Source organism: Protopterus annectens, chromosome 13.part0 (assembly GCF_019279795.1).
Source record: "Protopterus annectens isolate FY-2018-M chromosome 13.part0, PAN1.0, whole genome shotgun sequence".
NCBI lineage: Eukaryota > Metazoa > Chordata > Ceratodontiformes > Protopteridae > Protopterus > Protopterus annectens.
In genome coordinates, this window is record NC_056747.1 from 48,239,728 (window position 1) to 48,311,816 (window position 72,089).

Sequence of the window (72,089 nt, forward strand, 5' to 3'; positions counted from 1 at the left end):
AGGAGGAATTGACGATGGAATGGGGATAGCCGCTGTCTGATGAGAAGGGCTATGAAGCATCTGGGCCAGTGCCTGCGACTTAAGGAGTCTGCTAACCACCCTCTCGAGGTCATGATCTGAAAGCCTGGAAGACCGAGAGGAATGGGACCGATGGCTCCACTCCGAAAGCAAGGGAGATCTCCAAAGAAGGAGACCTGGAGCGCTTATGGCTCGCAGATGGTTCTGATGCAATGAACGGAACCGACTGAGTCTTGGGAGCATCGGCTCTGGCCGGAGCCGATGTAGAAGCACTAAGAGCACCACTAGTCGAAGGCTCTGTACGTGGAGCCGGCGGCTTAGTGGGCTTCGAAGGTTTACCCGACAAAGACTTGGTCGGGGAACTTTCAGGCTTCAACAAGTCTCTCAAGATAAGCTTGTTTCTGCGCTCCTGCAGGCCTCTTGGACTGAATGCATGGCAGACAGAACAAGAGTCCTGCAGGTGCAGAGGGCCCAGGCAATAAACACAAGAAGTGTGACCGTCTGTCAGAGACATCTTCTGACAGCACGAGTCACACTTCTTGAAGCCTGAAACCCTGGAATCTTTAGACATCCTGACAGGGATGACAAGTCACACACAACAAACACCCAAACTCAAACTTACTTAGTCTAGTCACACAAACACACAGAGGAGACTAAGATTAATTTAACTGACAAAATAAAGTAATTTAAACTAAAAATTAAACTAAAAATTAGCCTGAAGGCCTAGTAATCTACGGAGTGGGGGTAGGGAACGAGAGGAAGATAGAAATAAATCCGAAAGGGAACTATCTAAGGCGGGGAAACACTAGAGGGGTAAGCAGGATATAACAGTAAAACTAATACTGAAAAAAGACAGGAAAAACCTTACCAGAAAAGATTTTTACAAATCTAACCTGAGAGACGGCAAAAACGCAACCCCGCAGCTGAAGCTGCAAACAAGATCTGGGTAGTTAGCGCCTAGCATTGTGGGATACAGGGTAGCCTCGAGCTGGTAAAAATAGCTCTTGAGCTTTAGTATAGGCCGAGTCAGAGCCGAAGATTGGCTCCGGACCCATCCAGCAAAAATGAAGGCGAGATTGACAACTTAACATCTATCGTTTATTCTTATTATACATGGCAGTTTTTTGTAAATGTGTATTTCCAACTTTTGTCTTACATACACACACAAATGTTTAGCAGGTTGAGCTTTCTCTCTCTAGCTAGGTTGCTTTCCAGCACCATTCTGGCCATCTTTTCTCTCTGACTACCTTTCTTCCTGCCTCCTCATAATTACATAATTTATTTCCCCTTCTTCCATAATTCATTGGTTCAAAGTGTAACTTGTACTTACGTTCTTAACCCCAGTTGCCTTCTGATCTCTAATTCTCATCTCTAAGTTAACTATGCCACAATTTTCAAGACTTTTTGTTTCAATGAAAACCCTCAAACAAAATACTAAATACATTTTCAGAACACTTCATCCCTTATTAACATAGTACAAAAGTAGACAGAAACTCTTGTGACAGCTGCACCTGCAGGCATAACAATCTAAAATTAAGGTCACCCATTCTATAAAGCATGTTAAAGCCTATGTTCCCACTTACATACTGATTGTGTTTCTTTCTTATCTAAATTCCCTTCCCAGATGTGAAAAACAGCATTCAGAAAGTATCAACGTTTAGCCTGAGCAAAATGTGCACTGGCTACCTTTAAATAAAACTAAAGTGTTCACTGTTATATTAAATGCATTAAAGTACTGGGGCTGCTGGATAGGCCACTATCTTTCTTTCACTTCACATAATTTCATACTTTATTTTTCAGCGAACCTGTTGCTATTGTATCTTTGCATTTCCCTCAGTAAAGAATTCTCAGGACTCTCAAAACTCACTACTTGTACCCATAGACATGTCATCTCCATGCAAAAGCAGGCAACAATGAGAAAAAAAACAGCAAACAGCTTTGCAGATACTTGAAAGAATCTTTGTTAATTTCACTCAGAATAGAATTTACTAAATTACTAAAATTTAAGTTAATATCTTTGCAGATGCAAGATACTTAACAATTTCATAAGTTTCTCTTATTTTTCAGACCTCTTCCTTACAAAAAATCCACCTTTGTGAAAACAAGAGAAATTATCTTAATTCTACCTATAATCAGTACACCACAACCTACCCCAACAGCCCACGACTACAGCAGTATATTAATTTAAGCTTGCTTCTTTTCAGCCTTTCTTCTTGTTATACTGTATAGCCTATATTTTTACAACTAAAAATTACTTGTTTGCTTTAGTACATTTCACACAAAAACAGTCCCACATTTAAAATTACTCCAACTGCACACTCCACTAAACTGCTTTACAATATAACATGCAGTTTATGTCATGAAATGTTTTATACAAATACTAAGAAGAACAAAAAATGTTTTACTTACAGTTATTTCTTTTTTCCCTTTAGTGCCCTTCTAAATGTTAATGATATAATGTGGAGTATATGCTTTAGAATCCACCCCCAAATTTAACAAAGTCAACAAAATTCCAGTCTTTCTCACCCACTTTTTGTTGCAAAGCTGTATTTCACAAATGTGACTGATGATTTATAATCTTCCATTTATTCACTAATTTCTGTGTTGCTCATCTTCTTTCTGATGATCTATGTCTCCTATCACCATACTCTCATTCAGGTTTACCCCTGATTGTACTATTCAACATCTGTGCATTTTTCTGTCTCTGCAGCATTTCCCTTGGAACATTGGAAAAGGTTTCACTGGCAAAGTTTCTCTTTGAGCTTTATTGTCAGAAGAATGAGAAACAGAGTCCCCTTCGGCTTGCTAGCTCACTTTTTGTTTAATGAACTTTATTTCCTCCTTAGATTGTTTTGCATCGAAAAATGCATTTGATCCTTCAGGAAAAATACTCCGAAGACAGCTGGATACAGAATCGTAATCCTGTCCTGCTACAGCATTCCCCAGGACTATCTGCTCTGTTTCTTTAATTCAGTTATTTCCATTCCTGTTCTCTTCCTTTTTATGACATAAATAAAAAAAAATGTTTTCTCCCATTAGCTATTCCAACACCATCTCTGGGTCCTTTTTCTCTGGCCATCTTTTTCCATGCCTCTTCATCAGTTACAACATTTGCTTTCCTTTTTCTTCTATAATTTGTAGAACAGTTCTTTGTCTTATAGTGCAACGTTTGCATACCATTGCCATTATCCCCATTGGCCTTCTGACTTTCCAACAGTGCTTAATCTCTTATCAATTCAACCTTATCCCACTATATCTTATCATATACTGTATGTATTGTATCACTGTTCTATAAGAAAATTGCAAATGTTGAATCTTTGTATCTTTACCCTATGCTGATGTTTACTGAGTAAACACAGATCACATCCTTTCTTTTTTTCTGTACTCAAATACATGTGTTTTATTGTTTCTGTTGTACTAACCATTATATTGTCACCAAATATCTGAATGTAATGCCCAACTACACTACTATATCTTAATGTACTTTTATTGTATGTTTATGCTATTCAGATATTACTTTGTTCTGTACTTAAAATTACCTGTGTTTTATTACATTTATTGTACTAGTCACTGTGGAGCTTTTCTCCCCGGGACTCCTCTGAAAATGGGCTTCTTGCCCAGTCCAACTCTCCCAGTAAACAAATGCAAAATAAATAAATTAAAATAAATTGTTTTCTATACTGTATCTTAACTGCTTCTCATAGGTTTTTCACCTTCATGATTTTCTTCCATTCTTTTACTGTCATTATATCTGCTATTTTTTCACAGACAGTTCCCCTATAGTCCTCCATCATTACTCTTGTTTTTGTGCTCAGTTCCTGTATTTTTATGGTGAAACATGGCGCCATCATTATTTGGCAGTTTGGTCATTGAAGAACAGAGTGAGTATTGTGTCTTTAAAAAGCATTTCAAAGTAAGGGGCATGTGCATATAAATAGAGAGCAAATGCAGGCAGCAGTGCCCTTTTGAGTGAACAGCTAGAGCATTAACATGTATGAATCCAGTAGTCAGTCTGTATATAAGTTTATTTAAGTTTAAGTTACTAAGCCTCAATCCTGATGTGTTTGTGTGTAATAAAGCTGTTTGAACCAAACCCACAACTGTTCATCTGTTTTATCCTAACCAGATGAGTGACATGGTGTCAAAAGCGACATATCTGAATGACATGGTACCAGAACTAGCAGGCCTGAATGACATGGTGTTGGAGCCAGAAGTCAAGCCATGAGGTGCACAGTTAGAAATAGAGGTATATAGAGGAATGACTCGTCCCAACCTGCTCAAATGATTGAAAAGGTCAGAAACAAATTTCAGGTAATTAAAACTCGCATAAATGGTTTATTTCATAAAGAAAACAACATGAAGCATTTGCAAAGCACAAAACACATTACTTATTAAACTTAAACGAAAAGCTCAAAATGTGTTATTGATTAAACAAAATATTCAAAAGCACCATATTTGATAAAGTTATTTGAAACACTTATGAGAGCATTCAGAATTACTTCTGACTTGCATAACGAACATGTTAAACGTAAAACAAGCATAAGAAAAGTATAACGAACATGACAGAAGTCAAATGAGCATAATGAGTACAATAAAAGGGCAAAACGAACATGGAAAAGTAAAGCAACTGCTTTTTTTAGTAAATGACTATGTTTTTTGATATGAGCTATTATTTCACATTAGCTAAAGCTATTTGAAGTATAACTTAGGTTGTTCAGAGTATCTCAAGAGTGTGCAAAGTGTTTGCAGTGTGTGCTTTATTACAGCACAATTATTTCGAAGAGTTTACTGTGTGCAAAGTACAGTTCATTTGCAAAGTGCAGTCATTACAAAGTGTTTCTTACACTCTACAGAGTTATTTTGCAGAATACGGTTATTTTGAAAGGTTTCTCATGCTGTGTACAGTTCATTCACAAAGTGCAGTCATTTTGAAGTGTTTCTTACACTGATGAGTGGTTTTGCAAAGTTCAGTGATTTCAAAGTGTGCTTGTGCTACGGAGACTAGTTTGGCAAACTGCAGTTTTTTTGATGAGTCTGTTGTGCTGTTGAGCATAATTACAAGTTTCTGGCATAAATTTCTGATGTATATGTTTATACATAATTCCAAAGTTCTTTATTACTGTGTGTTGGCATGGCAGAGGCATTTCACAGACCCGGTCCACTTATGTTTGATCATAATATTGCAGAAAATTGGAGAGTATTTGAACAAGAATACAATATTTTCATACAAGCAGCTTTTACTGATAAAGATGCATGTATGAGGGCATTCATTCTGCTTAATATACCAGGGTCAGAAGCCATTGAAAAAGAGCATTCATTTGTGTATGCACCAGCAGTATATGCAGGAGAAGGGGAAAATCGCCATATTGTTGTACAAACTGAATCAAGGGAGGACTCTTGAGTGCTTGAAATGTAAATTTAGAAAAACGTGTAACCCCCCAGACAAACATTACATTGGAGAGGCACTTATTTTATACAAGAGACCAGGAGAGACTTTTGCAGCTTATATTACTGACTTGAGAAACAAAGCTAAATGTGCAGATTTGGTGATTTGAAAGATGAGTTAATAAAGGACAGGCTTCTGTGTGGTGTTAATAATGCTGCAGTGAGAAAGAATTTGCTTCGAGATAGTGATTTAACTTTTGGCAAAAAGCAATAGAGATTTTTCAAATACACGAGTTTACAGAAAACACATAAATATACTTGCAAGTGATAAGAGCATGATTTCAGCAGCTCTAGATCAAACATCATGGCTAACAGAAACAGGCCTAAGCACATGGCAGCTGCAGCTCCTGCAGGATTTCCAGGGAGAACCAATATGTACCCTTCCAGCAAGTTCTAAGACTAGCTCAGTAAAATAGGCATGCTCAGTGCAGCACAAGGGGGAGTCAGCAAAACACAAGTCAAGTCTCATTGTTAACTGTCATAATTGTGGCGCCAGTTATGAGTCTAAAAGAGAAAAGTACTTAGCATTTGGTCAACAATGCCACAAGTGTAAAAAATGGAACCACTTTCAAAAGCTTTGTTAATCAAGCAAGCCTTGTTCATTTTAAGAAAGGTTACTCAAAAAAGCAAGTTGATCATATGGAAAGCTTCAGCTCTACTTTTTATGTATATAGTGTGTCAGTGGTTGATAAAGTTAATGCAGTGGATTTGTTGACAAAGAACGAAGTGTTTTGTACTGTCCTGATTAATGGTAAACTCATACAGCTCAAAATGGACACTGGTTCAAAGTGCAATGTTATGTCAGCAGAAACATTTGCTAGAGTAAGACCTAGTGATCAAATTAATTTGGCAATTTGTGTGAAGCTTGTTGCTTATGGAGGTGAAGAGATTCAAACAAAGGCTCAGTAGTGCTTTCATGCTATTCAGCTGAGAACAGTTACAACTTGCAATTTTCTGTAGTCAAAAGACATGTACAGTCATTATTAGGTCTCAGAGACAGTTAAAAGATGAAACTGTTTCTTTTACCAAAGAAGTCCGTCATGTAAGCACATGTCCTAGTTCTATTTTCACCAATTGAGTATGCTGATGTTTTCAAAGACAAGCTAGGCAAATTTCCAGTTGTGTTCTCCAAGAAATTAGACCCAGAGGTCAGTCTAGTGGTCAGACCAGCAAGAAGAGTTCTGATAGCTATGCAGAACAGAGTCAAAGTCCAGTTAGAGAAAATGGTGCAGCAAGGTGTGATTTGTCCAGTTACAGAACAAACTGAATGGGTATCTTCCATGGTAGTTGCTCATAAGAAAAGCTCAGATGAAATCAGAATATGTATTGACCCAAGAGACTTAAAGCATTAAAGAGATCTCACCATCCTATGCATACAGTCAAGGAAGTTGCTACCCTCATGCCAAATGCCACTGTTTTTTTCTCAGACATGAAGAGTTCATTTTGGCAAGTAATGCTTGGTCACAAATCTTCCCTACTGACTACATTCAGTATACCATTTGGTGGACACATTTCTCAGAATGCTTTTTGGAATAAATTCTGCCAGTGAAGTTTTTTAGCGTGCAATGGAGCAATTTTTTTCAGGCTATCCATGTGCTCAGGAAAGTTCTAGAAAGAGCATGTGAAGTGAATCTAAAGCTCATTCCTCTGAAATGTAAATCCAGGTTACCAGAAGTCACTTATGTTGGTCATTTATTTACCTGTTCAGGCTTACGACCAGATCCTTCCAAACAGGCATTCTTGAGATGCCATCTCCAGACAATGTCCAAGCCTAACAGTGTTTTTTTGGCATGTTTAACTATTTGAGCAAGTTTATATCAGACTTCAATGAATTATCATCTCCCTTAAGAGAGCTGACATGCAAAAATGTTACCTGGTCATGGTTGGAAAAACACCAGAGAGCATTTGATGACCTGAAACAGAAATTTGCCAGCCCACTGTTAAGATACTATGATGTCCACAAACCAGTAATTCTTTCCTGTGATGCTTCAAAGTTCAGTCTTGGTGCAGTTATTCTTCAAGAGAATACACCAGTTGCTTATGCGTCTATAACTCTTATCCAAACTGAGATGCAGTATGCTTAAATTGAGAAGGAACTTTTAGCAATTGTGTTTGCAGGTTTGAAGTTCCATGATTATATTTATGGCCGAGCTATCCAGACTGAGACTAATCATTAACCTATTTTAAAGAAGCCTACGCCTAAAGCTCCAGCACGACTACAAAGAATGATACTGAGATTACAAAAATACAACCTCAAAATGGCCTATACAAAAGGTAAATTTCTTTATCTGGCTAATACCTTATCCAGATCACCCAGAAATACCACAGAAAAGCTTGATGCAGAGAATTTTGACTTTGATGTCATGGAAGTGCATCATTTTTCTACCACAAGACTTGATGAGCTAAGAGATCATACAAAGACCGATGCAATTTTGCAAAAGCTCAACCACTTCATCAATGTTGGACAGCCGTCAAAGGAATCTTGTGTACCAACAGATGTGCGACCTTATTTTCCTTTCAGAGATGAGATGTTGATGGAAGATGGTATCATTTTCAAAGGTCCTAAAGTTGTCATTCCTACTTTTTTACAACATAAGTATATCCAGATTTTGCATCGTGGCCACCCAGGTTCCAAAGCTACCAAAAGAAGGGAAAGAGGACTAGTAGTTTGGCCTTCTCTGTCAAAAGATATCTATACAGTACTTTCATCTTGTTCAGTATGCAATAGTACTAGACTGCATTTGCAAAAAGAGCGACTTCAGCTAAACCAGATTCCTGAACTAACTTGGTCAACAGTAGCTACTGACATATTTGAGTGGAATAGCCAACATTACTTAGTGCTGGTAGACTCTTATTTGAATTGGTTCGAGATTGATCTGCTACCTGACCTAATGTGTAGTACTGTCATTACTAAGTTGAAACATCATTTCTCAGTCCATGGTAGTCCACACACAGTTATTTCTGACAATGGTGCCCAGTTTACCAGTCAGCTTTTCAGAAATTTGCAAAAGAGTGGGACTTTATCCATGTTACCAGTAGTCTTGGGTACTCACAGTCAAATGGCCTAGCTGAATGTGCAGTACAAAGTGCAAAAAAATTACTAGACAGGTCAAAGTGTGACAATATCAATGTTTTCTTGAATTTGCTTAATCTCAGAAATATACCCCGTGACAATTTACTTGGCTCACCTGCTCAGAGACTTATGTCTAGGCAAACAAGAAAAATCTTGCCTATCAGTTCCAGTTTGTTGGTGCCTAAAGCTAAAAACACCAGAGCAATTAAAGCCCAACTATTCAAAAAGCATCTATATTTTCTTCGAAGCTTTAGTTAATCGAAAAACTAAAGCTCGATCTTATAATATCGACAGCTAAAATTGTCAAATGGTCAATTCAACCAAGGGAGACACTTCCCTTGGCCGAATAAAACAAACAAAAACAAAAAAAAACTGTACATCCAAAATCAAGTGGGGGGGTTGTGCCCCCCCCCACACCCCCAACCTAAATATACCAACTCCAGGATCGCTCCAAATTGGAGAAACGGGCATACTCCACAGAATGGCCAAGGGAAATATTTCCTTGAGTTAAATCAGCCATTCAACAATTTACAGTTTTGATATTACAAGTTTAAGTAAAGCTTCGATCTTGTAATATAAAACCTTCAAAAAGTGTTCATTCCAGAAGTCCAACTATGATAAAATGAGCAGATTTCTTCATCCATTGAAAGAAGGAGAGATAGTGAGGATGCAAATGGCAAAAGGGTTTGATCAAATTGGTCTAGTGAGAGGTGTATGTGCCAAGCCGAAATCTTACTTGGCAGAATCTGAGGGTATAGAATACAGACAAAATCATAGGCATCTTCTTCCGGTGTCTGAATCGATATTGCAGCATCGTACCTGTGATACAGACTCTAGATTTCAGAGCAATCCAGATGATGATCCTGTTGAAGGACATGTCTCAGTACCTATTCCTATTCCTGATGATGTCCCTGAAGTTGAACATTCATTAGAGACGGTCCCTGTGGCTAAACCCAGTCCTGATTTTTATGTCACACGATCAGATCATATTTCCAGACTTAGTCAAAATGCACAGCAACCTGGACATGAAAGTGAAAACTTGTAATTAGTTCTGTATAACTGCATGTCAAAGGATTACTTCTGTACAACTGCATGTCAATAATCATTGTCATTATTACTGTGTATGACTTATTTCTCAAAGAGGGAGGATGTCGAACAGAGTGAGTGTTGTGTCTTTAAGAAGCATTTCAAAGTGAGGGCACGTGTGTATAAATACAGAGCACTCTCCGGCTGACACAGACATCCTCCAAAAGGGCCTTACTGAGACAGACACTTAGTGTCAAAGTCATGGCCTCAAGCTAAATGCCAAAAAAATGCATAGTCAACTCATTTGGGAAAAACAAAACACCCAAGAATTACCACATAGGTGGCAGCCCCCTTAATACAGAAGAGGTAATAAGAGATAAGGGGACCCAGGTAGATACTAATCTCTCCTTAGACAATCATATTGCCAAAGTAGTTAGGAAATCCTTCTATGTGACCCATCTAATTACTAAAGGGTTTGCATCTAGAAATAAAGAGGTTATAGTGCCCCTCTACTCGTTACTCATCAGACCCATCATAGAGTACAAAACCCCATTTGGGATGTACCTCACAAGACACTTCCAACAGCTGGAAAGACCACAAAAGTACTTCACCAAGAGGATTACTGGCCTCAAACATATGTCCTATGTAGCCCGACTGAAAAAAACTCTGGCTGTACTCAGTGGCATAAAACTCCAGCTGTACTCAGTGGCATATCGCTTACTCAGAGGTGATCTCTGCCTGACTTACAAAGCCATGTCCAACTCAAAATTGATGGACATGCTCCACCTAAAGAAATCCAAGTCAGTGCGAGCCATGTGCTCTAGTGAGCTAAACCTCGCCACAATAAATAGAACATGCTGGAGGGATAGATTCCTGTCACAGAGGCTCCCCATGCTTTGGAACAAAATTCCAAACTACATTAGGCAGAGCCCCTCACTAACACTCTTCAAGAAAAACCTTGACGAGTGGATGGGTAACAGAAAATACACTCCTAGGATCACTTCATTGGCTCTGCTTGACAGAGGATCAGTTAATTAATCAATGGGGCAGCGAAAGCCGACACTCTAGCTAAGCTTATAAATGCCCTCGGGCAGATAGCCTAGTACCTGCCTATGAACCTATGCAGGCAGCAGTGCCATTTTGAGTGAACAGCCAGACTGTTAACATGCATAAGTGCAGTAGTCAATCTGTATATATGTTTAAGTTACTAAGTCTCAATCCTGATGTATGTGTGTGTGTAATAAAGCTGTTTGAACTGAACCCACAACTGCTAGTCTGTTTTATCCTGACCGGACAAGCGACAATCATCACCTGTGGTACTAATGTCTGTTTTGTTGAATATTGTTGTTCCAAATCTTTTCCTTAGTTTTTTTTTTCTCCTTTTGTGTAAAGCATTGTCCATTTCTGTCTCTTTCGCATTCTTCTAAGCACTTTTAATAGTGGGGTATTTCATCTACTTCTCTAAATTCTAGTCTCCCATTATGCCACCCTTTTCTTTTCCTTTCATTTTATAATCATACTGCGGTGGTGGTGCTGCGGTAGCATTGTCGCCTCACAGTAAGACGTTCTGTTCGATTCTCAGCTAGAGCGTCCTCTGTGTGGAGACATGCGTGAATGGGCGTACCTTCATTGAAGGTTGTGGGTCAGGGCCGGCAACTCGGCACGTAAAAAATGTACTGCCAATCATTAGCGGACAGCAGTTCCACTGTGGCGACCCCTAACTGGGAAAAGCTGAAAGACGCAACAACATTTGGTAAGCACAATGTTGTCCTTAGTTACATTTGGAAGTGAATGTATCTGATTAATAGAATTCCAGTTTTTTTGCTTCCACCTTTAACTGACAGAAAAGATGAGTATGATCTTTATCATCTTTTTCCTCCTCAATCAGGTAGTTGGATTTCCAAAGTAGTTGACATTGCAGTTGGGAATAGTTTACTGACAAGGTTCAAAACACAGGCATTGAGAATGGAAATAATGAGTGTGACTGCTCAAAAAGAAATAAGGGCAGCTATACTATAGACTAACTGTACCTAAAACAGTACTTTGTAGCATAAAAAGACATTGCTGCACACTGTTGACTTACAGAGGTCTGTTAAAATGTCATTAATTTGATTTTGCATTTATTGGTAGATACCAGAGCTTCCCAAAATTAGAAAACTGCAAACAAGTTCAAGGTTTGCTAATTTTTTAACAGAAAATTGTAAGCAGTATATTGTGAAATTGAAGCAGTGTATTTGCAGTAGATAAAAAAAGACAGGACAAAATAACACTGGGAAACAGAAATATTAGACAGAATGGGCTGACTTTTGACTAATAGAGCACGTTAGCATTTTTTTTTCTAAACTGCATCTTTGTTCTTGCATTTTTAATAACTTTGTTTTCTTCTCTTTCAGTTATTGTGACCTGAGAACTACATTTGCAGTTTATGTTTATAAGGCATATCCAGAACCACATTTTCTTGAAAGGGTTTTGTTTATTCCTTTTCTAGTGACCTTACTCAGTATAATTGCTGCTGGGTTTCAAATAAATAAACTTGTAAAGATAATAAAACATAAATGTATACAATGTATACAACACCACAATGACAACTATTAAATCACTTGTTCTAGAGTTTCCATATTGAGGAATTGAAAACACTGGTTGATATCAGCTGTATATCTAATATAATGAATCACTTTACTAGAATGTGAACCAGTACAACTCTGATTTTTCAGGAAAGCTAGAGGCTTATGCTTTGCTTTCACTGCAAATGTATTTTTGTCCTTGTATCCTATAAGTTCACAGTCATCCTTATTATTTAATTAATACTTTTACAGCATTTCATTTCTAAATGACGTGAAGAAATAATTAGTTGAAGCCCAGTTCACATTGTATTTATTTTCTATTGGTTGTTCTTCCTTGTACTTAATACCTTGAATTTATGCATAAATACTTGACATTTTTACAGTACATTCTCCTTTGAGCTCACTTGCATGTATAAGTTGATCCCTATGTGATAATAACATACTGACATGTGAAATCTCTTTCTATGATAAGTTCTGGTAGGGAGAAGATAGTGGATACAAATGAGCTTGAGGAACAATCACTCTTATATTTCCTCAGCAATGTATAGTGGAAAAAAATATGTATATATTATATAAGCTAATATATATATATGCACCACCACCACAGTATGATTATTTTTGTAAAGTCTTGTGAAGTGGCTAATGCCAAAAGCCTGTTTGGGCCCATACAGCCCAACTAAAAACACATTTCACTGGCATTATGGGAGCTAAAGGGCTGCTGATGTAAGCAGCAATTCACTCTGAGTTATACATACATTAGTCATGCTTATACTCACATTCCACTATTACAGATATCAAATACTGTAATCATTCAGTGCAAAAACTCTGTGAAAATCATTGACTTACTTTTCTGGACAGTCTGGGAAAGAAAAATTTCTTTAATTTTCACATTTCTCTACTCTTAATCCTGGGGACTGTCTATAAAGACAACATAAAGCAACATACACAAGGGGTTTGAAAACCTTGTGCAAAGGAACATTATGGTATAATGTAAGGAATGGCAGGTTGTGTTTAACTCATGTTTTACTCATGGTGGGGTGAGCTATCTGGTCATAAGGACAGCATGTCAAGTGACCAAACTAATGTCCCCCCATATGAGAAAAGTATAAATTATCCAGACCTCGCCCAAAGAAACTGATATAATGCCGTAACTTTTTTTTTGTAAAGACTTCATGTGAGAGTAGGTATGTTTTTCCTCAGGATAAATAATAATAATCTTACTTTAAAACTCTGGTAGTTACCTTAGTTAATGATCAGTATGTAGTTCAACATAATTAAGCCAACATGGGAATGGAGAAAGGAGATTTTGTCAATAAGGGTGACTGCAAGAAGGGGTGCAGAAAGTAGGCTAGAGGGGGCAGGAATTTACTGGAGAAAATTGGCAATGGAATCAAGGTATTGAGAGCAAATTACAAGAGAAGGAAAGGTAATAGAGTGGGATGAGGCCAAGGAGAAATGTGGACTGCAAGTTAGAGACTACATTCCCTGCCAGGGATTGATACCGGTTATATGGTATAAAGTTTAAAAAGACAAAGTGTAAGGTGCTGCATACAGAGAAGCAAAATCTGTACTACTCATACAGTCTAGATTCAGAAAGCTCATCACATGATAATTTAGGAATTACAATTGATAACTAAAGTTTGAAGGGCATGCAAATAAAGTATTAAGGAATACATATTCATTAATAAGACCTCCCTTGAGAACTGCTACATCTATGGAACAGGCAGTTGTGAACTCCATTCATTAAAACAATTATTAGACCTGCAAAACAACGGCAGATGGCGTAAAAGACCAGTAACCAAATGAAAAATACAGTCAACCTCTGAGGGATGCCAAAATGACTGCAGGTAAATCCACCAAGTATGAAAAAAAAAACAAAATGACCAGTGAAAGTCAGATGCTTTACCCAGGATTTAGTGCTTTCATTCTTACCCAGAACGTTATCAGAATCTAAAAAGGGTGCATACATCATTTCCTTATATACAGGCCTCCTTAACGGTACAGAATATTAAATACATAAACAAGTGAACAAAAACAAAGTCTGTCCATAAACATGTCTCTACATCAAATGATAGTCCACTGTTATTGCCTTGTGTAAAAGTTAATATAACTATAGAAAATGTTTATTTTTTTATTTATTTATTACATTTGTTTATCCGGTAGTGTCTGACTGAGCCAGGGGCCCATTTTCTGCTGTGACCCGGGGAGAAATGCTCTACAGTATTTCAAACAATAATTGCAAACAATACAGGCATTTATACAATATGATTGACAGAGCAATACAGGCATTAGTACATATAAAGCAATTGCACTTTACAATGCTGTGCCATTTTTATTCAAGACAAATAATATAACATTGGATAGTAGTTATGATGAGAACTAAAAATAGAAGTGGGTTAGTAGTTATCCAGGGGAGTGGCAAGAGCACAGCCAATGATTAGTTAGATGATCCTTTAGGAGTGTGAACTGAATATGAGTTGGGTTTTTTGTTATTGTCTCTGGAAGCGTGTTCCAGAGTTTGGCTATTTTGTGAGGGTAGAGGGAGTCGCCATGATAGTTGTGGGAGTTAGAGACCTTGAGTAAGAGTTTGTTAGAAGATCTGAGAGATCTGAGAATGCTACTAGGTAGGACTAGGTGGGAGATAGCAGGGCAGTTACTGGGGAAATGGATTATGTTTTGGGCTAAGGTTAGTTGATTAAGTGATAAAAAGTTGGGGAGCTCTAGCCAATCTAACTGTGAGAGAGCTAAGGACTGAAACCGCAGAAGGATAGTTTATTGAGTAGTACTTGGGGGGATATGGTGTTGAAAGCTTTTGACATATTGAGAAAGATGGAAGAAACATGCTGGCCTTCATTCATGCGATGATGGATGGTGTTAGTGAAGTTCAGGAGGGCAGTGCTAGTACTGTGCTTAGGTCTAAAGCCATGCTGTGTGCCGGACAGAAGGTTATTGTTAAGGAAGTAGTTAATGAGTTGGTTGTGGATACATTTTTCTAGTATTTTTGCAAGGGGGGTACAGGATGGCTATGGGTCGATAGTTAGTTCACTGGAGGGCCCACCTTTGTGGAGCGGTATGATGTGAGATATTTTCCAAAGAAGAGGAACATATTGTTCTTTAACAGACTGGTTAATCAGAATAGAAATGGGGTAACAGATGGAAGAGGTGGCAAGTTTTAGAAACTCATTTGGGAGTTTATCTGCAGCTTTGCAGCCAGGTTTGGGTTTGGTTAAGAGAGTTTTTATGCAGTTAGTTTGTACGGGTTTGAAGGAGAAGGGATTGTGAATATCTGGGGCAGGGGTGGGGACAGAAAGTGGCTGGGTTGGTTGTCTAGTAGGGAGATGATGGTGTTAATGAAGTGGGAGTTGAATTGAGATGGAATAGGGTCAGGGTTGTTTGGGGTGACAGGAGGAGGGGTAAAGGTATGACCTGGGTTTATGAGCTGATTGATGGATTGCCAGAATTTTGGGAGGTTGTTATGGTGTTTTTGTTGACAGGATAGGATATATGTTGTTTGTCTTTGTTTCTTTGTTAAGTTGCTTAGTTGTTGATAAGTTGAGAGGTCAGTTTTGTTTTTGGAGGTATGCTTTATCTCTACACTTCAGTAGTAGTTTGGTGTCCTTGGTTAGCCATAGGAGGTGCTTGGTTTTAATACGTAATTTTCTAGTGAGGGCTAGACTATTTAAGATTGTAAGGAAGGTTTCATTAAAGTAGTCAATAGCAGCATCTAACTGTAGGTGTTTAAGAGGCTTTGAGTTACATTGTTGGAGTAGGAGGTTAAAATTAGTCGGGGAGAAGTTTTTCTTAGTAGTGATATATTTGTAGATGATGTTACTTTGTGTATGTACTCGCTTTCTATAAAGGAAGGTTGGAGAGTGATCACTGAGGGAGTCAAGTAGGCACCCAGCTAGATAACTAAGGTTAGGTTTGTTAGTTAAGATCCAGTCTAATGTTGACTGCTTGTAGAAGTGTTTGTCTATGCGGGTTGGACAGGTTATTGTTTGGGTGAAGTTAAAGAGATTAACAAATTTAGATGGACTAGTTGATGTGCAGGTATGCCAATCCAGGTTAAAGTCACCAAGCACAATTGGTTCTTGGGAGAATTTGGTAGCTGACCAGTTTAGTAGGTTTCCATGAGGGGAAGTTTATTGCCTGGGGGTAAGTAGGCGGCTATAATAATTATAGATTTGTTAGGGTTAATTTCAAGGCAGATAGTCAGTAGTTCAGAGTTGGGTAGATCGGGGGGGATGCAGGTTAGTTGTATGACTTTGAGGGTATCTTTAAACATAACAGCAAGTCCCCCTCCATGTTTATTAACTCTGTCTAACCTTAGCCTGTTGTGAGAATTTCACGGTCTTTAATGTGGGGCTTTAACCAGGTTTCAGTTATTACAGCTATATATGGTAAGTTGCTAGGGTAGCATGGAATTTGCATGCTTTATTTAAGATGCTTCAAAGGCTGAGATTTACTAGTAGCAGATCTGAGTCAGAGGCTTTGTGAAAAGGGGGGGTAGGGATGGGGATGTGTGTTAGAATGGATACAGGTGTTAGGAGAGGGACAGGAGGAAGACAGTGTTTGTTGAGGTGATTGGGACCGGGGTTGGGATGGATGTCAGCTCGGAGTTTAATTTGTGTACTACAGTGTAGTAGCAGGAGTTTACGTTTGATTGTTAGTTTGTGATATTTACAGGCTGTGGAGTTAGGGTGATGAGTGTGTGTGTTTGGGAAGTAAGAGTAGGAAGGTTGTGTGACTGAAGAGTTGAAGGTTGATGCCACTATAAGCACAGAATTGTGAGTGGAGTATGGTTAGTGGTAGTGTTGGTGAGGGGTGCTTTCTGACTTGGTATAGGTAGAATGAAGTGGAGATGTAGGAGAGGCAAAGTAAGAGGGTAAGCAGAGTATTTGTAATAGTGGAGAAGAGGAAGTGCATGTTGTGTGGGTGGGGTGGATGAGTAGACTGGATGGGATTAGGTGTTGGTGTAAGTAGGTTTAAAAACATATAGCTCTTTCGGTAGTGTTTGCTGTGCCATGTCCCTAAAATAATGTGAACATGTGTGCACTATAAGAAATAATAATAAATAGTAATGCAAAATCGGGACATTACATTGTTTAAAACATTAAAAATTTCTCTGAGCAATTTATTGATAAATGTCTGACAAATGCAGTACTGAATATTTTTAATAATGTGACATTTTAATTTTAGTAATGAGTGAATTGAAGTCAGGTCATTCAAGCCAGGTGGATCAGTTGTATTTAATCGTAATTGCTTTTTTAATTCTGTAAGTTCTATAAGATTACCCCAGGCTCCACCTCTGGGATCCCTGGGTATTGTGGGTGGGGCATTTCTTGGGAAGGATGCCCCGGGAAGGGTCTACTTTGTATAACCGAACTTCCGATTCACCGACACACAATTTACCGACCCCAAACAACCGAAAACACACAACACTGACAAACACCAACAACTCAAAAAACCGAACACCATTATACCGACACAAAAAACGTAAACTACACACTGCACACAATAACATATCCACTAACCTTAACCTAAACCCTAACCCTAACGTCCGACACTACCGCACACTTACCCAACCCGCACCCTAACCCTAACTCACTTAACCCACCCCTAAACCTCAACACCGTCACTATCGCACACTTACCCTACCTGCACCCTAACCCTAACTCACTTAACCCACCCTAAAACATTAAGCCCGTCACTATCGCACACTCACTCCACCCGCATACTTACCCTAACACACTCAACCCTTCCCTACATTACACTACGTCACTATCACACACTTACCTTACCGGAACCCTAAGTCCGACACTACCGCACACTCACCTTTCCCACACCATAACCTAAAATCCCACACTGTCGTACACTTACCTGTCCGCTCCCCAATCCTAAATCCGTCACTATCGCACACTTACCGGATCGCGCTCACACGTTGCCGTTGTTGGTCTTTCGGCTGTCAGAATATCGCCTTTTCGATCACCTACCTGTTTGGTCATTCCGTCTCGATCTTCTGGGTGTCGGTGAAGTGGCGGTTCAGTTATTCGAAGTAGACCCTCCCAGGACACATGGTCCCTCCAAAAGACCAATTTGCATATCAATGCACTGGAGATTAAAGCAGTCCTATTAAATGCTGCAGGCATTTCAAGATACTCTTCCTTTAGGGACTATTGTGATTCAGACCAACAACAGGTCTGTTGTCAGGCACAGCAACAAACAAGGGTGAACCCAATTTTAGCCTTTTTGCAGAGAGGCCATAAGAGTGTGGCAATGAGAAATCTTCTCAAACCACTTTCTAGGTTCAATGCACATACCAGTAAAAACCAACATCTTAGTGGACAAATTAAGCAGGTCCATTTTGATGCTGCATGAGTGGTCTCTTAAACAGCTTGTGGTGGAAAATTTTTGTCATTGGGTTCAACCATACTGCGACCTCTTCACTTCCCCCCACAACAAGTGCAGCAGGTATTTTGCCTTCATCCCCCCTCAGGGGGAGTCACCAAGAGATGCTCTATTCCATATTTGGCCACCCAGTCTCCTCTATGCCTATCCTCCACTTTCCTTGATTCCCAAATTTCTAGAGAAAGCAACCTGGTTGAAGAGCTCAGTCATCTTTATTGCCCCCTATTGGCCTTGACAGGTATGGTTCCCCATCCCATTGTCTCATCTTCGTTATCCTCCATGGATACTGGACACCTTTCCAGATCTCCTCTCACACCCCTCAGGGATGAGCCATCCCAATATCCAAGCCCTCAAGCTAAAAGCATGGTTTCCCCACTTCTAATAATGGTCAGATGTCCCAGACTTTCTTCTCCAGTACATACCATAATGTTATCCTTGCTAAAAGACTCTACCAAGAAGGTTTATAAAAGTAAGTGGAAAAGATTCTCCCTTTGGGCACTGAAATATGATGCTGACCCTTTTACTGCCCTGGTTCCTGCTGTCTTTGAATTTTTGACTGTTTTCTTTAAAGAAGGAGCTAGTTTTTCTACAATTAAATTGCAATTGCTTGCCATTTCTAATTATCATATAGGAGAAGTAAATTATTCCTTGGCCTCTTCCAAGTTATGTAAAGCATTTCTTAACTGCATTTTTCTCCTCAGACCACCAATAAAAGATCCTTCACCCCCATGTGATCTGACAGTCGTGCTACAAGGCCTAACTCAAAAACCTTTTGAACCTTCAGCGAAAAATGCCTAAAATTTCTTTCATGGAAAGCAGTCCTCTTAGTAGCTATTACTTCTGCAAGAATAAATTATGAACTCCAGGCCCTTTCATTAGAGACTTCCTACATTGTCTTCCATAAAGACAGGGTTTCTTGAAGAATTAACCCTTCCTTTTTTACCTAAGTTGGCTTCTGAATCAAACATTAACTAATACATCCAGTTACCGGTCTTCTTTCCAAATTTTTCAAATAAACGAGAATACATGCTTTATCTTCTATATGTGCACAGACAGTTATATTTGTATCTACACTGGTCAAAATAATTCAGAAAATCAGATCAGCTATTTATTTTTTTTCTCCTCCAAAAGGACTGGGTTATCTAGTCTGAAGTTATTCTAGCTAAATGGATCACTGATTGCATTTCCTGAGCGTATTCTCAGCAAGGTATTTCCCTACCTAAACCACCCAAAGCTCACTCAACTAGATCCATGCCTAATTCAGCTTCTTTTTGGTCAAGAACATCTATTGATGACATTTGTGCAGCAGCCACATAGTCCAATGCACATACCTTTGTTACTCATTACAAATTTAGAATTTATATCCAGAAGTAGAGCTGCCTTTGGTTCGGCGGTACTCCAGAATATCCTTTCACGAGGGCCAACCAAGGTCAACATAGCTGGAGACTATGTCCTATAACACATATTCAACATGAAGAGGAATAAAAAAGACAACATCAGGTTTATAAGTTATGCATTCACCACAACTAGGCATCTGTGCTGTCCATTTTCATTCTTCCTCAACTTCCTTGCCATCCACCCCCGTCCATAAATCTTCTGGAGGAACCTGATTATTATTGGAGCTTATAATTCCAGCTTTGAGCCCTTTTCTTTCAGCTATGCCCGCTTCTATCTATTTATAGGGTCCTTATGGCAAAAAACTCTATCTGAAGTATTGGTGATAGACAAGGGCATTATGGGTAGAGGGAGGAGCTCAGGAGTTGGAGCCAAATCAGATCCGAACCCATGTGTTGAGGAATAATGAAAATGGACAACACAGATGCCTAGTTACAGTGAGTACATAACTTATAAATATATGTAGTATAATGGGGGTTAATGTTATAAATCAGGAGCTAAATACAAGACATAAGCAGTTCCATGTTTGAAATAGAATGTTAAAAACTGCAAATAAATTTAAGTAACTATCTCCAACTTAGCGCAGGTAGAAGATGGAACTTTTTGCCTTTAAAAATGACAGCTTAGAAATAGGAAATTACACAAATGGTGGTGTCTGTCACTGGCTCTGTGTGTATATGTGTGTATGTGTGTGTGTGTGTGTGTGTGTGTGTATAAACACACACACATATAAGCGCTGTTCTGTATAATTTGCATTTTTGTGTGATTCTTGATAACAGTGATACTTGTGAAAACTGCTTGTACCTATCAAATGATATAAATTTGTCAAAGTACAACAGTCCTCAGCTGACAACTTGGTTCAGGTTGACAAACTATATAGGACTAAGGTACACTAGTAGTAACCATGATTTTAGATTTACAGTCTGCAAAATCTATTTGTGAATTACAAGGCTATAATGAAGCAAATGATCAAACTAACTTAATCCAGTTTCCACTAACTAATGTTAACCTTAATGAAAGCAGGTGTTGATTATTCCCACTGCTGCAGTAGTCTTTTATGCTATATGGGTAGCGTCCAGACCAGGACACAACCAGCCAGCTTCCAAAAGCACTGGCGTCCTCCCACTCCTTCAGTCTGCCTGCTGACTGGACAGCATTGGTTCTCCCTTCTTATGAAATTGGCCAAGGGCAATTACCATAAGCTTCATCACAAAGTGGACCTACTCACACCAGGCAACAGGAGTATGATACACCCCAGTCTTCTGCAAACAGGTCTGGAAAACAGATGATTTTTTATTCCCATGGACAGGAATATTCCTTTATGCATTTCCAGTCTTTCTACTGATACCCGGGGTAATTCTGAAGATCCAGAAGGACTCTCCAAAATAATTTTAATGACCACATTTTTACACCGGCAACATTGGCTCTCCCTTCTTATGGAATTGGCCAAGGGCAACTACCACAAACTTCCTCACAAACAGAACCTTCAACGGTGGAGTCTTCCAGGAATTGATCCAGTTGTGGGGAACAACTCAAACAATTATGTTCTTTACTTTCAGAACAGACAACTACACAAATTCTGCTGAGGGATTCCTTCTAAACAAGCCTGGAAAATAGATGCATTTCCTTTCCCATGGTTGGCAATGTTGCTTTATGCCCATCCACCCATATCTTGGGTAATGCTGAAGATCACAGTGATGACCCCCCCCCCCCCTTTTGCCCAGGCAACTTTGGTTCTCTCTTCTTATGGAACTGGCCAGAAATAACTACCACAAGCTTCCGCACAATGTGAACCTAATCACACAAGATGGATCCCCCAGTTCAGTTCCTTATTTTAAGTTAAACATTTTATGGAGGGACTTTTACATGTGAGATCTCACAAACAGGTTACTACTTCTTGGGATCTTAACTTTGTGCTGGAAAAGTTAACCATATTTCTATTTGAACCTGCTCATTAAGCAGAGTTAAAGTTCCTAAAGTTCCTTGTATGGAAAACTGTTCCCATTGTTCTGACATCTGCATAAAGAATAGCTGACTTACAAGCTGTCATGTTGAATGAGCCCTATGTTATTTTCCATAGATATAAAGCACAATCTCTCAGTGTTGTACATAACTGGTTCAGAGATTACTTTGAATTAAGCCATCATTCTTCCAGTGTTAAATCTAGATCATCAAAACCAGGGAGAATGGATTCTACATACTCTGGATATGCACAATCCTGATAGAACTAAATCCTTTAGAAAAGCAGAACAGCTGTTTGTTTCTTATACTGCAACATATTATATTGCAACAAAGAAAGGACAGCCTGTGCCAAAAAGTACAGTTGTGTACAATTGCCACAAATGTAGATGTTCGAGTCTATTCACTGTTGCAGTCATTACATTTGGGTTATCTGCTTGCAGGTAGCCCTCAGCCAGCCTGATTAGCAAAGTCTTGGGTCCTGCATTGGGTGCTGTCTCTTCTTCCATGACAGGTAGTCAGGGGTATAAAGCATGCAGCTGATGCCACTACATCAGTTTTTCTTTCCCCAGATGTCAGGTGCCCCCATAATGGGAAGCAATATATACAAGGTTACATCTCCAACAAAAAGCAAATACACCAGAAAGCTTAAATACAGTAAACAAGAAGAGACGTATAGCCAATAGAAGTCAGGGGGCTGGAGGGAGGGTAACCAGGACTGCAACAGTGAATACACTCAAACATCTACATTTATGGTAAGTGTACACAACTGTACTATGGTTCTTTATGTTTCACTGTTGCAGTCATTACATTTGGGTAGATTCCCAAAGCTAAGGAAGGGAGGAGGCAATTAGAGAGCATTAGGACCTGCTATTAGGCCCTGCAAGACTGCAGTGACAAAACCAGCTCTGGATTTAGAAAAAAATTGGTAAGTGGTAATGCTTGGTGAAGGTATGTACAGAACTCCATGTAGCAGCTTCTAGGATGTCCCTAGTAGGAGCACGTCTGAGAAAGGCTGTTGAAGTAGATGTAGCCCTGGTGGAATGTGATCTTATCCCCTGTGGGGTAGGTTTTCCATGGTGCTTATAGCAGAAATGAATGCAATGGCCTATCCACTTAGAAATGGTTTGCTTTGAAATGGCCTTCCCCTCTGCCCTGCAGCAAAGGCAACTAGCAGCTGTTCAGTTTTCCTGAGAGGCTTAGTCCTGTCCAAATAAAATCTAGGTTGTCTGTGCACGTCCAAAGAGTGCAGTATTCGTTCTCCTTTGTTCTGTGGATTAGAAAAGAAGGTTGGCAAATGAATGGGCTGATTAAGGGCCACACTGGATACCACCTTGGGCATAAAGGAAGGATTGGTCCTGAGGGACACCCTGTCCGCATGGAAGACGATGAAGGGCTCCACTGCCATGAGGGCCTGTAATTCAGACACTCTTCTTGCTGAAGTGATGGCTAGAAGGAAGGCTGTTTTCCAAGAAAGGAATTTCAACTCTGCAGTTGCAGCTGGCTCAAAAGGAGGTAGAGTGAGCTTTTCCAATACAAAGTTAAGGTCCCAGGCTGGAGTAGGGGCTCTCCTGGGTGGTTTTAAATTTTTGGCCCCTCTGAGGAATTGTTTCAGCAGGGGGTGAGAGAAGTGGAGTGGATCAGTATTATAATGTGCTGAAATGGCTGAGGCATGAATTTTAATAGAAGAGAAGGAAAGGCCCTTGTGAAGCATCTCTGTTAAGTATTGAAGAATATGCAGTAAGTAGTGCATTGTTGTGCCCATCCCCTGAGTTTGGCTCCAGGAACAATGTCTTTTCCACTTTTCAGCATAGGATTTTCTAGTACTAGGCCTCCTTGCCTCCAGAATGACATCCAGCACTTGCTTACTGAGGTTTGGTATTGGAGAGCTCAGGTAATTAGCCAGGCTGCAAGGTTCAGGGTTTGAAGCTGGGGGTGCAGAATCTGGCCCTCCTGCTGGGACAACAGGGAAGGGGTCTGAGGCAGGTGCCATGGTTCCAGCAGTGACATACTGCATAAAAGGTTCATAGGTAGGTACTAGGCTATCGGCCCAAGGGCCTACGTAAGCCTAGCCAACAAGTTTCCCTGGCTTATGCCACCCAAGAAAGTTATTTCCTGTGCCACTGTCGAGCAGAGACACAGAAGTGATCCCCAGGGTGTATTTCCTATTTCCCATCCACTCATCAAGATTTTTCTTGAAGAGTGCTAATGAAGAACTTTGCTTGACATAGATGGGTATCCTGTTCCAGAGTATGGGAAGTCTCTGGGACAGGAATCTATCCCTCCAGCATGTCCTGTTTATTGTGGTGACAAGGTTTAGATCCCTAGAGCGTGTAGCTCGGATTTCTTTAGGTGTAGCATGTCCAACAGCTCTGGGTTTGACATAGCTTTATATGTTAGGCAGAAATCACCTCGGAGTAGGTGATATGCTATGGAGTAAAGCTGGGTTTTTTTGAGGCAGTCAGTGTAGGGCATTTGAGGCCAGTAATCCTCTTTGTGAGGTACTTCTGTGGCCTTTCCAGCTGCTGCAGATGTCTTGTGAGGTACATTCCAAAAGGGGCATTGTACTCTATCATGGGTCTAATGAATGTCGAGCAGAGGGGAACAATCACCTCTTTTTTCCTGGATGAGAACCCTTTTATGATGAGGTATGCCACGTAGAAGGACTTCCTGACTACTGTGGCGATGTGACTATCAAAAGAGAGACTACTGTCCACCTGGGTCCCAAGGTCTCTTATCACACTTTCGGTGTTAAGTAGATTGCTGCCTATGTGGTAGTTCATGAGTACAGAGTTTTTACCAAAAGGGATGACACTGCACTTTTTGGCATTGAGCATGAGGCCATGGCTCTGACACCAGGCATCTGTCTCAGCGAGGCCCTTTTGCGGGATGTCCACATCATTTGGGGACTTGACTGTGGCTCCTACTTTGCAGTCATCTGTGAAATTCGTTAGCCAGAGGACTTCTGTGTTAGCCTGTACTTCAGAGAAGTAAATCAAACAGGAGAGGTCCCAGGACGGAACCCTATGGTACTCCACTTGTCACTGCTTTAAGGTCAGATTTGGAGTCTGCAACTTTTACTGTGTGGGTTCTGTCAGTGAGCCAGTTGGCAACCCTTCTTGTGACAGGGATTTATACCTAGTTTAGTGAGTTTAGCTATAATTCCAGAATGGGGGACGGTGTCAAAATCCTTGGTGAGGTCAAGATAGGCTGTGTGAACCACCTTACCCTCATCGACGGCTTTGGTGACTGCCTCAAAGAAGTCGATCAGGTTCAGGAGGCATGATCTGCCTTTCACAAACCCAAACTGGGTGGGTTCCAGAGTTTGGAGGTTACCAATGTCTTTGTTTATGAGTTCCATGATGACACGTTCCATGGCCTTGCAGACCAGGCTCGTCAGGCTAATAGGTCGATAGTTCCCGGGATCAATGGTGGCTCTCCCTTTGTGGAGTGGGATAACTGTTGCTGTGCGCCACTCAGTGGGCACAAAGCCTGATGCAAGGCTATTATTGAACATGGTGCTTAAGTGGGGAGCCAGGTCGTTCTGAAGTTCATGTAAAACGCAGCCTGGGATGTTGTCCAGTCCCATGGATGCTGTGTTTTTGGCTTGAGAGAGTGCAGCTTTTACCTGCATAGTTGTGATTACAGGGACTCTGCATTCTTCCTGTATAGATATGGGCCCTTTAGGGGGTGGGGGGGGGGGTAAAGTTAGCACTGAACCTATCTGCCCGGATGTTGGCAAACTCAGTTGGTTCTGTAATTTTCTTGCCTGTGTGCTGTAACTCAGAGCAGATCTGGGTGTTGCCATTGAGATTCTTGACATAGCTATAGAATGCTTTGTGGTTGTCCTCAGAATTAGTGGTGATTTTGTTTTCGTAGCTAGCTTTGGAAGATCTTATAAGGGATCTCAGCTTCTTACTGAGACTGACCAGGGAGCTCCTCCACTCATGGGATTTTACTCTCTTTTGCAACAGTTTCTTCCTAAGTTGTACAGTTTGTTTATGGCAGGGGACCATCAGATTAGCTTCCTTTTTTTGGAGGACAGCGTCTTGGTTCTGTTTGGGATAGCATGATCCATACACTCGTGTAAGGGCTTATGGAGTGCATGTGTGTAGGATTCAGCAGTTGTAACTGTATTGTCCATCTGCATGGGTGTCATGAAGTTCACCACTTCTGTCTTAAGAAGCATGAAGTTGACTTTGGAGAATTGTTTTTACCGTGGTTTCCTTAATGGGGGTGGGATGTGGATATCAAGGGTGATTAGCTTATGGTTGGATCGGACCAACGAGGAGTTGACTTCAGGTGTGGAACACCGGTCACTCATGTTGGTAATGACTAGGTCTAGGATATTGTTGCCCCTGGTGGGGGTGTGGATAAATTGATCCAGGGCATTGGAGTTTATGAATTCCAGAAAACGTTGAGCTAAGGAGTTGGTACACGAGTAGTTTTCCCAGTTAATGGTGGGGTAGTTGAAGTCACCCATTATTAGGATGGTTGAACCCTAATATTTTCCAGTACATCAAGAAAAGAGGAGTGGGAATCCTGGGGCATGGTGGGGGATCTGTAGCAAGCTACAATTTGGATTGCAGTTTTGCCCAGAGTTAGTTGCACTTGGATAACCCTGGATGCATTATTCTGAGCAACTAGCCTGGAGGTGTGGATATCCTTAATGAATATGGACACACCTGCGCCTTTGGTGTTTCGGTCCAGGTTACATGGCCGAAAAGTGTGGGTACCAGTGTTGGCGTGGGCAGTCTGGTGCAATGAGTATTGTCCTTGGTTTGTCCTCTTTGATCTTTAGTAGAACTTTCAAGAGGAGAGGCAGAGGGGGAAAGGCATAAACTGAGAGGCTTTCCCAGGTGAAGGACAGGGCATCTACTTTAAAAGCTTGTCTGTGGGGAGTCCTTGTGCAGAATTTGTCCAACTGGTAGCTCTGAGAGGAGGCAAACAGGTCTATCTCTGGGCTCCCCCATTTTTTCTCAAAATGTTGAATATCTTTGGATCCAGTTTCCACTTGTGTTGGTCCATGAGATTTCTGCTTAGGTCATCTGCCAGTGAATTTAGCTTGCCTGGCAGGAATTGAGCTTGTAGGTGCACTTGGTAGCTCAAGGCTGTGTTCCACAGAGCCATGGCTAGAATGCAGAGAGGGTATGAGCAGGTTCCCCCGTTTGTTTATGTACCACATAACAGTGGTGTTGTCTGTCTTTAGCAATAATTGTCCTGGAAGAATGTGGTCCTTGAAGGCTGTCAGAGAATTCTGTACAGCTAACATTTATTTTTGATTGATATGCAGGTGCATTTGACTCGGGTTCCATTTGCCCTGAATGCACTGCCCTGCCAAGTGAGCCCCCCATGCATAGTCTGATGTCTGTTGTTAGGGTTTGGGAGGCAGGGGGTAGTGAATGGCAGTCCCTTGTTGTGGTAGCAGGCCTCTGCTCACCAAAGGAACTCTGTCTTTATACAAGGAATGACTGGAATCATTGCTTCCAGGTCCTGAGAATGTTGACACCATAGGCTTTTTAGATACCACTGTAGTTTCCTCATATGCAGACTTGCATATGGAATTAGTAGGATGCAAGAGGCCATAAACTCCAGGGGTTGCAGTATTCTCCTTGCAGATAGCTGGGTCTTTGTGGACAGTAGTTTGAAGTAGGCTGTCAAATCAACTTGCTTCTCTGGCATGAGGTAGGCCATCTGGGAAGTTGTGTTCAAGCTTGCTCCCAGGAATACAATTTGTTGGCAGGGTACTAGGTGGGATTTCTTTTTGTTTATGTTGTACCCCAGTGAGGTTAGCAGTTTCTTTACAAATGCCAGATGTTTTAATAGTATGTCTTGGCTTTCTGCCTGAATTAGACAATTGTCCAGGTATAGGTATATTTGAATATGTCTTTGCCTGCAGAATGCAATGACTGGAGCTAGGCACTTTGTGAATACCCTGGGCACAGTAGATAAGCCAAAGGGCAGTGCAGAGAACTGGTAATGCCTGTAGCCTGCTCCAAAGCGTAGGTATTTTCTGCAAGATTCCCTTATTGGGATGTGCAGGTAAGCTTCCTTTAAATCTAATGTTGCCAACCAGGTATTTTTGCCTAGCATGGGAAGCAGCTGATGAAGAGTTAGCATTTTGAATTTTGGGATTACCAAAAAAGGTGTTTAGGATAGACAGGTCCAGGATAGGACGCCAGGAGTTGTCTTTTCTGGGTACCAGAAAAAGTCTTGAGCAAAAACTTTGTCCCCATTCCTCTGCTGGTTGAATAGCCCTGATACTTAGAAGAGAGAGAACCTGCTGTTGAGCCTCTGCCCACTGATTTGGGGGTAGGTCTGGCTGACTGTTTGGGGTTGGTAAGGTGTGGGAGTGGAATCTGTATCCTTGGGAAACTATATTTAAAACCCATTTATCTTCGGTAATGAGTTCCCAGTTTTTGCATGCAGGGCGATCTTTCCCCTAAAGGAGCAGTCAGTTGAGCAGGGCTTGGAAGGTTTAAGGTTAAGTCATTGTGACAGTCTACCATAGGGGGTGTCTTACTACTTCCAGCTTTGGAAGTGGGAGCCCCCCACTGCTTAGGCCTTTGAGTACCTTGAGACTGTACCCTAGGTGGTCTGCTGTTCCTGGGTTTGGATTCTTAGAAGGCCAATGCCTACTAAATCTGGGAGACTGTACTTGCAGGAAATCTTTAACAGTTTGCATAGATTTAGCTTTTTCCTCCATCTTTTTAAGTACTACTTCTGCTTTGTTGTCTTGGTTTAAGGAAGCATCTAGTAATTTAGCTTTAACATGATCTGGCAATGTTTGCTCCTTAAGCCGAGCATGCCTTCTAAGAACAGACCCAGTGACAGCAGCCCTGCAAGATGCCTCTAAGGAGTCAAAACCACATTGCAAAGTATGTTTACCAACTTGTTCAGCAGAATGCATTAAATCCTGTAATTCTTTATTTTCAGCACAGTCAGGAACCAACATAATTTTCTATTTAAGTAATCCAATAATATGCTGCTGATACTTTAACATATGAAACTGGCAGTTTAAGGCCCTAATGGCCAAAATAGCAGAAGTGTATACCTTCTTACCCCATCTGTCCAGGGCCCTAGAATCTCTATCAGAGGGGGTAAGGTTTTTGGCAGTAGTAGCCTTAATGCCTTTGAGTCCCTATGAAATGGTCTCTGGGTCCGCAGTAGGATTCTTAGAGAGGAACTTGTGAGAGTCAGGTACTCTGTAATACCTGTCAGGTTTCCTGCAAGCCGGAGGTAAAGTGTCTGGAGCCAGGCTAGATTCCAGAGTGTGCAAAGTTTCACCAAAAGAAAATTCTAATGGAGGGGAAGTAGAGAGTATGGAGTTCCCTGCATCAGAATCCTCATAGGTAGATAAGGGCAAATCCTGGTATCAGAAGAAACAGAAATTTCAGAATCCTGATCAGAAGAATCAGAAGGAAAATCAGTTCTAGGCCTCTTAGAGGGAGGAGGCTGGCTTCCCCTAATTAGAGTAATAAGGTCTTCAGCCATTCTTATCATTTGTTTTTTAGGCATATGGGCCTGAGCATGTGGTTTGGACATCGGCGTAGATTGAATTTTAGGCCTTGAAGAAGAAGATGGCATTGGTTTGACATGCAAGTCAGTAGGCCTGAATACACCCTCAGAAGCCAGTGCCTGCACAGTGTCTCCGGACCCATCCAAGGTAGAGACATCCGCAGGTTCCATAGTCAAAGAAGCATCTCACGGCATACTGGACTCCGAATGGGTCTCAGTAGAGGCCTGCGAATCTGAAGTAGCGGGTATCAGGGTCTGCAAAACATTTTTTCGGAATGTCGGTAGAGTCTCGCTTACTGAAGCCATTTCTGGATAATTAAACCGAGTACCAAAACAGTTTGATGCAAAAATGAACCGATGACTAATAGTTCAAGGATTGAATAAGGCACAAAACCTACAGCGAGGGACGTCGTGGTCTGGGCCTAAGCAAGGAATGCAGTACGAATGAAAATCTTTATGAGGTATTTGCTTTCCACAAGTAATACAATTGTTAACTTTTACTTACATCAATTTAGAGCAAGAAAAAGGATCCCAATGGGGTACTTAGCTTTTTTGAAAACTTCAGTTCTGAAACTCGAAAACGAAAATTTCAGGAGTCGGACGACTGGCACTTGCGAACTGCTTCTGCTTCGTGCACTGCACAGCAAGAAAGACTGATGTAGTGGCATCGGCTGCATGCTTTATACCCCTGACTACCTGACGTCATGGAAGAAGAGACAGCACCCGATGCAGGACCCAAGACTTTGATAATCAGGCCGGCTGAGGGCTACCTGCAAGCAGATAACCCAAATGTAATGACTGCAACAGTGAAACACGAAGAACATCAGACTACTTTCAGATGACTGTCCTCAACTATTGCCTTTTGTTATTCCCACCAGGGTAAAACAGTTCCAAGCAGTATAATGCCTCATTCTACATGATCCCTGACTTCTTTGATGGCATATCAGAAAGGGGTGGACTCTAGACATATTCTAGAGGCAGCCACATGGTCCTCTGTACATACTTTACAAGGGATTACAAACTGGATTTCTTTTCTAGATCCAAGGCAGACTTTGCTAGGACCATTTTCCAGGGGCTCTCCTTGCCCCTCCTCCACCCAAGTTAGATAGGTTTTGTTAATCAACCCGTATAGCCTACAGGCTACAGCAACAGCAGGATTAGTGGGAATAGTAGTGTAGGTTGCACGTACCCATAACAGCAGATTATATGTTTAGTTTTCTAGAACTACGAACAGGATGTTGAAGCAAACTTATGTATCAGGTTCCCTTACTATCAGAGTGTAGAATTACTTGATATACATGAATCGGTTCAAGTGTGACTTAGTAGAATAGACCCTAGATGCACTGAGACATCCACTTTTCCCTGATTCTTGAAGACAGAGACACAGGTGTCCACTTTGCTCATTTGCAGCTTCTCCAGGTGACTTTTACATAATGTGGCAGATGGGTGACCTAGGCTGCCAAAACAAGTATCACCATGAGACTCTATACCTAGCTCCATCTGTGTAACTTTGTGAAGAACTTTAAAGCATGCTTTATAAATACCTTATTTTATGGTTCATTCATTTTTGGATCTTCTATGAAGGAAAGATGTAAGCAAGGGGCAAAACCTTGTCTGCAGTTGGAGTCAAGTTTACAGGACCCCAAACATCCTTTTCAAGGAAGAAAAAGAGTTATTTGAACTTGTGCTTTAAGTCCCACAAATACTCCTTCAACCAGTTTCAGGATTTCAGAAAAGGAACTCCCAAAAAGAACGTGGGCTATCTTTCTGCAGATGCTGCTCTAAAAAGTACAGTTGTGTACACTTACCATAAATGTAGATGCTCGAGCGTATTCACTGTTGCAGTCATCACATTTGGGTTATCCCTGCCAGGGTAGCCCTCAGCCGGCCTGAATACCAGGCACTTAGTATTTCTGTGTCGGTTGCTGTCGCTTGAGGAATGATGTCAGGTCGTTAGTAGTAAAAAGTAAGGCAGTCGATGCCATTACATCAGTTTTTCTTGCCCTAACCTGTCAGGAGCCCTCAAGTAGGAGGCCAGGTTCTGGTGGAAGAACCTCACCAGTGGAAAATAAATACCAGTATATCCCATGTAAAAAAGGAGGGTGACCTAAAGGTTAAGGTGTTTGCCTTACAAACACAAGGTACAGGGTTTAAGTCTCACAAGGGATAATTGGCTAGGCTTAAAATGGCTCACAAAGGCAGTTAACCTAGTACTAATCTATGAACCTATGAACAAGTTAGAAAAGTAATAAAAGGAGAATGACAAGAAAGCAGGATGGAGGGAGGGAAACCAGGGCTGCAACAGTGAATACACTCGAACATCTACATTTATGGTAAATGTACACTACTGTACTATGTTCTTCATGTTTCACTGTTGCAATCATCACATTTGGGCTGATTCCCAAAGATGAGGAAAAGGGTGGAGGCAGTCAAGGAAACTAGGGGCTGGCTAGGATGCCCTGCAAGACTGCAGAGGCAAACCCTGCCATGGATTTGGGATTTGGAGAAGAGAGGCAGGTGGTAATGCTTGGTAAAAGTGTGAACAGATGTCCAGATGTCAGCCTCCAGGATGTCCCTGGTGGGGACTCCTCTGAGGAAAGCTGCAGAGGTGGAGGCTGCTCTGGTGGAGTGTGTTCTGACTCCCTTGGGTGGAGGCTGTCCATGCTGTTTGTAGCAGAAATGGATGCATGTGTTATCTCTTTGGAAATGTTTTTTGGAGATGGCTTTTCCTTCTGCCCCTGCAGCAAAGCTAACCAGCAATTGATCGGACTTTCTGAAGGATTTAGTCTTGTCTATATTGAATCTGAGCTGTCTGTGCACATCTAGAGAGTGAAGAATCCTTTCCCCCTTGTTCTGGGGGTTAGGGAAAACGGTGGGCAAATGAGTGGATTGGTTGAGAGCCACACTGGATACCACCTTGGGCATGAAGGATGGGTTAGTTCTGAGGGATACCCTGTCTGCATGGAAGATAATGAAGGGTTCCACAGCCATGAGTGCTTGCAGCTCAGAGACTCTTCTGGCTGAAGTGATGGCCAGAAGGAATGCTGTCTTCTAGGAGAGAAATTTTAGTTCTTCAGAAGAAGCTGGTTCAAAAGGGGGCAGGGTGAGCTTTTTCAATACAAAGTTAAGGTCCCAAGCTGGTGTTGGTGCCCTTCTGGGTGGCCTCAAGTTGCTAGCCCCTCTTAGGAACTGTTTGATCAAAGGGTGTGAGAAAAGGGGATGCTCAGTGGGAAAATGAGCAGAAATACCAGAGGCATGAATTTTTATAGAGGAAAAAGAGAGGCCACTGTGTAGTAGGTCAACTAAGTAATCCAGGATGAGAGGGAGGGAGGGCTGTGCCGTACTGGCTCCCTTAGACTGGATGCAGGTGCAGAACCTTTTCCATTTGTCAGCATAAGACTTTCTGGTGCTAGGACATGTGGCCTCACGGATAATATCCAGAACCTGTTTACTGAGGTTGGCAGATTGGTTCAGGGTTAGGGAATAAGCCAAGCTGCCAAATTGAGTATCTGCAATTGGGGATGCATGAATTCCCCTATCCTCTGGGTCAGGAGGTTTGGAATCAGAGGATGATGCCATGGAGGTAGCGGGGACAGGCTGTGTAGCAAGGAGTACCAGTGTTGCCGGAGCCAGTCTAGAGCTATAAGAATGGTCCTTGGTTTTTCCTCCCTTATTTTGAGCAGTACCCTGGGGATGACAGGCAGGGGAGGAAAGGCATAGACTGATAGACTGACCCAGGGGAAGGACAGGGCATCTACTTTTCAAGCCATGCGGTGGTGCTCTCTGGTGCAGAATTTGCTGAGCTGATGGTTGGTGTGGGAGGCAAAGAGGTCGACCTTTGGGGTTCCCCATTTCTGTGTTATTAGGCTGAAGGTACTTCTGTTGAGTTGCCACTCATGTGGGTCCAGAATATTTCTGCTTAATTTGTCTGCCAGAGAGTTGAGAGCCTGGAAGGAATTGTGCTAACAGATGTAGGTGCATGGCAGAGGCTGTGTGCCAAAGGGTCATGTCCAGCCTGCATAGAGGGTAGGAGTGAGTCCCTCCCCGCTTGTTGATGTACCACATCACAGTGGTGTTGTCTGTTTTGATCAGGAGAGCCCCTGGAGAGAGAGAGGAGGCTTGAAAGCTATCAGGGTGTGCTGCACAGCCATCATCTCTTTTTGATTGATGTGCAGAGGGATTTCCTGTGGGCTCCATTGGCCTTCTATGCACCTGCTGTCCAGGGGTACACCCCAAGCATAAGCTGATGTGTCTGTGGTGAGAGTCTGGGCATTGAGGGTTGGGGAGAATGGCATTCCATTGTTATGGGAGCTTGAGTTTGTCCACCAAAGAAAATCTTTTCTGAGGTAAGGAATTATAGGTAGAAGAGTTTCCAGGTCTTGAGAGTGTTGACACCAAAGGCTCTTTAGGTACTCTTGAGGTTTCCTCATATGCAGTCTGACATATGGAATGAGTAGTATGCAAGATGTCATGAACCCCAGAGCTTGCAGGATCTTCCTTGCAGATAGTTGGGGCCTCGTGGCTAGTTCAGAGAAGTAGGCTGTCAGGAAAATGTGTTTCTCTGGAGTAAGGTATGCCATTTGGGATGCTGTGTCCAGACTTGCTCCCAGAAAGATTATCCTTTGGGTGGGCACCTCTTTGGATTTTTTTTTTCGTTGATTGTGTACCCTACAGAGGTTAGCAGGGTCTTTACAAAGGCCACGTGTTTGAGCAGCTTTTCCTGGCTGTCTGTTTGAATAAGGCAGTCGTCTAAGTATGGGTAAATCTGAATATTTCATTGTTTGCAAAAGGCAATGACTGGAGACAGACATTTTGTTAAAACTATGGGAGCAGTAGATAAGCCAAAGGGAAGCACAGAGAACTGAAAGTGTTGAGATCCTGCCCTGAAGCGGAGATATTTCCTGCATGATTCCCTGATAGGAATGTGGAGGTAGGCCTCTTTTAGATCTAGGGTGGCTAGCCAAGCGTCCTTGGAGAGCATGGGTAGCAGGTGCTGGAGGGTGAGCATTTTGAATTTTGGGATCAACAGGAAGATGTTTAGAGTAGATAGATCGAGGATGGGGTGCCAGGTGCCCTCTTTTCTGGGCACCAGAAAAAGTCTGGAGTAGAAACCTTGGCCTGTCTGTTCTGCAGGAACGTTCTCTAATGCCCTCATTGAGAGCAGGGAAAGGATTTGCTTTTGAGCCTCTGTCCACTGATTTGGTGGTAGATCTGGGAATCCTTTTGGGGTTGGAAGGGTGTGGAAGGAAAATTTGTATTCCTGAGACAAAATGTTCAGAACTCAGTGATCCTTGGTAATGGTGTCCCAGGTGCCTGAGTGAAAGGAGAGTTTTCCTCCTGGGGTAAGTGAAGTTGGGCAGAGGGAGAGGATGGAGGAGGTGAGTCATTGTGAGTTCTTTCCATAAGGGGGTGGCTTAGAACTCCCTGGTTTTGAAGTTGAGGTAGTCCACTGCTTAGATCTCTGCATTCCGTGGGGCTGCTGTCTTGGGCAGTCTGCTCCCATGGGGCCTAGGCTGGGCCGGTTTACTGGGAGCAGGAAAGTACCAGTGTTTGGAGGGACAATGCCTGCTGAACCTAGGGGGCTGGACCTGTAAGAAATCCTTAACTGTTTGCATAGATTTTGCTTTTTCTTTCATATTTTTTAAGACCTTTTCTCCCTTAGTGCCAAATAAGTTATCTTTGTGCAAGGGGGCATCCACCAATTTAGATTTGACATGGTCTGGCAGGGGCTGTTCCTTAAGCCATGCATGCCTTCTAATGACAAATCCAGTGACTGCTGCCCTGCAAGAAGCTTCTAGGGCATCAAAACCACAGTGGAAAGTGTGTTTAGTTACTTGACTTGCAGAATGCATTAACTCTTGTAAATCTTTAGATTCTGCCCAAGCAGGAAAGGAAGACAGATTTTGTTTAAGGAGTTCAAGGTATGTTGCTGAAATTTCAGCATATGGAACTGACAATTTAGTGCCCTGATAGCAAGAGTCGCTGACGTGTATATTTTTTTACCCCATCTGTCCAATGCTCGGGAGTCCCTGTCTGAGGGGTGGGATTCTTAGCAGAGGTTGCTTTAATCCCTTTTGGCCTTTGGGAAATGACCTCAGGGTCAGCTGTAGGGTTTTTAAAAATATATTTGTGTGAGTCAGGGACTCTATAGTACCTGTCTGTTTTCTGGAAGCAGGAGGGATGGTGTTAGGAATCAAGCTGGACTTGAGGAAAACATCCTCCACAACATCCAGGACTGGAAGGATGGCCAAACTTCTGTGTTGTGGAAGATCTAGGAATTCCCTGAGTCTCTTAAATTATGCAGGGTTTCCCCAAAGGAAAAATCCTCTGGGGAGAGGCTAAAGGAATGGAATCCTCTGCATCAGAATCCTTGAAAGTGGAGAGGGGTTGCATGTCTTTATATTAAGATGCATCTGATTCATCTGACTCTTGTTCAGACAAAACTACAGGGGACAGATCTCTTTTCCTTTTGGAGGGGGGAAGCTTGACTTCCCCTGATCAGCCTGATAAGGTCTTCTGCCATTTTAAACGTTTGAGACTGAGGCAAGATAGCATGTGCCTGAGAGTGGGTCATCGGTTTCTTGAGTGTGGTTTGTACCCGGGGCCTAAGAAACTCAGTAGTTTTAGAAAGTATGGTAGCCATGAAAGAAGACGGTTTGTGTCAAGATTTGGCAGTGCAAAAGACTTCCTCAGAAGCCGGTGCCTACTGAGCAGCTCTGGGCCCATCCAAGGTAGAGACGACCGCAGGATTCTTAGTCGGAGAAGAGTTGTGCAGCATACCAGACACCAAAAGGGTCTCGGTTACGGCCTGCGAATTAACAGAAGTGGGCATCAGGGGCTGTGAAAGCACCTCACTGAGTACCGGAGAACTAATAACTAGCTTAACGGAAGCATCGTTGGTAGGTTTGGACCTGTGTGGTCTGTCTCTGTCTTTATATTTTTTGGAAGATTTGCTGTTGGATGGCTTACTGAAGCCATATTGGAATTCAAGAACTGTAAGTGAAAATATCTGGCTAAAATAAGGGCCCGATGATAGATAGTTCTGGCATTGAACAAAGCACAGAAGTGACAATGAGGGACGTCGTGGTCTGGGCATAAACAAGTGATGCATTAAGAGTGGAAGTCTCAGTGTGGTATTTGCTTTCCACAGGCAAGACAATTATTAACTTTTTCTGACATTGGTTAGTGCAAGAAAAAAGGATCCCCAACGGGGTACTTAGCTTTAGAAGACTTCAACTTCAATTCAGTAGACGAAAACTCAGGTAGCGGCCGACCGGCACTTGTGTGAACTGCTTCTGCTTCAGGCTCCACGGCAAGAAAGACTGATGTAATGGCGTCAGCTGCCTTACTTTATACTACTGATGTCAGTCCTCAAGTGACAGCAACTGATGCAGAAATACTAAGTCTCTGGTATTCGGGCCAGCCGAGGGCTACCCTGGCAGGGATAACCCAAATGTGACAACTGCAACAGTGAAACACAAAGACATCCAAGGATTCTCTGGTGCCTTCCCAGGAGACCCCATATGACCTTGCCCAACCCATCCCATTCTGGAGGCAGTTGAGGGACGTCCCTTCCTCCACCAGGCTGCATTGATGGCCATCATGCAAGGCAAATGGGTAAGGGAGATAATATACAGAGGCTATCTTCCCTTTTCTCAACTACCAAGACCATTCTGTTCTCATCTTCCTGATGTCCAACCTCTTTAGTTGTCAACAGCCAAGGAAGTCTCAAACCTCCTACTAAACAAGAAATCCAAGAAGACCCACCAGGCCATAAAGGGCTCATGGTTCATGTTCAATTATTTTTGGTTCCCAAGAAGACAAAAGACCTCTAAACAAATACACATTCTGGATGGTCACTGTGCAATCTAGCCATCTGTGTGTACAGAGGAAGAGTGGACATACTTTATGGGTTCCCAGAAATACAAGGAGTCCATTAGGTTCCTATTCCTTTGAATAAGAATCAACCATTACCAGAATGTTCATTATATCCACTGCTGCAGTAACCTTTAGAGTATGTGGACAAGACACAACAGGTCTGATTCTAAAAGTTTTGATGCCCTCCCATATTTCCACTCTGAATGCTGATTAGTCAGCCCTCAGAATGGAAAATCAACAGCCAGAGTGGAAAATATTCACTACTTTCTTCCTGCTGCATAAGGAAGCAGCTGAGAGGCTTTACAAAAGCAGCAGCCAGCACTTCATCTCCTTTCTGGCAGACAAGTGTTTTTTGGGGAACCCTTCCACACAGAAAATTTTATTTTGTACATACTTATCTACTGTGTATATATATATATATATATATATATATATATATATATATATATATATATATATATATATATATATATACTTTTTAAAAACTTTTATTTACTTTAGCAATTCTGGCCCTTTACAAACTCCAGTATTGGGACCCTAGGGGTCACCACTGGTAAAATTCTATCAGAAGAGGCGTCACCAAATCCGACAGCATACGTTTTGTCCTTGAGCCAGTTTTCTATCTTTCTTAACACATAGGAATCTGTGTTTAATGCCATAAGCTTATTTGCAATTCCATCATGTGGTACTGCATCAAATGCAGTGACAAAGTCAAGACAGGCAGCATGGACAGTGTGCCCACTGTCCACTACCTGCATGACCTTTGCAAAGAAGTTTACAAGATTTATCAGGCATGGCTTACACTTTACAGTGAAGAATCTGATTTTTGATGTCATGACTTATAAGGTCAGTAATGAAGCGGCATAGCTATACAAATAAGACTCTGATGGGTCTGTGATCTTGTGAACGGGCCTCGCTACTGAAATGCACTGGGATTCAGTGACATAGCCTGTAGATATGCTTAGGTTAGGCAGTTTAAGGAGGTAATAAGCATGTTTGACACTGTTTATTAGGCAGCCGAAGAAGTGCTTTTTGGTCTTTGAGAGTACCTTACAGACATGATCATCAGTGATAGTGGATGACAGGGAGTAATTCAGGAATGACTGGTTTTAGGAAGATAATTCCAGTGGAGAATTTGGCCGAAAACTTGTTTACTAGTATGTTAGTGATGTGTTTTGGGTTTGAAAGGGAGGAAATTTTTCTATTTTGGAAACGTCAGGAGCAGTGTTATGATTTATTTCTTAATTTTATAAAGTAACTGAAGGACTTCCTTGGCCTCAGTTGCTAGCCTGAGTTTATGGAATGCTTTGCAGAACTTTATGGTTGCCTTCTGTTTCACAGTGAAATTTTATATCATCTTCATGCAGAAGGGTTTTGACCCTGCATAGTAATTTCATCAGTTTCTTCCTTCTGTTATACAGTTTGTTTATATCATCTAATCTTCATGGGATGCTTTGCTGGTCTTTATGGTTGCCTTCAATTTCTTAGTGAATTGTTTTTATATTATCTTTGTGAAGAAGGGTTCTGACCCTGCATGGCAATTTGAGCTATTTCTTCCTTCCTTTATACAGTTTTTTTACATCAACTTACCTCCAGAGTGTTTTTTTTTTAATTTACCATTGAATTTGAGCCTAGTAAGCCATGGTGGTGCAGGGGTAGCGTTGTCATCTCACAGCAAAAGGTTCTCCTGTTCGATTCTCGGCTGGAGAACTTTCTGTGAGGAGTCTGCATGTCCTCCCCATGGTGAAGTGGCATTTGAAAGACATGCATAGAATGGGCATGCCTTTGTTGAAGGTTGGGCATCCAGCTGGCACCTTGGCACCATAAAAATCTACTGCCAATCATTAGCGGACTGGAGTTCCGCTGTGGCGACCCCTAACCAGGAAAAGCCGAAAGAAGAACAAGGGCCTGCCAGGTCAACACATTTTTTTAAATGTGTCTAAAATCCTTAGTGTAGGTGGCTGCATATCCTGGATCAACTGTCTATTTGTAGGAGAGTTTAGAAATTTCATCATAGAGTTGTAAAATCTTTGAAGTCCCAAAAGAGGGTTGTATGTTACTAGGGGAGTGGATATTATGAAGGTAAAGGTAATCATTAGGTGATCTGACTTAACTAATGAGGGACCAACTGGGAAAGGAACATGCTGTTGGTAAGTTTGTGAGAACCCGATCAAGAATGTTCTCACCTGGATTGAAGACAGATCCAGGGAGTTCTTGTTTACTCAGTATATGAAGCACTGAGCACAACCCCACATTTGTGTAGATGTGGCTACTCCAGTCTATGGAAGGATGGCTAAAATCATCAAGGATTGATGTGTTGTTTCTTATAGGAATATTTTCAAAAAACACCAGGAAGATTTTATAGTGGCATGGGACCACTGACAGTAACTGATAGTGATAGGGGTTCTGGATATAATCTTTAAAGAGATATTCTCACTAGACAACACTGAGACTTCAACGCAGTTACCAGTGGTTTTAAATGCATTGTAGGCAAAACCCCATGCAGTGAGGGGGTGCTGTCTTTACATTTTAAAAATTACTGGGCAACAGAACAAACATGGACATGTTCCAGATGCAGAAGTGCTTCCAAATTAGGTAGTTTACTGTTAAGACTCCTGGTACTGAGAAGGACCACATTAATGTCATATTCTTTATTAGATTTGTTTGTCAGGTTGGGATGTTCATTAGATAGACGCTGCCAAAAAGCCAATTGTGGGCAGCAAAGGTTTTGGCTCATGTGTGTAAAGTACAGTTGTGTACACTTACCATAAATGTAGATGTTCGAGTGTATTCACTGTTGCAGTCATCACATTTGGGTTATCTGCCTGCATGTAGCCCTCAGTTGGCCCGAACACCAGAGTCTTGGGATTTCTGCATCGGATACTGTTGCCTCTTCCATGATGTCAGGTCATTAGGGGTATAAAACATGCAGCCGATGCCATTACATCGGCTTTTCTTGCCCCAGATGTCAGGAGCCCCCAAAATAGGAAGCAATTACATGGTGTGGATCACCTCCAGTAAAAAGTAAATACCATTGCCATAAGATATGGCCAAAAAAGAGGATAGGTAGAAAGTATAAAAAAGTCAGGGGACTGGAGGGAGGGTAACCAGGACTGCAACAGTGAATGCACTCAAACATCTACATTTATGGTAAGTGTACACAACTGTACTATGTTATTCGTGTTTCACTGTTGCAGTCATCACACTTGGGTTGATTCCCAAAGCTGAGGAAGAGTGGAGGCAGTCAAAAAGTATTAGGGCTGGCTAGCAGGCCTTGTAAGACTGCTCTAGCAAATCCAGCTCTGGATTTAGAAAAGATAGGTAAGTGGGAATGCTTGGTGAAGGTGTGTACTGAACTCCAGGTTGCAGATTCCAGGATGTCCCTTGTAGGGACTCCCTTGAGAAATGCTGTAGAGGTTGAGGTAGCCCTAGTGGAATGGGTTCTAATCCCTGATTCTCTGAATGATTTAGTCCTGTCAAGGTAGAACCTAAGCTGTCTGTGCATGTCCAAGGAGTGCAGTATCCTTTCCTCTTTATTCTGAGAATTAGGAAAAAAAGTTGGTAAATGGATGGCTTGGCTTAAAGCCACACTGGATACCACCTTGGGCATAAATGATGGACTAGTCCTGAGGGAAACCCTGTCTGCATGGAAGATAATGAAGGGTTCCACAGCCATAAGGGCCTGTAACTCAAACACCCTTCTTGCTGAAGTGATGGCTAGAAGTAGGGCTGTTTTCCAAGAGAGGACTTTTAACTCTGCTGTAGCAGCAGGCTCAAAAGGGGAAACGTGAGCTTCTCTAGTACAAAGTTAAGGTCCCAGGCAGGAGTGGGAGCTCTCCTTGGGGGTCTTAGATTGTTAGCTCCTCTAGGGAACTGTTTGACCAGAGGGCGAGAGAAGAGGGGTGGCTCAGTATTGTAATGAGCTGAGATGACATAGGCATGAATCTTAATGGATGAGAAGGATAGGCCTTTGTGGAGTAGCTCTGCTAGATAATCTAGGATTTGAGGTAAGGTGGGCACGGCTGGGTCCTTTCCCTGAGACTGGCTCCATGAACAGTATCTTTTCCACTTTTCTGAATAGGATTTCATAGTACTAGGCCTCCTGGACTCAAGGATGACATCCAGCACCTGTTTGCTGAGGGTTGCTGGTGATGTATTCAGGGAATTAGCCTGGCTGCTAGGTTTAGGGTTTGCAGCTGAGCATGTAAAATCTGGCCCTCCTGCTGGGACACCAGAGAGGGAGTCTGATGCAGGTGCCAGGGTGGCACTGTTGTCAGACTGCGTAAAAATGGTGGCCAGTCTGCTGCAATAATGATTGTCCTTGGCCTCTCCTGTTTGATCTTGAGTAGTACTTTTGAGAGGAGGGACAGAGGGGGGAAGGCATAGATTGAGAGGTTTTCCCATGTAAAGGATACAGCATACACTTTCCATGCTTGGCTGTGGGGAATTCTGTTGCAAAATTTGCTGAATGCATGGTTCTGGTAGGAAGCAAAGAGGTCCACATCTCGTGTCCCCCACCTGTGGAATAGAAGCTTGAATGAATTGGGTTCCAGTTTCCACTCATGTGGGTTCATTAGATTTCTGCTCAAGTCATCTGGGAGTGAATTTTGTTTGCCTGGCAGGAATTGAGCTTGCAGGTGCACTTGGTTGCTCAAGGCTGTGTTCCACAGAGCCGTGGCTAACCTGCAGAGTGGGTAGAAATGAGTTCCCCCCTGCTTGTTTGTGTACCACATGACTGTGATGTTGTCTGTCATTATCAAGAGTTGTCCTGAAAGGATAAGGTATTTGAACGCTGTCAGAGCATTCTGTACAGCTAACATTTCTTTTTGATTGATATGCAGGTGCATTTGTCCTGGGATCCATTTGCCTTGAATGCATTTGCCTGCCATGTGAGCCCCCCATGCATAGTCTGATGCGTCCGTTGTCAGGGTTTGGGCGGTGGGGGTTTGAGTGAAAGGGAGTCCCTTGTTGTGGTTGCAGGCCTCTGCCCACCAAAGGAACTCTGTCCTTAGGCAAGGAATGATCGGAATCACTGTTTCCAGGTCCTGAGAATGTTGACACCAGAGACTTTTTAAGTACCACTGAAGTTTCCTCATATGCAGTCTTACATATGGAATTAGGAGAATGCATGAGACCATGAACCCTAATGCTTGCAGTATTTTTCTTGCAGATAGCTGGGTTTGGGTGGCCAGTAGTTTGAAGTAATTTGTCAAATAAACCTGCTTTTCTGGAGTGAGGAATGCCATCTGGGAAGTTGTGCTCAAGCTTGCTCCCAGGAATACAATTTCTTGGCTGGGTACCAGATATGATTTCTTTTCGTTGATGGTATACCCCAGAGAAGTTAGGAGTCTCTTTACAAATATCAGGTGCTGAAGTAGCAATTCCTGACTGTCCGCCTGAATCAGGCAATCGTCCAGTTATGGGTAAATTTGAATGTTTCTCTGCCTGCAGTATGCAATGGCTGGCACCAGGCACTTTGTGAATACCCTGGGCACAAAAGATAAGGCAAAGGGAAGTGCAGAGAATGGATAGTACATAGAGCCTGCCCTGAAACATAGACATTTTCTCCAATCTTCCCTTACAGGGATGTGCAGGTAAGCTTCTTTTAAGTCTAGGGTGACTAGCCAGGAGTCCTTGGCTAGCATAGCCAGCAGCTGTTGGAGTGTAAGCATTTTGAACTTTGGTACCACCAGGAAGGTGTTGAGAATTGACAGATCCAGGATAGGGTGCCAAGAGTTTTCTTTTCTGGGCACCAGAAACAGTCTGGAGTAGAAACCCTGTCCTATTTGCTCTGTTGGAACAGGCTGAATAGGCCTGATACTGAGAAGAGATAGTACTTGCTTTTGGGCCTCTGCCCACTGGTTTGGGGGAAGGTCTGGCAATCCGCTTGGGGTTGGCAGTGAATGGAAGTAGAATCTGTATCCCTGGGATACAATGTTAAGACCCAACAGTCCTGGGTAATGTATTCCCAGTTTTTTTGCATGCAGGGCGAGTTTTCTTCCTAGAGGTGCAAGTACTTGAGCATGGCTGGGAAGGATGCAGGAGAAGCCACTGTGACATTTTTCCATAAGAGGGTGGCTTACCACTCACTGTTTTCCAGGTGGGACCACTCCATTGTTTAGATCTGTGCATATCCTGAGACTGTAGTCTTTGTGGTCTGTTGCCCCTGGGTTTGGACTGAGAAGGCCTGAGAGGGACTGGAAAGGATGAGTTCTTCGAAGACCAATCCCTACTGAATCTAGGTGGCTGTACCTGTAAGAAATCTTTAACAGTTTGCATAGATTTAGCTTTTTCCTCCATCTTTTTAAGAACTTCTGCTTTTGTGCCAAACAAACATTCTTGATTTAATGGAACATCTAGTCATTTGACATGGTCTGGCAAGATTTGTTCCTTCACCCAAGCATGTCTTCTCAGAACAGACCCAGTGACAACAGCTCTGCAAGATATGTTTACCAACTTGGTTAGCAGAATGCAGTAACTCTTGTAACTCTTTATTTTTTGCACAATCATGAATCAACAACATTTTTTGTTAATAAGTTCCATAATTTGCTGCTGGTACTACAACATATGAAACTGGCAATTTAAAGCCCTGATGGCAAGAGTTGCAGAGGTTCATACCTTCTTACCCCATCTGTCTAGCGCCCTAGAATCCCTGTCCGAAGGGGTAGGGTTTTTGGCTGTAGTAGCCTTAACACCTTTAGGTCCCTGAGAAATGGTCTCTGGATCCACAGTAGGATTTTTAAAGAGAAATTTGTGAGAGTCAGGTACTCTGTAGTACCTGTCAGACTTTCTAGGAGCTGGAGGTAAAGTCTCAGGGGTAAAACTTGATTCTATGAAGACATCATCTACAATATCCAGGACAAGGGAGTATAACTAGAGGCCTGTGCTGAGACAAGTCTAAAAATTCCCTGAGTCTCTTTTTTTGACCGAGGGTAGTCCTGACATTCCCAGCAGAAATGCTCTCTTAGGGTATGCAAGGTTTCACCGAAAGAAAAGTCCTCTGGAGGGGAGTCAGAGGGAATGGAATCCTGTGCATCTGAATCCTCATAGATGGATAAGGGTATGTCCTGGTAATCAGAGGGGTCAGAGTAATCAGACTCATGGTCTGTAGAATTAGAAGGAAAATCAATTCTTTGTCTTTTAGAGGGGGAAGGCTGGCTTTTCTTAATTAAAGTAATAAGGTCTTCCGCCATTCTAAGCATTTGTTTCTGAGGCATGAAAGCTTGAGAATGTGCTTTGGTCGTCGGTTTCCTAAGCGTAGTGCAAACTCTGGGCCTGTGAAATTTGGTAGTTTTAGTCAAATACGAAGTAGTCGGGTTAATACAAACATCGGAAGGCCTGAATACACCCTTAGAAGCCAATGCCTGCACAGCAGCTTCGGACCCATCCAAAGTAGAGACATCCGCAGGTTCCATAGTTAAAAAAGCATCTTGCAGCATACCGGACTCCGAATGGGTCTCAGTAGAGGCCTGCGAATCTGTAGAAGTGGGGAATCAGAGGCTGTGTAAGCACCTCACTGAGTGGTGACTAGCTTAACAAAAGCGTCGGCGGCAGTTGTGGACCTATGAGGTCTGTCTCTGTCTTTATCCTTACATTTTTTTGGAAGATCGGTAGTCAGATGGCTTAATGAAGCCAATTCGGAATATGGAGAATGAGAATGACAGAATTTAGTGCCAAAGATAGCCTGACAACAAATAGTTTGGGCATTGAACAAGGTACAAAACCGACAGCGGGGAACGTCGTGGTCTGGGCCTAAACAGGTGATGCAGTAAGAATCAAAATCTCTGTGAGGTGTTTGCTTTCCACATGTAAGACAATTGTTAAATTTTCTGATATTGGTTAGAGCAAGAAAAAAGGATCCCCAATGGGGTACTTAGCTTTAGAAGACTTCAGGTTTGAAACTCAAAAAACAAAAATTTCAGGTAGTGGCTGACCGGCACTTGTGAACTGCTTCTGGCCTCCCATGCGGCAAGAAAAGCTGATGTAATGGTGTCGCCTGCATGTTTTATGCCCTGACGTCATGGAAGAGTTGACAGCATCCAACGCAGAAATTCCAAAACTCTGGTATTCGGGCCGACTGAGGGCTACCTGCAGGCAGATTAACCCCAAGTGTGATGACTGCAACAGTGAAACATGAAGAACATCCCCTTGAACAAGAGATGTAGACCATCCTTTGCAAAGTGAGTTGAACTGTGAGTCAACTCATCCCAGGGTGACTCAAACAGGATCCCCTTGGAATGGCAGCAAATACTTAGCCAGGTGTTGAACTAATTATCTTTGCCTTGAATCTAGGCATCATGCTCGGTGAAAGGAGGTTATCATTCTGAACAAAAGGCTTACCCTTGACTGAAGCTTGCCTAGCAAGTTCCAGCATATCTTTTCAGGGAATTTTATGCAGGTCATTTACTCCTACTACAATCATCCTCTTTGGTCACCGATCCTTCAGACCATCCAATGCCAATAGCAACCTTTAAGGTACCACTCTAGACTGTTTTATACACCATACTGAGATTTATGCTTACAAGGTCCTTAACCAAATAAAGGGTTCATATGAAATGTCAAACCTTCTTAAAATCACAGACTAAGCATGCTGTAGCCACTATATGGATGTACCTTTATTTTGCTTTACAGTTACTCCAAAATACTATGCGGTTTTACACACTAAAGAAAATAAGACACTTTTCCTTCATTCATGTGGCTAATTCCCAAGAGCATTACTGTACCACCAAAATATGGTAACATGGCTATCATTACCTGCAACAAGCAAACTACTACTAAATACCATCACTTTTAAACTCTCTCTCAAACTACTGAATAATTGGTACTGTCTGCTTCTAAAAGATTTGCTGCATACTAAGGTGCAAGTAGATGCCATACAGAACACTAAGGCTCTTCAGCTATTCTGACTTTCATTAAGCCTACTTTAACAAAAATGGTATTTACAAAAGTCACCCCAGCAATCTGGAACAAAACTTTTAGCAGGATTTGACAAGCTGATAATTTGATAACCTTTAAGAAAAAGTTTACTATGCCTATAATCAGGTGACTACAACTAGAAAGGAATTATTTTTAAATTAATGTCCCAGGCAAAAACATCCCTTACCAACTGCCTACAGGCACAAATTACTAAAGGATTCCATCTAATTTTATTGCAATTAAGTACTTGTACATTACTGCTCATTAATCTACTCTTTTAAATATACAATATCCATATGTTGCTTTCTTTTTTTTTTAATTTCTCAAGAGTCTTTTGGGTTTCCTAATACCATGATGGGAATGGACCCCTTTCCTAAATCAAAAGTTCATGACATTAGTATTGTTTCAATCTTTGATGATAGCCAGAAGTGCTCTTCAAAACACCCAAAATGTGCACAGAACTGACTGCTCCTGCAATTCAAATGGAGTTACATGCATCAGTAGCATATCTAAGTACAATTGTAAATTTTATTTTATAAGACCCGTTGCTCCTATTACTATTTGAACTGTCTAGGTATCCTTCTTCCACACTGCCCTCATTTCTGCCTGCAAATCCTGGTATTTTATGACTTTGTGTCTCTCTGTACGTAAGACACTGTTGAAAGTGGGTGTACCAATTTCAGTTATCAATGCTGCTTTTGTCTACTTTTCATGGACTTCTGTATCTTTGAATTGTTGGTAACAGGTGATCTTATGTGATATAAACTTCATTTTCTAAAATGCTTTGTAGCTCATGCTTCCGTTTTCCAGCTACTTCAATATTATGTTTGCACAATCCCCAGTGCAATAGTCTTGCCACATCATTATGCATTCTCATCTGGTCCTTCACCTTATAATCTTTCTTATCTTTTTGGCACATTCAGTTGCTGCCTGATTTTTATCTACTTCTGGTGTGATTTCTGTTCCTGCTTGACACCGAAACACTTCTGCTAAAGTAAGCAGGGAGGTCATCTTAGGACTTATTCTCCTCATGTTTTAAAGCTTTCAGGACGTTTGGGTCTTGAGGTCAGCAGATATGTATGCAGTCCTATGATTGAAGATATATATATGTAATCAATTTTGAGGTGGACCATACCTCCTCCAGAATGGGGAAAATATAATCTTGGTATACACTGATTTTTATAAATCATTTCATAAGCATGAAACATTTTTCTTGCTTTCATTTCCAACTAATCCAGTACCTTTTTAGTCCAGTCAATCACTCCAAAGCTGTAAATTAGGACAAGAAGAGCAAATTGGTTTATAGCTTGGACTTTGTTCCTAAATGTCAAAACTGTTTTCAGTATTAATTTTAGTCTTCTAAAATATTCTGTACTAAGTTTTAGTCACATTTGTTCATGTTTTATTGATCCTTCATCAGTTCCCTAATATGTATACACTTCTTGCTCAAGTTCTTTTATATCACATTCCTGTCCCAGGCTGATGCTTTCTTGGTACTGCAGCTTTCCTGCTTTAAAGGCTGCTTTTGCACATTTATCAAAACCAAACATTTTATATCTTCTGAAAAATTCTGACCACCTGCAGTTGTGCTTTCAGCTCTTCATCTGATGAACTATTCAGTTTTAAATCATCCACAAAAAGAAGATTAAGTCTTTCGTCTTTGCAGTTTGTTGGGAGCCAAACTGTAGCCATGACAATCTAAGTAGACAGCTTAATGAGTTAAGGTCAAGAGAAAAGAGCAGCGGTGACAAAACAGTCACCCTGCAATATCCCCCTTTGAATGTTTATCCCTGGAATAATAATTTGTCCTTTATCATGGCTTAACTGCAAAGAGGTTTGCCACTGTTTCATGGTTGCTGCAATGTAATACAGCAATGTAGAGTGTACCTTGTACATTTTTAATCACTCTTTATCCATGAATGTGGGATACTGTCAGATTTTTTTTGTAGTCTATTCATGCCATGCTTAGATTCTTCTCCTTTTTACAGTTCTCCATTATAACTTTATTTAACAAATGATCCTTTGTTCTACACAATATTTTTTTTGTTACCCTTTTGGTCTATTGCCATGATTGAATTTTCTTCTAAATGACTATAAACTGCATCAGTTCCAGTGTATAGTTTATACATCATTGGAAGGCAAGTAATTGCTCTATAGTTTTTAGGATAGCTTGCAATTTGCTCTTAAGGAGGGGTATTGTTTTTCCTGTTGTTAACCAGGTTGGCATCTGTTCAGGGTGTGCACATAAATAGTTCTTACACATGGCTAAATCTTCATGTAAAGATGTTAATACATTTAGCCAAAAATTAGGTACTGCATCTACGCCTGGGCTTTTCCAGTTAGGAGCTTTTCCTAACTTTGTTTCAATTTATCTGGCCATTACTTCATCCCATTTCATATCCTGTACATTTGAACTTCTTATTCTTTCTTTTATTACTTCTATCCATTCAGCATTTTTTGTTATGTTACACAGGATCTTCATAGATATTTCTCCAAAATGTATCTACTTTCTTCTTGTTTTTTTGGTGGTTTCAATTCTCTTTGCCTTAATTCCCAGTTCTCTATAAAACTTTTCTGGGTCATTAATAAAATGCTTATTTTGTACTTTTCCTTTATATTTATCTGCATCTCTTCTAAGTTTTTCCATCTGCGCTGATATTTTTAATTTATTATTTGTAATAGTGCACAATAGAGCCTAATGTGTTCTGATACTGCACATCAAACAAATACCCTCTACTCAATTCCATACAGACTCCTCAGAGGTGACCTCTGTGTGGCCTACAAAGCAATCTCAGACCCTGCCTTGATGGGACTGCTGCATATCCATACGTCAAGCTCCATTTGAGTAACCTGCACATGCAACCTCAACCTGGTCTGTGACATCAATAGGACTTGTTGGTGGGACAGATTTGTGTCTGAGACACCCCCAGCTGTGGAATAGATGCCCTCTCCACATCAGGCAGAGTACCTCATTATCCCTTTTTAAGCGCAACCTGGATAAATGGATGGGAAACAGAAAATACACCCCTGGGATTCCACCTGTGCCCGTGCTGGACAGGGGCATCAGGTGCTGACTTGTCTAAACATGGGCTAAACTCCTGGCTAGGCTTATAAGGGCCTCACGGCCAATAACCTTGCAACTTTCTATGATGCTTATGTTCCTATTGGTTTTATCATGTCGATCTTTCAGAGTATTTCTGTTAATCTGTTTCCCTTTTGTACTATCCTTGTCTCGCTGACACTTTTTAATTTTCTCTATTCAATACTTCTGTGATGGCATTTGATTTCTCCCCTTCCTTACTGCCCTGTGCTTTTGTGGTAAGACTTTATCTGTTATTAATTTAGCAACATAGTAATACATCCTATTTGCTTATGTTATACTGTATGAATTTCTATGAACAGTCCAAATTATTGTGTTCATTTTTTTAATCACACTTTAACTTTTTGGGTTGTAATGACTTGCTGTACTCTATTTATTTCAATGATCTTAATATATCTGTCCATCTCTATTAAATCAAGAAACTTTTCTCTTAGATCATGTTCTTCTAAACTGAGGGCACCATTCTTTGTCCTCCATTTCCTGTGGACATTCTACAGAACATGTGCCACATTCTCTTCAGTGTTATCCATTGCCATTTCATATGAGAACTTATTAGCTTATCACTCCACAACATTGACTGTGTCAGAGTTGCCACAGCTTCCTGTTCCTTCCCTTGCTGTTCCAACTCCAACTGAACTTGTTTCCTGTGGAAGGCTCCAAAGTATCTTCATATGGCAATTGATCAGATGTTTCCCACTCCATTGGTTTCTCCTTAATTTGGGGATCCATTGCTCTATCTTGCTGTGGTGTTAGGAGTTACATTTTCTATACTAAATTCTTCACTTTGCAGTTAATCCATAACCTTAATTTCTGTTAAATTCTCCATTACTAATCCTCTTTTCTAGTTTTCCCTTTTTTTATTTTTTGTATTGTACAATTTTCCATATCCGCATGACTTTGCAAGTATCTTTGGTGCTGGCTGCTCTTTTAGTATCGATTAGTTTTGCTTTTTCCTTTGCATAAATACTGCACTATATTAAATCTATTTTTCTTTCCCATGTCCATATTTCTTCTTCAGATATCTCCTGTTTCTCCTTACTTTGGGGACTCATTGTTCCATCATGCTGTGATATAACGTGTGTTAGACTTTCTATGCTAAATTCTTTCCCTTGTAGGTATTCCATAACTTCACCTTATACTTTTTATCTTCTAGTTTACTGTGTGTTCCCTCTTTGTGATCTTTTTTTGTATTGTGATATGGAGATATCTGGATGCATTTGCCCATATTTCTCTTAAAATATCTTTGGGACTGCTTTTTTGTACTGAGTGATTTAGCTTTCTCCTTTGCACAAATTTTGCACTGTATCAGATCTCTCTCTCTTTCCTATGTCCATATTTCTTTTTTTATACCTTTCAAAAATCTCTAGATTTTGTTCTTTATATTTTCACACTTCCTCAGTCACTTCTTTTTCCAAAAGGCCCAAAGTTTCATGGTCTATATGATGTTTTTTTTTATAAATCTGTTGTATTAATGAACAGATTTTCATTTGAAGCTTTTGACAGTTTTTCTTGTGCAAGTATTTTTCTTTTGTCTAATTTCTCTCAATCTTTTTGTATATTTTCTGTCTAGAAATTCTGGACTTTCTTGCATAATAGCAACAATACACAATTTCTTTCTTAACCTCAATAGACCAACTCTTTCATTTTCATGGTTCTTTTTTAGTAAGTCAGTTTTTGTGATTTTTGTGGACTACTACTACTTTCTACAAAGGGTGGAGGGTGGGCTTTACCTTCTGAACATGGTCTAGCCCCATTGTAGGAATGTTGCCATGTCTTGAAGATTCTACACTGTCATATTTTTTCCAGTCCTGGTACCAGTGTGCCTACCAGGACTGGGCACTTTTTTATCCTGGGACTTGTGCACCCAGCTATCTTTTTTAATTTTTAACCTACTTCTGTCCATAATACATGCTACATAAAATACAATGTATATGTCAGTGTTGTCTTGGTGAGATTTTGTATAAAAAAAAAAAAACAGGGTCCACCTCTTGGAGGTGCTCACTAAGACTTGAGGATGAATTCAGTCCCAGTAATACTGCTCTCGTTTGCTTGCTGATTTTATCATTTCTCCATTCAGACCCCAGCTGATTTATCATCTCTCCAATCAGACTTCAGCTGATTTTATCATCTCTCTATTTGGACTGCTTTCTTTTGTATAACTTTGTACATCTTTGTCAATACTGACTTTTTGAGTTGGATAATTTAACTCAGGTTGTTAAAAAAAAGTTATGTACTCACCATAGCATTCCAAGTTGTTGCTTTTCATTTGTCTTCAACCTGTGGGAATACAGATCCGACTCGACTGCCTTTTCCAGCATTGGATCCAAGCTCCTCCCCTACCCACAATGCCCCTGTCTCCTTCCTCCCCTCAGATCAAGTTTGCTGCAGACAGTAGCACTCCCACTTAACCATACACCTAACCCTGTGGCATTAATATCCCTTAACATAATAAGGAAAAACACAGTCCCACCAGAGTAGGGATTATGTGACTGCCATCTGGTCCACTGCACAGCCCACATAAGGCAGGGGAAGGAGGGAGTGATGGTTGAAGACAAATGAAAAGCAACAAGTCAGACGGAATGTTATGGTGAGCACATAGCTTTTATCTGATGTTTTCATTTGATCTTCAACCTGTGGGACAGAGTCCCCAGCTACCAAATTGTCCTGGGAGGTCCCCATGGAAGGATGTTCTGGAGCACGGCTGAGCCAAAAGATGCCCTGCCTCTGGAAAGAAGGTCCAGTTTATAATGAGAGAGAAACATGAGATGATGCCCAAGTAGCTGCAGAGCAAATGTCATCTAAAGAAACCCTAGACCGAAATTATTTTATTTATTTATTTTACATTTGTTGACCGGGCTAGTCTAACTGGATACATGTCCATTTTCAGTAGAGGCCCAGGGAGAAAAGCTCCAGACAAACATTAAAAAAATTAAAAGATTAATAGAGGATTTACAGAAACAAATATAAACAGTAGTAATTGTTACATAAAAACATTGAAACCAAATAAAAATATAGAAAAAATTGATTAAAAATTTTTTTTTTTTTTTGTTTTAACAGAGGATGAACTACTCTTAGTAAATGTAGCATAATGAAAATCGTTTAAGGGTAGTCTACTAAAAAGGTATAATATACATGTAAACATTGCAATTATATGCAAACCTTAGTATAAAGGAGCATTATAGGAAGGTTGAAGTGGAAGTAGGTTGAAGAAAGAAAAAAAAAAAAAAAAAAAAGAGCGGTTATATACATAAGAGGGGTAAAAGGGTGAAAGTGCAGAAGTAGCTACAGACCTAGTAGAAAGCGCCCTGACATGACTTGGTGGAGACAATCCCTTGGCTCAGTAGGCCAAAGCATATGTACTGAGAGATCCAATGAGCAACAGTCACTTTCAAAATAGTTTTCCCTAAGAACGGCTTAGAAAAGGAAACAAAAAGCTGATCAAACTTACGAAAGGATTTTGTTCTATGCAAATAGAAGTGCTGTTGCCTATGAACATCAAGCAAATGCAATTTATACTCTCCCCTTATTCTGGAAGTTCAGAAAGAAAACTGAGAGACTGAAGACCTGGTTAATGTTAGACTCCGAAGCCTCTTTCGGAAGGAATGAAGGGTTCATCCGTAAGGAAACGCTGTCTTTGTGAAACACCATGGGGGGGGGGTGGCTTGACAGATAAGGCCTGGATCTCCAATACTCTCTAGGCAGAAGTAATGGTGACCAGAAAGGCCATCTTCCAAGACAGGAATTGTAAGTCTACTGGAGGCCTGAGTAAAAAGGTACCTTTCAAAAAGACTTTACATAGCTTGGAAGAAGCTAAAGAAGCCAAATTCTTTCCTATGTGAAGACTGAAGATTGCTGCCAATTGTATCTTTACCGTAGAAAAACTAGCACCAAGATTAAAGATATCCAACAAAACCTCCAAAATGTCAGGAACTGGAGCAGTAAAGGGGTCCAGCTTATGCTGAGAAGCCCATATAGAGCAACGTTTCCACTTACTGGAATAAAACTTCCTAGTGGAAGACTTGTGAGCTGCTACCAAAATCTTCTTAATGGGAGAAGACAGCCCAGGAGTCCTTTCACTGGAACAGGAGGAGCCAAGCCATGAGCTTCAGGCTGACTAAATCTGGATGCAGGATCCCTGAGGGATGGGTGATCAGATACGGAACTGGATCTAGTGTCCAAGGAGGATACACTGCAAGAGATCAAAGAGAGGGGAACCAAACTTGGCGAGGCCAGAAGGGGGCAATGAGGATCACGAGGCTCCCTGGCCATTGAGCTTTCTGAATGAATTTCAGGATTAGAGGGAGTGGAGGATAAGCATACAGTAGACCAGAGGGCCAAGCATGAACTAAAGCATCTCTGGGGGAAAACCCCTGGAGGGGGTTCAGAGAGAAATACTCGCTGCACTTCACACTGGAAGGAGAGATGACGACTCCACTTTAGAAAGATCTGTTCCACTACTGAAGGATTCAGAGACCTCTCATAAGGCATCAGAATAGATCTGCTAAGCCTGTCTGCCAGAATGTTGGACATCCCTGGAATGTGTGTTGCCACCAGAAAACAGCTGGAGGAGATCACCCACTCTCACAATCTCATGGCTTCACGACAAAGGGGGGTAAGACCTGGTTCCCCCATTTGTTGATGTACCGGACTACAGAGATGCTGTCTGTCTGGATGGCAATAGTTCCTTGGGGAAGATGGGCATGAAGAGCTTGCAATGCCAACAGCACCACTCACATCTCCAGGATGTTGATATGCACACATGGGTCTCCATGGAAGACCACGTGCCTTGGACTGTCCTTTCCATGTAATGCCCCACCACCCAAGGAGGGAGGCATCCATACCATGATGGGTGGGAAAGATGAATGGATGACCCAGAAGATGATCCGGGGATTGAAGCCACCAGAGAAGCAAATTCATGCAAGCCTGAGATAACCGCACTAGATGAGATAATGGCAGATCTAGCGATGACCATTGAACCACCAGAGTCAATTGCAGGACTCTCATATGAAGTTGAGCTGTAGGGATCAGGGTGATCATGGCTGCCATGGACCCCAATGCTCGAAGAACTGACTCCGCAGAAGGATACTGGGTCTGAACAATGTATGAAACATGATGACAGAGGGATTGAAGTCTGTCTGGAGCTAAACACCCTTCTTTGAGTGGTATCCAGACCAGCCCTAATGAAATCGAGAACCTGCACTGGATTCAACTGGGACTTTTTGAGATTTACAGTTATGCCTAGCTGGTGGGTAGTCTTGAGAAGAAGATCCCTGGCTTGACAGAGTCGATGCCTGGAGGGAGCAGAAAGGAGCCAATCTTCCAGGTAAAGGAATACCTGGAACCCCTGTTTATACTCTCCCTTATTCTGGAAGTTCAGAAAGAAAACCGAGAGACTGAAGATCTGTTTAATGTTAGACTCCGAAGCCACTTTCAGAAGGAATGAAGGGTTCATCCTTAAGGAAATGCTGTCTTTGTGAAACACCATGGGGGGGCTTGACAGATAAGGCTCTTCATGTCCACCATCCGCAGGTGAGCAGCCACCGCTTTGGTAATCACCCTGAGGGCTGTGGTGAGACCAAAGGGGAGGGCTGTGAACTGACAATAATTGGCTCCCAGCCAGAAGCGGAGGAACCTCCGAGTGCACCCGTCCATCTTGATGTGATAGTATGCATCTTGGATGTCCACGGAGCACATCCAGTCATTTATCTGCAGAAAGGGCAGAATAGACTGGAAAGTGACCATCCAGAATTTTGTCTTGGAAACTGACAGGTTTAGGGTTGAAAGATCCAGGATGGATCTTAAGTCCCCCATTTTCTTTGGCACCAAAAAGAACCTGGAATAGATGCCTGAACCAAATTTGTCTGGGGGGAATGGTCTGGATGTCTTGTTTTTTTGAAAAGCCTGGAAATTTCCACTGCTGCCTCCTCCCATTGCCAGGTGGGACATCCAAAAGGTGTCTGGGAGGGACTAGAGGTTGAAGGAAACGGATTGAGTATCCTCTGGATATAATCTGCAACACCCAATGATCATCTGTGAGAGACTCCCAGGATGTTGGGTGCAGAGACAGACGTCCTCCAAAGATGCAGTCAGGCAACCCTTCAGGGCTGCTGCGAGGGTCTGTCTGGGAAAGAATCCCAAGACACTTGGTTCCTCGGATCTCCTCTGCCACAAGGAGAGCATCTATCATACCCCCCCTCTGCCTCTGGGGGAGAGCCCTGAGCATTGTGGGAAAGGCCCTGAGACTTTTGGAACCACATCTTCTTCACACCACGCTGATTACGGAAAAAGGATTGTTGTGGGGTTGAGAAGCGAATCCCAGTGGCAGACGAGATCTTCCCATCTTTCTCACTCTGGACTAGGGTGTCGCGAATGGTTTTACCAAAGAGAGTAGAAGCATCAAAGGGGGCAAGCATTCGCAAATGATGCCTTGAAGGGCTGTGAGAAGGCACAAAGGCAGAGCCAAGTGTGATGCCTGATGGCAATGCCTGTGCCAGCTGCCGCAGAGGCACCTTCAGTAGAGTGAGACAGAGACCTCATGAAGGTGTTGGATACTGATGTTAGGATGACTGTACGGGAGGAGAATATCATCTTTTCCTCTGCTGACATGGACCCTGGGGCAGACTCAGTGACCTCTTTAACCAGGTCCCACTGCATTCTGACATGTGCCATGTGATTCAGTGCACGCAAGGCAAACATGGCTAAAGCCTAAGCCCGCTTCCCGAAATGGTCCATGGCCCATGACTCTTGGTCCAGCAGATGGACCGTAGAGTTCTCCTGAGCGAGCTCTTTCTTGGTCGCTGCCACAAACACCATGGCATCTACTGGGGATCCCTTAGACCAGTGTTGTTTGTCCAATGGGGCACTGAGAATCTTGTCACGGTACTTGGGAAAAAACTCCACCATGTCCAGTTTCTTCCATGTCCTGGATGAAAGCAAGTCCACGAGAGGAGAAGTGAGAGGGGACACCCAGGAGGTAGAGGGTCCTGTGCCAAACACTTCCAGGAACACCGACTCATCTAGGTTATGTTTTGCAACAGACCACCCCCACGCTGGCATATGAGTTCCATGATGTTTCCGAAGGAGACATCCTTGGTGGGTGACCGGGGGGACCGATCCTCTTCTTCCAAGTCGGTGTCTTCTATGAAGGATTCTGAAGGGGAGTTTAGGTGCCTCCTTTTGCACACTTGTTTCCAAGGGAGCGCCTCAGGGGGATTCTCTGGGAAGGACGTGGAAACTTCAGGCAGCTCCTGGGGGGAACTCCCTGGGGTGGAGTGGAGACAGAATGCCCCTGAGCGGGCAGGATGGCGGATTCCAGACCAGAAAGAGAGGGAGCCAAGATGACTCCAAGGAAGACAACATCAATGGCCTTGACGGCGCTGAGAAAGCCCTCTCCACCACATCAAAAGCAGAATGTGAATGAATCCTCGAAGCTGAGGGGAAAAGCACTTGGTCTGTCATCCTCTGCGTCAACGGGGGTGCCGGATCCGAGCCTTCAGGTGCTGAGACTCTTAGTGGAAGGGCCAACTCTGAAAACCGTGAAGCTAACTCCATCCTCTCGGATCTGGCACCAAGAATATGGCTGTGAGCAGATCGCAGATGAGCCACCCAGGGCAATGGTCAGCGTTGAGGTACCTGGAACCACCAGCACTGACCCCTCGACCCCAGGAAACTTCAGACCTAAAGAGTCTGAACCTGGGGGGGGGGTCAGATCAGAGAAAACGCAATGGGAAGAAAGGTGGACTGCATGCTCCCAGCCCCAGAGAAAAAGGGAGCAGGCAAGACTCCCATTTAGAACAGAGTCTGGATGAATCTCTGGATCATCCTGTCCACCTTGGCTTCAGAAAGACTCTGGGTAGACCGGATGGAGGGCGCCACCGAAATGGGCCTGGAGTGGCGCTGGGTGGGAGGCCGAGAAGTTGGATCAGGCCAGAGAGACCTCCAGCTCTGGCGAGAAGTGAGGCGACTGAAGCCAAAAGGAATCCGGGTTGGGATCTGTCTGGGACTTGGCTGAATAAGCGCAGTCGGGGGACCACTTTCTAGGCCTATCCTGCTCCTTATGGTGGCATTTCTCTCTGTCCCTGGCGTTCCTGGTGGGAGGTTGAGTCCCAGGGTCCAGGACGGAGGAAGATAAGGTAGAGATCTCAGAAGGAGGGGGAGGGGGGAAGGGGGCCACAGAGAATAAGCTTGTTCCTCCTGTCGATCAATGCGCGGGGGTTGAAGCCCATGCAGATTGAACAGGCGGTGACCAGGTGAGGGACTCCCAGATATATAACACAGAGTATGGCCATCAGATGGTGGTAACTTATGGCCACACGCAGCACATGGCAACAGAAAAAGCAACCCAAACACACACACGCACTCGCTCACTCACTCACAGACTGGGAAAGCTGGGAGACAGAGAGGTTTTTTTTTTTTTTTAGAGAGAGAAGAGACTGAGTGCAAAAGGGGTATGGGTAGGAAAATTAAGAAGAAAGATACAAGGAAGGATAAAGAGAGATGAAAGATGTCAAAAACTTTCACTCACTGCAATGGAAACTTGGAGCTGATGGATCACCCTACTATCTAAACATGTGGCAAACGAGATCTGAGGGGAGGAGGGAGACAGGGGCATTATGGGTAGGGGAGGCGCTTGGATCTGATGCTGGAAAAGGCAGCTGAGTCTATCCGTACTGGATCAGTATTCCCAAATGTTGAAGATCAAATGAAAACTTCAGATCACATCTTTTCATGCTGCTTACTTTGCCTTTCAAAAATGTTTCTACATTCCTGTTTGCTGTATTTCAGATGATGACATTTATTTTTCACATTTTGATCCAGGACACTGTTGAAAAGGATCGCTGGGCAAATTTACTTTCCCAGTTAAAAAAAATGTTAAACAAATTAAATAGTATAAATTAATTCTCTCATGTGTGTTTGATTTTCTTTCAGTTAGAATTTCTAGCCAGGAAATCCAACTAAATTCCTAAAGGATTTATTCATTTTGATGTAAGGTTAGTTAAACGTCTGAAAAATGCTTGAATCAAAACATCAGAATCAAAGTTTATATTCTTTCCTTTCGCACAGGACTATGAGAGAATCTATAAAACCAGAGATGGCAATCATCTCACCCAAGAATTTAGTGAAGGCCCTAAACAAATAACTGCATTACTTAAATATAGATAAATTCTTCAGTCTTTGGTGTTTTATTTTCATTTTCCATGTCCCGTCTTCATACCCTGAGACCCAATCACCCCCGCCTTGCTGCTGTTTGACTCTTACACCCCTCTCATTTGAGTCTACCGACTACATGCTGTGTGTGTGTGTAACTTAATGTAGCCTTAAGCCTAATGGTCATCATCATGCCTATGGGAATAACTAATCATAATGAATAATGTGCTTATTCCCAAGTCATCCTGTTTGTTTTTGATCAAAAGAGAATGAGAAACACCAGTATTATGACAATTTCAGCCAGTACGTGGCAGTGGTAGTTAGGTTTATTTAGGACAAGCCCAGGAAGAAACAGTTTTAAGAAACACAGTTACAGAAAATGTTTAAAGGAAAAAAATCATTTTCAAATATCAGTATGGCCTCTGTTTTTATACAGTCTACAAATACGTTTAAAAATAACTGTACTTATCCACACAATAGCAGCAGATCCTAGCACTTGTTTTTGAGACATCCTTTAATAATTTCACCAGTAGACATTTGAGTAGACATTTTCAAGACATTGATGCCTGTCAGTTAGTATAGATTTAGAATAATCTGCATAATTTTTTGATTGTCATTCCTTTATAGATGGCCATTAGGCAGAATTATGCAAGCATAACTTAAGCTAAATAAATATGCATGTACAAATGCCTATGAATACCATACAAAGTCAGATATTTGTTAGATCTCAATGAACACAGTCCTTGAAATTTTTCATGCTAAGGGCCATTTTTAAGCTGATCTGCCATTTCTTGCTAGGCCTTAATGAATATATTCTATGCTGAATAATTCAAAAGCAAATGTCCTTTAGAAGAAAAACAAATTACACAATTTTCAAACTGAGGGGCTTAAATGAAGTTAGCTTAGATCCTAGCGAACAATCTCTTCCTTCCTTTTTTAATTATTGCTACCCCTCTATGCAGCTAACCATCAGCTGCCACCAGCTATTTTCCTGTTTCACCACATCTACCAGATCCAAATTATCTTCTCCTGGGCTCGGTGTGACCTGTGTTCAGAGCGGAGGAGATCAGGGAAGCTGGTGCAGCATCATGCTACTGTTAGGGAGTGTGCTGTAATTCCCTTCCACCCCGTGGCAGCCATATGAGGTTCACAATCGCTGCCTATGGGAGTTGCATGTGAAATCTCTTCGCAAAGTGGTGTATCTCTTGCAGCTCAGAGCTCACTAGGCTGTTTGCCACCACTGTAGTGAGCCTAGGCATCTTCTCTCCCCCAAAGATAGGCGAGCCGGCATCGACCATTCAGTGTCATCCTCCCCCCGTCCTGTCCCTATAAGGGTCATCTGGCAAACATTAAGGGCTTTACCCTTCTATGCCATGAGGCCAGATATACTAGACTGAGGTCTGAATGGAGAGATGAAAAGTCAGCAAGTAAAGGAGAGTAGTAGTGCTGAAAATGAATTCATCCTCAAGTCTTGGTGAGTACCTTTGTGAGGTGGTCCCTGTTTTCACAAAATCTCACCAAGATGACACTGACATATAGACTGTATTTATATAACATATATCGACAGAAGTCAAAAACTAAAAAAGATAGCTGGGTGCACAAGACCCAGGATAAAAAAGTGCCCAATCCTGGTAGGTACACTGGTGCCAGGACTGGAAAAGATAACAGTGTAGAATCTTCAAAATATGGAAACATTCCTACAATGTGGCCAGGCAAGGAAGTAGCAGTCCACAAAAGTTACAAAAACTGATTGGCCAAAGAAGAGCCATAAAGATGACAGAGTTGAGTATTGAGAATAAGAAAAACATGATGTATTGTTACTATTATGTAAAAAGCCCAGAATTTCCAGACACATGATATACAAAACGATTAAGAGAGAAATTAGAGGAAAGAAAAATATGCAGGAAAAACTGCCATAAGCTTCAAATAAAAATTTGCATTCATTAATACAACAGATCTTTGAAAGACAGTATAGAGATCAAGAAACTTTGATCTGTTTCGAAAAAGAAGTGTCTGAGGAAGTGTGAAAATATAAACAACAAAACCTTCAGATATTTAAAAAAAATATAAAAAAGAAATATGGATAAATATTGCACCATATCAAATCTTTCTTTCACATGTACAAAGGAGAAAGCCAAGTTAACTAATATAGAAAAGGCAGTCTCAAAGACATTCAAAGAGAAATACAGGCAAAGGCATCCAGATATGGAAAATATCACAATAAAAAATTAATTTCACAAAGATGTAATGTGGAAAAGAAGATTAGTAAAGCAGAAATTAAAGAAATAGAAGTTGAAGTTATGGAGTGCCTGCAAAGTGAAGGATTTAATGTAGAAGGTCTAACACAGACTACATCACAGCATAATAGAGTGAGTCCCCAGAGAAGATCAGCAGACATGTGAAGAAGAAATATGGACATGGGAAAGGAAAAGAGATTTAATATGGTGTAATATTTATGCAAAGGAGAAAGCAAAACTAACCAATACAAAAAGAGCAGCACTAAAGATATTTGAGGAGAAATACAGGCAAAGAAATCCGGGTATGGAAAACTTTACAATACAAAAAATAAGACTAAGAAGAAAAGTAGAAAAAGAGATTAGTAATGGAGAAGTCAAAGACATAGAAATTGAGGTTATGGAGCTGCTGCAAAGAGAAGGATTCAGTGTAGAAAATCAAATGCAGAAAGCACCACAACATGATAAAGCAATGGAGATCCAAATTAACGGGAAACCAGTGGAACAGGAAGCAATTGGTCAGGTGCCATATCAAGATATTTTGGAGCCTTCCACAGGAAACCAATATAAACATTCACTTGAAGCTAGACAGCAAGGAAAGGAATAGGAAACTCTGATGCAGTCAATGTTGAGGAGTGACAGGACAGTGAGTTTCCATATGACAGAGCAACAGGTGACACATGATGAAACTGAAGAGAATGTGCCACAGGAAGATGCTATAGAACTTCTATAGAATGCCCGGAGGAAACGCAAAACAAGAGTGAGCTAAAAGAAGAGTTGCTTGATTTAATGGACATACACAGATATATTAAGATCAATGAGAGGAAATAGACTGCAGAAGGTCAATAAAACCCCAAAAGTAAGAAGTCTGATAAAACAAATGAATGCAGTAATTAGGACTATCCATAGAGATCCATGTGATATAACAGAAGCAAACAGGATATACTACTGTGCTGCTAAATTAATAACTGATGAAGTTCTACCACAAGATCACAGGGTAGTGAGGGAAAAGAAGGGGAGAAATCGAATACCATCATGGAAGTATCAAATAGAGAAAAAGTACAGTTTTGTACCTACCATAAATGTAGATGTCCGATAGGTACGCATCTGCAGTCATCACATATGGGTTGTCCTGCCTCAGGCAGCCCTTCGGTCGGCCGGATTCCAAAGTCTGGGTCCGGCGTCGGCTGATGTCGCCCCTTCTGGGGTATAAAAGCGTCAGCCAATGCCATCTTCCTCAGTTTTTCTTGCCCCAGATGCCAGGTGCCCTCTAAGGAAGGCTAAATTTGGAGAAATGCAATAGATTTCAAACATGCACAGAAATATATACATATAAATATATATATAAAAACAAATACACCATAATAGATAGCCCCAGCTAGCTATGAGAGGGAGAAGTACCCAAGAAATACCACAGAGGGGAAGGAGGGAGGGTAAACCTGACTGCAGATGCATACCTATCGGACATCTACATTTATGGTAGGTACAAAACTGTACTATGTCCTTCAAGGATGCATCTGCAGTCATCACATATGGGTAGAATACCATAGCCAATCTGGGGGTGGAGGATCTATGTAAAGGATGGTGTAGCTAAAATGCCCTGCAGGACTGCCGTAGCAAAGCCTGCTCTGGATCTGGAATATAAAGGTAAGTTGTAATGCTTGGAAAATGTATGCATGGAGCTCCATGTAGCAGCTTCTAAAATGTCCTTGGTAGCCACTCCTCTTAAGAAGGCTGTGGAGGTGGCTGTGGCTCTGGTCGAATGAGGTCTAATGTTAGCTGGCACAGTTTTTCCATGAAAGGAGTAACAAAAACAAATGCAATTCCCTATCGATTTAGAAATTGTCTGTTTTGAAATTGCTTTTCCTTGTGCACCAGCAGCATATGCTACAAACAGCTGGTCAGTTTTTCTGTAACTTTTAGTTCTGTCCAAGTAGTAGCGCAACTGTCTGTGTATGTCCAGGGTGTGCAGAAGCATTTCCCCTTTGTTTTGAGGATTTTGAAAGAAGGTAGGCAGGTGAATAGCTTGGTTTAATGAGACCCTGGATACCACCTTTGGCATAAATGAAGGATTGGTTCTCAATGAGACTCTGTCTTGATGAAAAATAAGAAATGGCTGTACTGCCATGAGGGCCTGTAACTCAGATACTCTTCTTGCTGAGGTTATGGCCAGAAGGAAGGCAGTCTTCCAAGACAGGAACTGTAGTTCTGCAGATGCTGCTGGTTCAAAGGGAGGCAGTGTTAGTTTTTCCAACACAAAGTTAAGGTCCCAAGTAGGCACTGGTGGTTTCCTTGGAGGATTGATGTTTTTAATTCCCCTTAGAAACTGTCTTAGGAGAGGATGAGAGAAGACAGGTGGATCAGTATTGTACTCTGCTGAAATTGCTGAAGCATGAATTTTAGTGGAAGAGTAAGACAGGCCATTGTGGAGCATTTCTGCCAAGTATTCCAGGATATGTGCCATGTTCATAACTTTCGCATCTAGGCCCTTTGTGGTGCACCAAGTGTGAAATATTTTCCATTTTGCTGAGTATGCCTTTCTTGTGGAAGGCCTGCGAACTTCCATGATGATATCCTTCACTCTCTTGGATAGCTTATCCTGGGGATGAATCAAGGTATTTTCCAGGCTGTTAGTTGCAATGTTTTCAGGTTGGAATGCAGAGTTTTGTAATTGTGCTGTGTCAGGAGAAGAGGCCATTGTGGAAGAGGCAATGGTTTCATGCGTGACATGCTATTTAGCAATGGGTACCAGTGCTGTCTTGGCCAGTCTGGAGCTATCAGAATTACTCTTGGCTGCTCTGCCCTGATCTTCAGTAATACCTTGGTCATTAATGGAAGAGGTGGGAATGCATACACTGTTAAAGCTCTCCAGCTGAAAGAGAGGGCGTCCACTTTCCATGCTTGCGGGTGGTATGTCCTTGAGCAGAATTTCTTCAGCTGATGATTGTGTGGGGAGGCAAAGAGGTCTATGTCCGGCCTCCCCCATGATTGTGTTATCTGAAGGAAGATGTCTGGGTGCAGCATCCATTCGTGTGCATCCATGATGTTCCTGCTTAAGCTGTCCACCAGTATATTGTCCTTTCCTGGCACAGACTGGGATTGCAGTTCTATATTGAGTGTCAAGGAAAGTTCCCATAGATTCATTGCCAGTCTGCAAAGAGGGTAGGAATGGGTGCCTCCTTGCTTGTTTATGTACCACATAACTGTGGTGTTGTCTGTCCTTATTAGCAGGTGGCCTTGATGTAGAAATAGCTTTAAGGCCTCGATTGCATGTATCACTGCCAGCATTTCCTTTTGGTTTATGTGCATGCGTAGCTCTTTTTGTGACCATAGCCCTTGAATGCACCTTCCCTCCATGTGTGCTCCCCATCCGTGGTCTGAAGCGTCTGTTGTAATGGTTTGGCTGGCTATTGGTTTGCTGAAGGGCAGACCCCTGTTTGACTGGCTTGCTTGAGCCCACCACAGAAATTCCCTTTGAAGGCATGGGATGAGTGGTATCAAAGTTTCCAAGCTGTGACTGTGCTGAGTCCATAAACTCCTTAGGTACCATTGTAGTTTCCTCATATGTAGCCTTGCTTGTGGAATCAGAAGAATGCAAGAAGCCATGTAACCCAGGGCCTGCAGGATTTTCCTTGCAGTCAGCTGAGTTTGTCTTGACAGATTTTTGAAGTAATCCGGTAGTTGACTTTGTTTTTCTTCTGTGAGGAAAGCCATTTGGGTGGTTGTGTCTAGATTCGCACCCAGAAAAGCTATTCTTTGGGATGGAACAAGTCTTGACTTGTGAATGTTGACTGTATATCCCAAGGCCTGAAGTAGGTGGATGGCATAATTCAAGTGTTTTACCAAAATTTGTTGGCTGTCCGCTTGTATAAGGCAGTCGTCCAGATATGGGTATATTTGCATCCCCTGAAGTCTGCAGTGTGCAATTACTGATGCCAGGCATTTCGTGAATACTCTGGGCGCAGTAGATAAGCCAAAGGGCAATGCTGAGAATTGATAATGCTCTGAACCTGCAAGAAATCTGAGGTGTCTTCTGCAACTTTGTCTGGTAGGGACATGCAGGTATGCCTCCTTGAGGTCCAGAGTTACCAGCCAAGACCCCTTGCCCAGCATGGGAAGGAGTTGCTGTAGAGTCAGCATTTTGAATTTTGGCACAATGAGATGTGTTCAGTGCGGACAAGTTGAGAATAGGCCTCCATTGCTTTTCTTTTCTTGGAACAAGGAATAGTCTGGAATAAAATCCTTGGCCTTGTTCTGAGAGAGGAACCTTTTCTATAGCTTTCATTTGCATTAAGTTGAAGATTTGTTTCAAAGCCTCTGCCCTTTGATTTGGTGGCAGGTCTGGCATACCTTTTCTTTTTGGTAATGTGTGGAAATGGAACCTGTATCCTTTGTCTATTATTTGTAGTGTCCATTTGTCCCTTGTAATACTCTGCCAATTTTCTGAGAATAAGGAAAGCTTTCCACCCAAAGGTGCTTCCAATTGAGCCCTGGTTGGCGGTGTCAAAGTAAAGTCATTGAGTCTGTCCTTGTGCAGCAGTTGTAGGCCCTGCACTACCTCTCTGGTTGGGAGGCTGCCATTGACGTCCTCTGTAGGAGCCTCTAGCTTGCCCTCTACCTCTGGCACGCCTGTTCTTGCCTCTCTGAAATCTCTCTGTGTCTGGAAAGGACCAATTCTTGGAAGGCCAATTTCTGCTGAATCTTGGTGGTTGGACTTGCAGAAAATCTTTGACTGTTTGTACAGATTTTGCCTTTTCTTCAAATTTCTTTAAGACCTCCTGAGCAGTGGAGCCAAATAACTTTTGCTTTTCCAGTGGAGCATCCAGTAGCTTTGCTTTAACATGGTCTAGCAGAGATTGCTCCTTCAGCCAAGCATGCCTACGTATGACTGCACCTGTCATAGCTGACCTACATGAAGCTTCCAATGCATCATAACCACACTGCAAGAAATGGTTGCTAACCTGTTGAGAGTTATGTACCAGATCCTGAAGCGATTTGCGATCTAGGGGTTCAGGTGAAGACAGTTTTTTATGCAATTCATCTAACAAATACTCTTGGTACTATATCATATGAAATTGACAATTTAAAGCCCTCATAGAAAGGGTAGCAGAAGTATACACTTTTTTACCCCATCGCTCTAAAGCCCTGGACTCCCTTTCAGAGGGGAGTGGATTTTTTGTAGTGGCAGCTGTAACCTCTGTAGGGCCCTGGGAAATGGTTTCTGGATCAGCAGAGTGGGCCTTGTAAAGGAAAAGATGCAATTCCGGGACCCTGTAGTACCTATCGGGTTTGGCAGGAGCCGCAGGGAGAGTGTCAGGGGTTGTGCTAGACTCAGAGTACACATCATCAATGACATTCAAAACAGGGGGAATAGCCAAAGGTCTATGCTGAGGCAAATGCAAGAAGGTCCTTAATCTCTTTCTGGAATCAGAGAATTCCTGGCCCTGCCATTGGAAATGCTCTCTCATAGTGTGCAGAGTTTCCCCAAAGGACAGCTCTTCAGGAGGATAGATTCCTCTGCATCAGAATCCTCGTAGGCCAAAAAAGCCTCCTCCTGGTAGTCCGAGAGAGTACCAGCCATCAGAGGCCTCATCTGAGGAGTGGGGATCAGAGGGCTCAACCCTGGGCCTTTTTTCTGTAGGAGGTTGAGAGCCCCTGTCCGGATGAGGCTGTGAGCCCCTAATTAATGAAATAAGGTCCTCTGCTAGACTAAGGATCTGTGAACCTGTAGTGGGTCCCTGAGGGATGACCCTGGGGGGCAAAGATTTTGAGTGTTTAGCAGCTTTAGCCCTAGAGAATGCCTTTATGGACATGGATGCAGGAGGCCTGGCTGCACCATGTGCTGGTGTAGTTTTGTCTAGAGGAATGGTGTTGGAAGGTTCCAGGACACCAGTTTCTAATGGAGATTCAATAACTGATACAGTAGGGGCCTCCGGGGCCGAGGTTGTCGGTTTGGTCGGAAGTACCAAGGACTCTGTTTCAGCCAAGACCGAGACATAGGCCTGGCCGTGGTTTCAGCGAAACGCCGCCCCCGGTGTCGGTCCTTGTCCTTCCGCTTTGTTAAATGTGAAGTGAGTCTCCGCAAACTAGCCCCAAAAAATTCCTCTGCAAACTTCGCCCGATGTCTAAGAGTGCGTCGGTTGAAGGAAGCACAGGCTGAACAGGCGGTCTGGGCCTAGGCAGGAGTCAGTAAGAGTGGAAATCCTTATGAGGTATTTGTTTCCCACAAGTTAAGCAATTATTAATTTTATCTGACATCGGCTGAGGCAAGAAAGAGTCCTACTTAGCTTTGAAGTCTTCGGTTTAGCTGAATTACAGGAGCTGGCCGACCGGCACTTGCAAACTGCTTCTGCTGCAAGAAAGACTGGGAAAGATGGCGTCGGGGCTTTTTTACCCAGGGCGCTCTGGCGCCGGGAAGGGGCAACATCAGCGGACCCAGACTTTGGAAGGGCTGCCTGAGGCAGGACAACCCATATGTGATGACTGCAGATGCATCCTTGAAGGACATCTATAACGCAACTAAGACAAGAAGTGTCACTGTTAGAAGATTATAGAAGAGGGAATAGATCATCAAAAATACTAAGATAGATATATGTGATTAAAGCAATACACAGTATTAGAACAGACTGGGATCTACCATGCACTATTGGAAATAAACTAAAAATTTCAGCACAGGCACAAAAACTTAGAAGATACACAGATAAAAATATAACTACAAAATAAGCAATTTATTGATGACACAAAAAAGTTTTATAGAGAATTGGGAAATAAGGTAAAAGAAATAGAAAGACCACCAAAAAAGAGGAAGTAGATACATTTTGGAGAAGTATCTATGAAGATCCTGTGGAACATAACAAAGATGCTAAATGGATTGAAAAAGTAAAAGAAAGAAGTTTAAAGGTAAAGGATATGAAATGGGATAAAGTAACAGTCAGAGAGATTGAAACAAAGTTGAGAAAAGCCTCTAACTGGAAAACCACAAGCCCAGATGCAGTACCTAACTTTTGGTTAAAAGTATTAACATCTTTGCAAGAGGATTTAACCAGGAGTAAGAACTACTTATATGTGGACCCCGAACAGACACCACACTGGCTAACAACAGGCAAAACAATGCTCTTACTTAAGAGTGAACCTGCAAGCTACCCTAAACATTACAGACCAATAACTTGCCTTCCAAAGACGTATAAACTATACACGGAATTGATGCAGACAGAATTTATAGTCATTTAGAAGAAAAAGACAAACTGTAGAAAACAGATAAAGTAGGCAGCCAACAATACCACAGATCCAGATAAAAGGAAAACTTCTTTACTCAATTAAGCGCTTTTGTCAGACTCCACTGACTTCATCAGAATACAAAAACAAAGCAAAACACTGCTTAAGTAACCCATCCCACCCTACAAATTAGTTACATCATTTCCCCCAGGAAATTAACAATAAATGACTTGACAAGGTAAAACACATTTTAAAGGAACCACAACACATTACCACTCATTGTTAGTTGGTAATCACTTATAAAAATTACAAAGACTTCAGTTTCAGTACAGCCATGACACTGACCCTGTAAGCCCTCTGACATTAAGTTTAATTTGCCACTTTAATTTAAGAAGTTCCAAAAACTCTTCCAATGGTCCACCCCTTGAACCCAGGTCAACATGATCAATGGCACAAAACTTAAACTTGTGCAAAGGGAACATCTCCATATGCTTGTACAATGCATTTTTTTGTTTTTCTGTCTAATTTCATAGCCATGTTCATAAACCTGTTGCTTGAGGGCCCTCTTAGTTTTACCCACATAAAATCCATCATGAGTCACACAAAGCAACATACACTACCCCTTTTGAAAAACAGTAATACCTTTTCTTTGGGTAAATAAACCCGTAGTTCTTAATAAAGATCTCCCCTCTGTCCACAACAGACAGGCAGTGGGCACATCTACCACATTTAAAGCAACTTCCATTTTTTAAAAGACCTCAAGTTCTTTTCCAAAAGGCCATTAAAGCAGGTGTCTTTTTTATAAACCACAACTGGTTTATCACCAAGGACCCCAACACTCTCCTCCATAACAAAAATTTCCCAACATTTCTCACTTATTTTCCTGATATCATAGAAATCAAGTGTATAAGGTATAGTCAAGGCCCTAGAGTACCTAGGGGTCCCAACAGACTCAGCATTGCCACATAGCAATTTAACAATGTACCCAGTGTGCCTTTTGTGTTTAACTTCGTTCTCAATAATATTAATAAAACAGGGGATACCCTTTGTTTTACTAACATGCCCTTTTTGAAAATCATCGTCCTCTGAGACCATCCTGGCAACCCTGACATACTGGTCTTTAACCAGAGCCTTTTTCTGGTGTTCAGGGTGCCAGCTTTCAAAGTGCAATAGTGCATTAGAATACGTAGGTTTCCCATATAACAGAGAAATAAACATCTTTTTAGTATAGTCCATTTGATAGTAATGTATAAAAAGTTCAGGGTATCTTTATTCTTAGCCATAGTAAATTTAAGGAAATCAGTGGTCGCATTGATATAAACAACAAATTCTTCCAGATTAGCCTCACTACCCTTCCACAAGATTACTATGTCCTCTAGGTACAGCCCATACAAGACCCAGTACCTTTTATACTCTTGAGTTCCTAAGGAATTCATCTTCCCAATAGGCCAATACTATATTTGCAAATGCAGGGCACAACAAGCACCCATAGCAACCCCGTTTTTGTTTGAAAATATGACCATCAAAACTAAGGTAGTTGTTATCCAAAATCAATTGCATACATGTCCTCAGGGTCAATATTGTCCCATGATCCCAGTCAGTATTGAAACATAAATATTCATAAAACCATTCAAGGCCTTCTTCGTGCTGTATCACAGAAAAAGGTCCTTGATGTCTAAAGTGACCATAATAAGCCCATCATCATACATATCTGGTTTGATTTTTGCAAGGAAGTCCCAGGAGTCTCTAGTAACCCACTCCCTACCATCCAAAACATTCTTAACCTTCCCATCAATATATTTGGCTATGCCAAAAGTTTTGGAGGCCTTAGCTTGGGGTGGGCAACAGACAGATTTATGTATTTTTGGGATCCCGAAAATAGTAGGGATCCTAAGGGACCTCTGCTCTAGAAGACTATGAATATCTAAACTGATTTATCCATTAAGTAACAATTCATCCAAGGTAAGGTCAATGTTTCTGTAAGATACATTCATTTCGTTCACAGAGGTCTTAACATATGTATGACAATATAGCAAATCAAATATTTTACTATCATAGTCAGAAGTGTTCATAATAACGAGAACCCCACCCTTGTCAGGTTTCATTAACCTAACCTCCGGGTTACTAATAACATCTTGGAGAAGTAACCATTCCTGGTGGTTTAAGTTATTGACCACGGTTCGTTTCTGGTGTATGAGAAGTTCCCTAATTTCATTTTCATTCAAAGCTTTAAAAATTGAAGTAACAGGGTGCACTGGTGGAATAAATATACTGGGCCTGTGAGGTAAGTGTGAAACCACTGTTTGGTTGTTGTTCTTGAAATACAAAGCCAAATTAAGCTTCCTACAAAAAAGTTTTAAGTTTAAGATAGTGTCAACCAAGTTAGCATTCCTAACTGGAACAAAGTTCAAACCTTTTGAAAATAAATTCTCCCAATTAAAATCAACATGAACATGGCTATAGTTATAAACTGTAAAATCGCCATCCAAGTTTTTGACCATTGAAACAACATTGGCCATTTCAATCATCTGTTCTGAGCTCCCCTCATCCCCCTCCACTGATTTTGGTAGTTGTTCTGCCCGTACCTGAAATTGCCAGGCCCCATCTCCCTCTGGTTCTGAATTCTCTTGGATCTGCTCACTTGTGGAGGTTCTAAAAGGACATCCCTATTCAGGTAATCATCCACCTCCAAAATCTCCTCATGAGCTTCATCATATTCCACAGGGACTCTATAAAAATAACGGGCTTGTTGCTCTTCTGGGGGGATGGGGTATGCTCTGGTGGGGGTCTCGTTATTATGAACACTTCTGACTATGACAGTAAAATATTTGATTTGCTATATAGTGATACATATGTTAAGACCTCTGTGAACGAAATTAATATATCTTACAGAAACATTGACCTTACCTTGGATGAACTGTTACTTAATGGACAAATCAGTTTAGATATTCATAGCCTTCTAGAGCAGAGGTCCCCTAGGATCCCTACTATTTTTGGGATCCCAAAAATACATAAATCCATCTGGTGCCCACCCCTACAACCAACTGTTGATGCCAAGGCCTCCAAAACTTTTGGCATAGCCAAATATATTGATGGGAAAGTTAAGAATGTTTTGGATGGTAGGGAGTGGGTTATTAGACTCTTGGGACTTCATTGTAAAAAACAAACTAGATATGTATGATGATGGGCTTATTATGGTCACTTTAGACATCAAGTAACTTTTTTCTGTGATACCTCACGAAGAAGGCCTTGAATGGTTTTATTAATATTTATGTTTCAATACTGACTGGGATCATGGGACAATATTGACCCTGAGGACATGTATGCAATTGACTTTGGATAACAACTACCTTAGTTTTGATGGTCATATTTTCAAACAAAGACGGGGTTGCTATGGGTGCTTGTTGTGCCCCAGCATTTGCAAATATAGTATTGGCCTACTGGGAAGATGAATTCCTTAGGAACTAGAATATAAAAGGTACTGGGTCTTGTATGGCGCTACCTAGATGCTATAGTAATCTTGTGGAAGGGTAGTGAGGCTAAACTGGAAGAGTTTGTTGTTTATATAAATGCGACCACTGATTTCCTTAAATTTACTAAGACATTACTATCAAAAAGGACTATACTAAAAATATGTTTATTTCTCTGTTATACAGGAAACCTATGTATTCCAATGCACTATTGCACTTTGAAAGCTGGCACACTGAACACCAGAAAAAGGCCCTGGTTAAAGGCCAGTATGTCAGGGTTGCAAGGATGGTCTCAGAGGACAGTGATTTTCAAAAAGAATGAGAGACACAAAAGGGCATGTTAGTAAAAAGTGGGTACCCCCCCCCCATTTTATTAATATTATTGAGAACGAAGTTAAACACAAAAGGCACACTGGGTACATTGTTAAATTGCTATGTGGCAACACTGAGTCTGTTGGGACCCCTCGTTTAGATCACGGTAGGTACTCTAGGGCCTTGACTATACCTTATACACTTCATTTCTATGACATCAGGAAAATAACTGAGAAATTTTGGGAAATTTTTGTTATGGATGAGGAAAGTGTTTGGGTCCTTGGTGATAAACCAGTTGTGGTTTATAAAAAAAAAAACACCTGCTTTAAGGGCCTTTTGGAAAAGAACTCGAGGCCTTTAAAAAATGGGGGTTGCTTTAACTGTGGTAGGTGTGCTCACTGCCCATCTATT